Source organism: Quercus robur, chromosome 8 (genome assembly GCF_932294415.1).
Source record: "Quercus robur chromosome 8, dhQueRobu3.1, whole genome shotgun sequence".
NCBI lineage: Eukaryota > Viridiplantae > Streptophyta > Magnoliopsida > Fagales > Fagaceae > Quercus > Quercus robur.
In genome coordinates this window covers 15,150,823-15,222,911 of record NC_065541.1, presented here as the reverse complement: position 1 = coordinate 15,222,911, position 72,089 = coordinate 15,150,823, and the positions used below count along the sequence as shown (strand labels likewise).

Sequence of the window (72,089 nt, the reverse complement as noted above, 5' to 3'; positions counted from 1 at the left end):
TTGTCTCTCTAAAATTTAAAATATATTATTTTCTAGAAAATATAATTGTATGAATAAAATATTTCCTAAAATAGATCATAAGTTTTATTCTAATGTTATAACTCACAACCAAACTAATGAATATGTTTATTTATTCTATTACAACACATTTTATTTCCAATAATAAAAATTATTATTCCTATTATAATCTATATTCAATATACCAAACATGTCCTTGGTTGCATCTTTATTATATAGATTAATTATTACATTGAAATAATTATTTAAAAAATAATAATTATTCCTCTTTAAATTGATGTAATAGTTATTCCTTAGTACATATAATAGGTTTTAAAATTAACATATTTCTAAAAATATAAAATTTTCTTATACATCATCATCTATAAGTTTTTCATATATAACAACCAAATTTATAAATAATTATTATTATTTCATTACAATATTTTATATCCTACATAATAAAAATTACTATTCCTATTACAAGCTACGGCATACCAACGTACCCTTGCTTACTTTAACACGGCCATGAATAGGGAACGGAAGTTTGCACAACTGGCTCGAAAATTATATATGCATAAAGTATTGCTTACGTATTTAGGCACCATCAAAGGATGAGACTTGACATTGATGTTGATACGTTAAAGAGTGAAAGCAATTACTTGACCTTGATGTCATCCCCGTCGTCACAGACTTCCTTTCTTACTATCAAATATCAATCCCTTCCCCTTGAATGCGAATTCGGCTCATACCGCTAAAGACAAATAGACAATCATATGTCTTATGCATCGAGAGGAATCTCAATTGAAAATTACAATTTTTGTTTGGCATAGAAAGTAAAGAACAAAACAAATCATTCACCTTTAACATTTTGCTTTGAAAAAAGAGAGATGAAAAGGAAAGAAAATATAACTCTTTATTATTTTAATAAAAAGAGAGCATTATTTTTATTTATGTAATAAAAAGTTTTTATAACATCCGGCTGATAAGCCTCCAAATGACACATTTTAAACTAGTTCTAAGTTGCTTCATATCCCAAACAAAAGTTATAAACTTCCAAAATGCTTTATTGTTGGCTATCCCTTTTTGCTAACGTGTCCGTATGTCTAGAGCTTTGCGATATACACGGACAGTCTATACTTCTTTCGTAAGGTTCCTGCAATAAAAAATTAAGGAAACAACATCTAGCGGTTTTACACTAATAGTTAGTCAATTGATAATAGTAGTAGAATCAATTTCTAGATTTATAAATATAAACCTCATATCCCATGCTAACATCATAAGTCCCTGCCTCACTACCTATATTTCAGCAATATTATTAGATTGCATTTGAGATTTGAGAAAAGCTTAGCTTATTTTTACTTTTAAAGTAGGTTTCATTGCAGTGTTAAGTGGGTCACATTACTTCAAAAGTCAGTTTTTAGCTTTCTTTTTTTCTTTTTCTTTTTTGTATACTTTCATAAAAAAGTTTTAGTTTCAAAAAATTAAGCAATTTCAAAACGAACCCTCAGTAGCTATTACCAAATTCAAAGAGAAACGATCTACAAACCTGAGCTATTACGCAAAATACCACCAGCTCCGGCCTTTCCTAAAGAACTTCCATCTATATTTAAGTTTATAAAGGGTTCATTTGGAGGAAACCATTTAATTATTTGAGGAACAAAAACTTCTACAGATTTATCAAGGCAAGCAAGAAGGTAAAATTCAAGAGCTATAGATGTATAGTTTTGTAAATTAGGCGAGGTTGATATATAGAAGAATTATTAAAATTTTGAGCATTTCTAGCTAGCCAAAGTTGCCAATAGAGAAAACAAATAACAAATTACAGGGTACCTGATGATCAATACTGGTAACAGTTTCAATCATAGAGTCATGTTTAAGCCAATCCACTTTACTTGTGCTTGTTTTGATCCCAACATTTTCATTTAGCAAGAAAAAGGCAATTGTTTTGTTCAACATGATATACTTTTTTTTTTCCTTTTTGTTTTTTAATAGACTTGAGTTTATGCATAGCTTCACCCCTGTGCAGATGGATAAGGTGAAGCATGTTATTTGATACACACAATCAATTTGAGGAAAGTTCACAATAGACCAAACCAAATATTAATTGGAACAATTCTCTTCTCATATATGTAAATACTAGACAAAATTGAAAGCAAATTTCGTACCAACTGGATGATCTTGATGGGCATATGTTACTCTCTTTAATTATGTGAGCAAAAAAAAAAAAACTATTAAGAGTGATTTGGCATTTCCACGCCATTCTTATCTTAAACGATAATATATATGCAGTGCCTCATGAAAGAAATAATTATAATCCCATGCCACTTTTAGTGCTTTCTTTTGTCTAATCATTAAATAATGACAAGCCATGATTATGAAGTGTTACATATCACAAATTTGCGTTTGTCCTTATCATATAATATCAGAAAGATAAAGAAAGATCAAAAGATTGTGTGGAATTTTGAGCTAAAGAACATGCACCTAGCCAGAAAAGAATGTGGTGGAACTGAGTTCCCTTAGGAATAATATTTCACATCTGCAAAAAGAGAATTTTGAAAAAAGTGTATGTGAATCACTTATCATCTTTTTGTTATTGTGATTGAACGAGTCATCATAAAAAGTATCAAATTTCAAAGAAGTTTCCTAATTCACACTGCCATTTAATTAAATTGATTCCAGCAATACCATTCTGTTTCTTGAAGGTGCCCGCCACCTTAAAAAGTTAGTAGTTCTAATAAAGCTTATTGGACAGTTGGAGATAAGATAATACCTCATATTTGAGATTTGATTTTCTTTTTACTTTTCTATACCAAAATTAAAAAGAAAACCCAACTCCCACTAACACCAATAGTGTTTGAATCCAAAAGCTTCTTGAGAAACCCAACTTGTATTATAAATTAGGCCTTTAGTGATCATTTACAAATTACTATAAGTTTTCAATGTCATTATGTCCTAATTTTTACCTCCTTATGCTTAAGTACCAGAATTATCATTTAAAAAATCAACTTAATTAAGTTCCAGAAGTATCATGATAGTGCTACTTCTTGTGAACATGTATATACATTTACTGTTACGTTACGTAACGCAAGCATGATTTTCCATACAAAAAAGTACGAGTGTATAGCTATGCCTATGAGTGACAAAGAAGAATTTTGTTATGTTACATTTATAAGATTAAAAAATATACCTAATATATATTGGACGATCATTCTAGACAAAAGAAAATTTATATATTGATAGGCGTGTCCACTGTCCAGCCACTAAGGCACTTTTAGGGCTTTAAAATATTTCAAGGTTAAAGTTGCAAATTTGAGCTTTTAAAGCTCAACAATTAAGTATTCATGTTTTATAAATCTAAAATTCTAAAATATTATTATATATTTCGAAACTCTTGCTAAAACTCTTCTCTAGGTTTAAAATTCTATTATATAAATCGAACTCTTCCAACTCTAATATATATTTCTAACCTTGTGAGTTGTGACCTCCGTTTTCATCCCATGGAATGCCTTGTGCTTCCTTTTTGTTGTTTATCACTTAGTACAAGTCAAACAAGATGACTTTTCCTACAAATACCAAACAAACAACAATTACAAGACCTTCTTGAACAATACCAATATTAAATTTTAATTTGTAGTGCATCAATCAACGCCTATTCCAAATTTGGTCAACTTAATCGTTCTTGGATAATTCTTTTTTCTTTGGTCTTTGTATATAGGACTCACCTTCACGTGTTCTCACTAAAACAATTAGCTAAAATGGTGTGTAGATATGGTCAAGAACAAACACGCATAGATATATATATTTTCTCAATTCTCAAACAACAAGTAATCCTTGCTTAGGACTTAAGAGTTTCTTATTAATGCGTATTAATCGTGGAGCAGTGAAATAATTAATTTCTCAAATACCACATGCGTAAAAGCTATAAGTGGCCGGTGAGTTAAGCAAGCAGAGATTGTGTTCTCATTTCTCGCATTTAAGAAGGTACACACGTGATTAAAATGCATAAAAAGATTTGTCTGTATCCCACTTCACAATTCCCAATGTAAGACCCATATCGTCACATTGATATAGATGCGTGACCCAGATTTTATATCAAGCAGCGTTGTATATTTGTAAATTGGAATGGGTCCCCTTCACGAAATATACAACCAAAGCTGACTAAAGATGATATCTATAACACATCAACAATGTCAAACAGAGACCTTTGAATCTGAGAAAATGTCATGCCTTTGACTAGGCCTTACATTGTATTTATATTTAAGTGAGATGTTGATACTTGATATCTTTGAATTGGTCATATACTTGTTTTGTAAGCTGGTTGGATGTTCAAACTTAAACCACATGCATATATGATTTATTAATTGTAACTTAAATTAAAAATAAATACACTCCATTTTTGACAAACTGTTGCAGTTGCCAATTAAAAATAAATACACTCCATTTTTGACAAACTGTTGCAGTTGCCAAGCATGCGAGAGCATCATAAATAAACCAATTATGTTCCCATCAAAAAATAATTAATAAGTTAATAAAACCAATTATGAATTACCCATTAATTAATGCAAAACTCAGAATGCAAATTTCGAAAGTTGAATAGGAAAAAATTGAAATTTAGACGACTGAAATAACAGAATGCAAATTTAGAGAACTGAAGTGAAAAGTGGTAAAATTTGAATGTTTTATACTTTGGCCTTAAAATTAATACTCCATTTTGGACACAGTGTTGCAGTTTCCAAGCATGCAAGAATATCCTAAATAAACCAATTATGTTCCCATCAAATAGTAATAATAATAATAATAAATAAATAAATAAATAAAATCCGATTATGAATTACTCATCAATTAATGGGGTTTTCACTTTTCAAAGACGTGCAGGTAGAGAAGTCAAAAAATTCAAAAAATTAATCTTTGTCATACTTCTTTTGAATTTGATTTTGACATCCATGTTAGTTATATACTTGTATTCAATCATCCTTTTGATCAGTCTTTATAACTATTAGAATCTTAAAACTAAGAGAAATTTCCTTTTCTTTTTCTTTTATTGGGTAAACCAAAAACTAAAAGAATTGATACTAGTTTCAATTGGTCAAGTACTCGACTTATAATTCAATGGTAATGGTCTTTTTTCTTCTGATGGAATTTTGGTACCATATGAACCATTGGATCCAATTGTCAAGAATTATCGTCGGCATGGCCCACTAATATTCTTAGTTAGATAATAGTGATAATGCCACCAGTGCCATAGACTTTGGGTAGAGACTTCTCTACCAAATTTTATTTATTATTGTTTTCGTCACTCTACCTAATTTTCAAATCATAATCAACCAAAAAAAAAAAAGTCAATAAGTTACTAGTATTTTCTTTTCAAAAATCAAGGTGAAGACCTTTTTGGCGCAAGTGAATTTTTTTTTTTTTTTTTTCAACAAAGAGGAATTTTATTTAAAAGAAAACAAATTACAGAATCACATATCTAAGTTACAAAAGCACTTTTCTATGAGTGTCTATTTCAAAATTGTCCATAATGTACGGCTCATAAACAAAAATAGGGCGGGTTTCATAAATAAAAATTGTCTTCTTTATTTTGGCACAAGTGAATTTTCTCATGCTACATGATAATAGCATCTCCATTGAATGCATTTGCGGAGGGGTTTTAATTTTATGCTGTCTATTTTGGGCCAGCTTGAGTTTTGACGCCATAGAAATCCGGACTAGCCCACTCTTGTAAATACAAAAATGAAAGGCCACGGAGGTATTTTAGGCCCCAATAAATTGATTTGGGCCAGTCACAGATCCATGCCACTGCCAGACCTTCAAACAAATCTTTTTTCTTTTTTCTTTTTTTGGAAGGAAGACCCTTATTAATTTCTAGTCTAGGCCCAGATTAATCCATGACACCTGGCTGTATGAAGCGTATTGGGCCACAAGCCAGCCCTGTTAAACTTTTTTTTTTTTTTTTTGGGAACTGATTAGAAATACTACATAAATATACCTTCCGGCCACCCCTCCCCTCGATAATAAAGTTAGTAATAATTTTGACATTTTCCATTATAAATTTCTTAATTTTAGTCAAATATAAGGTATCAAAATGAACTTTCATAGATGACCTTAGTTTTATAAATCTATGATGTTAAAATACTTAGATTAATTGTATAGTGTGATACAAAAGATATAATTTTTGGTAACTTTTATGCTAAATATGTGACAAAAAGTTAAAAACTAGCTTATTTTCAAAAAATTTAATTTTGTTATTAAAAAAAAAAAAAAAAAAAAAAAAAAAAAAAAAAACAAAAACAAAGACAAAAGTCATAAAACTAAAAACTAAAAAGTTTTTTGCCAAATTTTTATGTTTCAAACTAATGAATGGAACAATTCCCTAACATTTGTTTCACTTTTTGAGTTATACTTCTTTCTCTGTTTTTTCACATCTATTTAATTTTTAGTCATTCATTCATTTAAAGTAATTACAAATAAAAATCATTTGTATTACAAAAGTATAACATCATAAGATTAACTTGTGGAGTATCTATTAGATGGGCATATATTTACATCCTTTTGTAGAACGAATCATCCACTTTTCAAATTTTATTTTTTTTGCTTTACAAATTCCTCCTCACAATCTCTACAATTCTTGGAGTACCTTTTTGTCCTTGAAGAGGCTACTAGAATCTCTTCTTGAATTCCATGCACCAAACTCCAGGGTGTCCCTAGAGAGAGATGGCTCAGACATTGTAAGTGAGTTTATATATGTTCACACAATTTCATAAGAATATTTAAATACAAATAGGAATAAACTCACTATCAAGATGAGTGATCCTAAAAACACTTAATCGCTCATCTTAAATCATTCTACCGCTGATCTTGACCACTGATATCAAAATCAATTTACTTTTACAAAATCACTTATTAAAGAATTCATATAGATGATCCACGAGTCATGGTTATGGGTCAGGTCAAATTCGGCCAAATTACTAGCACCTTTTTTTCCTCTAAGCTAAAATCACATGTATGCAAGTGACTTACTCTTCTTTATTTTCCAAGAAATGGGGCCTCGAGCTCACTAGGCTAGGAGTCTAGGACCCATCCAGTCATCCCACAAGATGGAATTGAATGTGGAGAGAACAAATGCACATGCTCCTACATGTGCATACCACATGCCCCATGGTCCCCGGGCAAAGAGGGCAGGCTTGGTTGCTTCAACCTCATGCGACTATTAATTGTATCTTTGCCTCCAAGCTCAACGTGACCACAATCAATTGGGCAAAAATGGAACCTAATGCGTGATCTACTGTTGGGGAGTGGTTTCTTATTGGTGATCCACTCCATGCCTTTTTTGCACTATACAATACTGAGAAAAAAAATGAAATTGGAAGGGTATTAACTATTGTAGTCTATTATTAATATTAATGTCGCATTGAACAGCAAGTTAGCTCTCAACTATGGCATTTGTAAGGTCCACATGCACTTGAACTATTGTCAACCTCATTGAGAACAATCTCCTACCTTTTACAAGTGAATTGCTTGCTGCCATTGTCTTTGATTGATGGAAGCTCCTGTTCATGTTTCATCAAAGCACTGTTGATCACAATTTCAAGAATGGCAATAAGTGTGCAAATACCTTATTGGCTTGGGAAGGATAAACACTGAAGATTTTGTTTATACGGGTCCCGATTGATTTAGGACCCCCCTTAATTTGTTTGTCAGATATGTTTGATGTTCACTTTACTCGCATTGTAACCCTTAATTCCAGTTTATTTCCCCTGATTAACAAAAAAGAACAAGAAGCGGAAATTCTGTTTTTGCTAGTTTGCTGCAGTAAAGCATTCATGAAGAAAAAAAAAATGCTAATGATACATATTCAAGTGGAGCCCTCCTATACTCAAAGTTGAAAAAACCTTTTCACGTGTGGTCATAAAAATTTTCAATTGCCAATGAACTCTAATTCAAATTCAATTCGACTTCTCCCAATTCAAGACCAATTAGATGTATATATACATATTTTCTCAATAAAATCACATCAAATCAAAAATAGAAAATACAAAAAAGTAACATGATTAAAAGGTCTTGTGAAAATAGAAATAAATGGCTCAAATATTTTCCATTGACTCTCTTTGATACTAAACTCATAACTCGCTCATTTAAAAATTGTACATATAAATTGTACTAACATCTAACCACATTGATTTTGTCAATATTACAAAAATTAGCCTAAATTTTTGAGAAGTGCCCTTATTCTTGTTCAGATTCCCACCTAGTTAGTATATCTTAATTCTGATTAAGATTTCACATAATCATCACAGCCAACTTCAGTTATGGATATAGTCCAAGCATGACAAGAAGTGAGATATTCTTATTGAAGAGAGTATTTTTGTTTTCTTGAAATGGTCTATTAATAAATATCATAAAAATACCCATTAACTAGACCCTTTCAATAATACTATTAATACAAATTATGCATGTAGCAGTAGTGGGTTGGAGGCAAACTGAAAATTGGAGAATTGCTATCTTATGGACAAATATAGCTGAGAAGTTTAGAATTTTGAGGTACAGATGCAAAAAGAAAGCTCATCCATGCCTAGAAAATCAACCATATGTATCTGAGTCCAGAAAAATTTTCCTTTGGGAGAAACTTTCCAGTTGTAGGCTGGGGACAAACGTTACCGTTTTCAACGTACCTAAAGCCTCTTTTTAATGCTTTTGTTTCATTGTTTGGGCTCACTCGACCGTTTTAGCAATAATTAATAGTACACTCCCTTACTTTATTGTGCATTGAGTTGGTAAAGTTAAGGGAGATCCCAATATTTTGCTCATTTCAAAGACAATTATCACCAAACATTGAATTACTCCTTTACTTTTATCCAGACTTCTAACTTTGTACCTTATGTCGTTTGGTTTTGTATTTTTAGTAACCAAATTGTTGACTTTAAAGTATTTTATTTTTCTTTTTTATTTGGTAGGATCTTAACTTTGTGCACTTTTTTTTAATCAAAAGCGATAGCATTTCTTAACTTTGTGCATTTTGGTTGTGCTTTTCTTGAGCCATTCTTTGGTATCCCCGTCAAAATATTGTGTCATTTTTCAAGGCAAGATTACAAAATCAACCCCCATATTGGGTTTGGCTTTTTCTTTTTGTCTTTTTTTTAGGATCGTATGATATATATGAATGCTTTAATTAGCCTCTTTTTTTGGCATAAGGATATACTCCATATAGAGAGAGATTCATTTATTATATTGTGTGAATTAGTCAATACGTCGTGACCTCCACCATGTCATGCCACTGTTTAGATTTAGATTAGATGGGTGTTTCATAATCAATCCTTATTCTTTTTGACTCGTAGTTCTGCCTCTCATGCTTAACGTACCACTTGGGCCATTGAATATTGAATTATATCCTTGTATTTCATTTCGATGAAATGGTCAATGACCTCTTAAGTTCAGCAATGTCGCATTCCCTAATGAGCAAAGCTTAGCCAAAGTGCTAAACAATCTTATATATTCATAAATATACTCATGTTTAATTAGAATGCGACACTGTACCTCCCAAAGCCCAGTTGGACTCCAAGAATGACTAATTAATTAAACCAAAAAAATTTGAATACACCAATGGTATACAATCTTACATCTGGCTGAACATGTATTGTGCTAGATTCTCCTAGTTTTTTATACTTCCTATTTTTATTTGACCCAAAAAGATTAAAAATATATAATAGGTGACGTTATTAGGCGAAACAGATTGGAATTTTGATGTATCTTTTGGTATAGATATATACATCGATCAGGTGGGTATTGCAGAGTGATGGGCCATATATAGTTTAAGAAAATAATTTATCATCATTGATTTTTCAAGATGTCAATCTTGATTGTAATGACAGTATTTTAGTCATTTAAATCAATTTCAGATGTGGGGTTCACTTGCCATCACCTAAACTTTGCTGTTATGTTATTGTTTACCACCCTTTTTTCTTTCAATCTATCAGATTAGGTGTGTTTCTTACGAAAAAAATAAGAAGAAAAGGTAGATTAGGTGTGTTTAACATTTTGACAATTGCTCACTACCACTCTCAAATTTTTTCGTACCTATTAACCGCCAACATCAACAACCAAGGCATTTGTCATATGAACAATTTCTTCTGTCGCTATTGTGGTGAGCACAGCACAATATACTATAAGCTTACTCCAATTCCATACATTCATGAGCATGTACAAGATTCATGATTGTCCAAATAATTGCTATTCCTACTAATTAAGCTCTCATATTAAAAGACTTTTATCACCCATCAGAATTTATATATATGAGTGAAACTTACGTTAGGAACTATAGGTCAAAATATTCTATGCAGCTTAAGAAACTACGATCCTAACATCAAAGAATGTTACATCAGTAAGAGTGAGATAACTCTCAAAAAAGGGTGTCAATATTGTTATCCTTGAAGAAGTCATCATCTCAATGACTTATTATTATTCGTAGAATAAGGTTTAGTTTTGGGAATCACCTTTTAATGTTATGACTTATGAGCTAGAATGCGACCTCTTCATGATCATCTCAACTTTTCTTGTATTAGACCTAGTTTTCATGCCTGGGAAAGTTCCTTGCAAATACCTAATGATAATCATTTAGGATTGTACGGCACATGCAGACAATATACCCTTTTTTGTTCTACATAATTGGTTGGCTGTTACCTAATTTATAATAGTTTCATATTACTTTGTGAGATTAAATGTTATTGAAATTCTATTTTTAATTTATTATATATAGAATAAATAAATTTGATAAAGAAATAAAATAATTCAATTTTGTAAAGAGTAATTACAAGAAAGGAAATAAATATAAGAAGAAATAGACATTAATAAACTATAGTCATTTTATTTGCAAACATAGCATGCTGAAAAAGATTCTTCAGTAGTCCTAGGTCCCAAAAGTGTATGAAAAATACTGTCAAAAAACGCAATATTACAGAGGAAATTAAGTAAAACAGAATCCCAATGGGACTTAGGACAAGTTACTTTGTTAGATTAAATATTATTGAAATTAGTTTCTCAAAAAAAAAAAATATTATTGAAATTCTATTTTTAGTTAATTATAAATAGAATAAATAAATTTTATAAAGTGTAATTACAAGAAAGGAAATAATTATAAGAACAAGTAGACATTAATAAACTGCAAGTCATTTTATTTTCCAACATAACATAATGAAAAAGATTCTTCAATAGTCATTTTTTTTTACAAGATAGAAATTCTACTCTGACCTACTCTAAGTGTATATGTATGTAAAACTCTTTCTTAGAGACATGAACCTCAGCTCTTACCCTCTATACCCCACAAGCACTTATACTTGTGGGATGATCATTGCACCAAAGATGTATGCTAGTGATTCTTCAATAGTCCTAATCCCTAAAAGTATATGACAAAAACCATCAAAGCCCAATATAACAAAGGAAATTAAGGGCCTATTTGGATTGAGGGGGAAAGGAGGGTAATTGGGAGGAGTACTGGAGTAGAGTTGGCTGAAACTAGACTAATTTTGGGCTAATTCTACTCTACTTCCCTCTTTCTCCCTCAATCCAATTGGACCATAAGTAAAACATATTTCTAATGGACTTATGACAAGTCATTTTCAAAAAGAAAATTAGAAAGATGTAGTCTATTTTCTCTTTAGTGGTATGTTTCTCATTTTTGTGGTCTCAATTTTGTTTAATCACTTGTTGAGGAATATATAGAGGTCTCAAATTTCAACCTAATTAATTTTAGGAAGGAAAAAAAAAAAATTATTTTTTTATTGGGAGTTTCAACCTATGATGTCCACTTCTGATGATAACTCTTTATCATTAAACCAAGACACCAATCAATTTTTTATGTAGGTAGGGGTTGAACCTCATATCTCTTATATCACCATTAGAGACTTTACCAATTAAACTAACCAGAACCAAAAAAAAAAAAAAAAAAAAAAAAAAAAAAAAAAAAAAAACCCTAAAAGACCTAACATAATGAAAGTACACAAATAATTATTTCCCCTTGTGCTATTGGACTATTTCCGAATACTTAGGAAAAAGTTGGTAAATACTAATAACTTGATGGTACCTCATCCAATCACCATATACTTTTTCGTAGTTTCCGAACCACGTAGTGCGTAGTGTACGGTGCATCAATGAATAACCCAACCACTTGCATAGTTACCCAACTAAAAGTGCACCCTGTCCCAATCCAAAAAGCAAAAATTACACTTGCACTCGTTATTTTAGGACCATAATTAATTCTATACCAATTTTTACAATAATTCTATATGGATATTGTAATGGATTGTTAATAACTTTTACATAAATTATTACTATTTTTTTCTATTCATATTTAAAAATGAGTATGAAATTATTAATGAATCCAGCTAACGAGTGTTATTAGAATATATGTTAATGGACTATTTTTTAAAGAAAAATGCTAAAATGCCTTATGAGCATTTTTTTTTAATTATTTATAGAGTTTCAATCTATTTTAATGATTGCTCTCTTTATCTTCAGGCCAAGACAAAAATCTGTTTTTCGTGTAGGCAAGAATTGAATCCAAATTTCTTATTCAACCATAAGAGATTTTAACAATTAAGCTAACTGGGAAAATGATAAAACAATTAATTTTTCTAACTTTTTTATATTTTTCATGAAAATAGTGTTAAAATTTTTCTAATATGGTTCATTAACGATTGTCTTAAAGAAACCTGTTAACATAACATTAAAAAAAAAATTAATATCACTTTCATGAAAATTATAAAAATGAGTCAAAAAAATCAATTACTTCTTTTTTTCTCAATTTTTTTTTAAAAAAAATAATTACTAAATCTCTCTCTCTCTCTCTCTCTCTCTCTCTCTCTCTCTCTCTCTCTCTCTCTATATATATATATATATATATATATTGTTCTATAATTTATAGTAGGAGTAGACTAATAGACACAAAAGAAATTGAAAAATCCCCAAAATCCCACCATTTCATCGGGGTATTTTGGTCATATTACATAAACCGAGGTCATTTTGGGAACACCAAAAAAATCCACCTCGAGGCGCGTTTTTTTTTTTATTACAGCCAACGGCGACTCACGGAATTTTAAAACGCAGGGAAATAAAAACCCACTTCACACTCTGCTTTTTCATTCATTTCTTGGAAATACTTTTCCTTTATTAAAAATCAATTTCTCACAACAACTTGCTTTTTTGTTTTTGTTTTTCTCGAAGTACTTAGCATTAGCAGTAGTGTTTCCATTTTGTTCTTGTTTCCAAACATACAAAATAAAATAAATAAATAAAGAAGTTCGTATCTGGTTCTCTCTTTTCTTCTCTTCTCTCATCAAACAAACACATATTCCTTTCTTTCTCTTAAAAAAACAAAAGTCTCTGAAAAATCACTTTCAGAAAACATGTAGTAACTGCCTCAACCGATGTCGATTCAACAGGTAACGTGGAAATAATCACTGTCCCTTCTGTCAATGCAGTTACTGTTTTACACTGTCTGTTTTTATTTCCTTTTTGTTTTTTTTTGCAATTTCTCTTTGCTTTTGGTTTTTGGTTTCTGGGGTCGATTCAAAAAACTTTTTTTTTTCTTGATTCATTGATTGTTTGGTTTTTCTTGAGCTGTGTTTGGTTGCTGAGGAAAAAAAAAAAGCTGACTTGAAGAAAAGAAAGTGTTCATGAGCTTGATCAAATGCTTGTCTATTTTTACGAAGTAATTATATATTCAATTGTTTAACCATTTTTCTATGTAGTGATCTTGATTTTCTGCTCTATATTTAAATTTCTACTTAGAAAGATTGAGCATCAGATAGATAGTTTAGTAAAATATCTATTGTTGCCAGATGGGGTTTCTCGTTCTAATCAAATTTAATAAATTCAGAGCAGAAATGAGGTAGTCTATGGCGTACAAGTCTAATATTGCTAATTGATTAATACCCTTTTTTATGTATTTAAAAGTTTATATGGTAACAAAGTCAAATTGAAACTAATTGGAAGGATAGTTGTATTATAATCTAATCTGAAATCTCAATCGGGTCTTCTACGTTGTTGTCATTGTGTGCTTGTATTGAATTGTGCATTAAGACTTTTTCTGGGTTGTTTTAATAGAATGTTCTTCTGGCATATTTCTGTTAGTTTGTTGTTGAAATCTCTATTTGACTTCTTGGGTGGCTATGAATATTGAACAGTTGATCTATAAGTTGACTTCTTAGTTTTTAGCTTCTTGGATTGAGTAGTAGGATAGGATTTCTAGTGGTTCAGTTTTCTTTTTCGACTTAGTTTTGTTGAAACATTGTTGGGCCAATATGCAGGTTTGTCGAAGGATTGGACAATTGAATAGGGAGTATTGAAGAACAGAAGAGGAGATGAAAGGGGAGTCATCGGGGTTGATTATTGGGATTTCCATAGGTGTGGTGATTGGAGTGGTTTTGGCTATTTTTGCACTGTTTTGTTTTAGGTACCATAGGAAGCGCTCGCAGATAGGGAATAGCAGTTCGAGGAGAGCAGCAGCTATCCCTATCCGTACAAATGGTGCTGATTCTTGTACTATATTATCTGACTCAACCATTGGTCCAGAATCTCCTGTGAAGTCTGGACGTAATGGCAGGTCCTTATGGCTTGAGGGATTCAGGAGGAGCAATGTGGTCTCGGCATCTGGAATACTTGAGTATCCTTACAAGTATGCTTTCCTTTGCACTTTCTGCACCTATACACCATGGTTTTGGATGAAATAGTTTCTTATCATTATCATATCTATATATGTCTTAAGATTTTTAACAATGATCAATTGTATATATAGAAGTGGCATTTTGGCCTCTTTTTTTTTTTTTTTTTTTTTTTGTGTGCCCTTGAAAAGGTGCAACTTTATACAATTTGTGAAAATGTTGACTATGCTCAGTCGAGACCTATCATGTCTTTCCAGTCTTAGAATCTTAAAATATTTATAAAAAAAAAAAATGATGATAATCTGTCAACAATCGAGAGAATTGGTTGGAATTTTTCATGAGTATAACCCATGTTACACCATTCCAACGATTATTAGATTTGTCATTTTGAGATGTGCGCTTTTTGTGTTTTGGTGGCTATTAATACAAGTAGTAGCTGTTCTCCACACCTAGGTTTCTTTGAGCTTTCCTTTTACCCCCTTTTTAATTAATTTTGGCTTAATGGTTTTCATGCAGGGATCTGCAGAAAGCAACCCGTAATTTCACAACTTTAATAGGACAAGGTGCATTTGGTCCTGTTTACAGAGCTCAGATGTCAAGTGGTGAGACAGTTGCTGTTAAAGTGCTTGCAACTGATTCTAAACAAGGGGAGAAAGAGTTCCAGACAGAGGTAGTGATGATTAATGGATGATATTTTTTTATATTTCATGTACCCAACAGCATATATTTGTCTACAAAATAAATTTGGTGGGAAAATTTGGTAGAGTATGGGAGCTCGATGATCAGTCAATCAGGAAAGTGAGACAACGTAATAACTATCAGGAAAACTAATAAACAAAATCCTCCCAGAAATTAGCTGCTTATAAACATGTACGAGAGCTTTATTCCATCCTTCAAGAAAAAACTACTCCTTTTGCCTTTGTGTAAACAACCACCAGTTTGAATGTGTCTTAGTTGCCATTCATTGACATGAAACTGATTTCTTTATGTAATATTTTTCTGTTCTTAAAACAGTTTCATCAGTTTTAACCCCCCTTCTAATCATTCTCAGGTTATGTTATTGGGAAGGTTGCATCACCGGAATCTTGTGAATTTGGTTGGATATTGTGCAGAAAAAGGCCAGCATATGCTTTTATACGTCTATATGAATAAAGGCAGCTTGGCTTCTCATTTGTACAGTAAGCAGCCTATCATCTTTATGATATAACTCAACTATATTGAGTTTCTACAAATGCATGATTTGTATGTCTCTGGCATGACTGAATTTTTTGGTCTTCCTTGACCTTTTTTTTTTTTTTTCCTTCTAGCAACTTGAGTCATCCTTTCATAATGCATTGGTGCATTGAACTAACCTTGTGCTAGAATAACTCTGTGCATTTTATTGTTTTATTCATATATTAAGTAATAAACATCATAATTTTCTTCTTAATGCAGGTGAAAAACATGAAGCATTGAACTGGGATTTAAGAGTTCATATATCTTTAGATATTGCAAGAGGTTTGGAGTATCTTCATGATGGGGTAATTAGACATCTTATGTCTACTAAATGATGGATATCTGTCTTTTTGTGTGAACACCTGTACATGCATATGATTTATTTAAGGTGCTTATTTGTTATTACCTATATTATCACTTCAGGCAGTTCCTCCTGTAATACACCGTGATATTAAATCTTCCAATATTCTATTGGATCAGTCCATGAGAGCCAGGGTACGTCTCTTTTCATGATTGTTGATTATCTTTACCTCAAAAGAGTGTAATTATTTTGCTATTTGAAGAGGACCTTTATATTTAAGCCCTTGATAGACGTTCCTGAGTTTTGGATCATTTGAAATAAAACTTTTCCAAAGATACAAGTAATTGGTTTGGCCGCCTCTTATATTGTTGTAGCTTGTTGTGCTGGATCAAGCAGGTTGCTGATTTTGGGCTTTCAAGAGAAGAGATGGTGGACAAACACGCAGTTAATGTACGGGGTACTTTTGGGTATCTTGATCCCGAGTATATATCCACAAAGGCTTTCACTAAGAAAAGTGATGTTTACAGTTTTGGAGTGTTGCTCTTTGAACTTATTGCTGGCAGAAATCCTCAACAGGGTCTCATGGAATATGTTGAGCTCGTAAGCTCTCTCTCTCTCTCTCTCTCTCTCTCTCTCTCTCTACGTGTGTGTGTGTGTATTAATGCAAATAAAGCAATATAGGAATATAGTACTGGAAGTAGATTGTAATTCTTTTTGAGTAGTTTTAATACAATCCGTATTTGAGCTTCTTCCTATGTTTAATATAGTTATTTTACTTAGAAAAAAGTGTGATACTGGAAGTGCAAGGGTCATTACCTTGAAGTTTTGAATAATATTTATGATTCCTCTATTGTTTTTGTCATATAATAAAATTCTAGAATAAGTGAAAATGCACCGAATGTTAAAGAATGGCTGAAGACAAGCTTTGCAGTTAAGGCCAAAGGCCACAATTGTTTTATCCAATCCCAAAGGGAAAATTTATGTTACTCAAAAGAAAAAGGATCATTGTTGACTTGTGTTGCATAAGTGCTGACCTGGTCGCAGTCACGTATGCTTGCTATTTTAATGCATTTTCTTGTTTGATGAATAGGCAGCAATGAATATTGAGGGAAAAGTTGGATGGGAGGAAATTGTGGATTCCCGCCTGGAAGGGAAATTTGATGTGCAAGAACTCAACGAAGTGGCAACTCTTGCATACAAATGCATCAACCGAGCCCCAAGAAAACGACCTTCCATGAGGGATGTTGTGCAAGTGCTGTCGAGGATCATTAAGTTGAGGCACAATAGGAAACATCACAAAAATTCCTTATCTGCCACAGCAGATGAAGTCTCCATTGATGTTGACCAACTAGAAACCAGGTCTCCAATCTCTGAACACCGAAGAGAGGAATCTATGGATAGCACAGTTGACACCTATGAACTATAGATGATGGTTTTTCCATTTGTTAATTTGTTTTGTTCCTTGGTTTCTTGGTTTTGCTTTTTGCTGTATATCCAGTCTAAAAGGAGTTCAAAGGCTAGCAGATCTGTTGTAGTTCTGATTTACTCTCGAGTGACTTAGGATTCAGATCAGCGTCTCATGAATTTTGTGCAACATAGTTGATAGTTGTCTTTTTCTTTAGGAAGCATAGACACTTCATTTGGGGTGCCATACTGGTGTCTTACCAGTGTTGTACCTTGCTGTGTCATTATAATTTTTCAAAAATTGCTTGTGTCGCCATCAGGGACGGATCTACGTTGGGGCAGAGGGGGGCCATTGCCCCCCCCCCCCCATTAAAAAAAAAAAAAAAAAAAAACTAGTATAAAAAAATTAAGATTTGCCCTTATATATATATATATATATATATTTGTCTCTCCTCCTCTAAAATATTTAGATATTAACCTACAAGAAAATAAATAAATAAATAAAATTCATGCCCCTTTAACTACAAAAACAAAATAAAAAAATAAATATGGACTAAACAAAAATCGCGCACAAAATAACAAACACTTATTTTGTATGTTATACTTTGTTGATGTGTTTTATAATATGAAATGTTTAAAAAATACTTATTTTGTATGTAGTATTTTGTTAAATATGAAATAGATGCTAGTTTTTATTTTCATAATTTTTTTTTTTGGTTTTAAGCTTTGCCCCCCTCAGGTATGAATCCTGGTTCCGTCCCTGGTCGCCATGTCTTATAGGTACCCATGTCTGTTTGTGCTTCCTAGCTTTTGCGCCCCCCACCCCCCCACCCCCCCAACCCCTTCTCTCTCTCTCCTCTTTCTCTATGTTCGCTAATATGACACGACGCATCTTTATGTTTGTAAATTCATAGTTAAGAAATGAAAATGAAGGAAAATAGCTCTTTACCTCTATTTTATTTTGGAGTGGTATTGGCTTTCTGTCAACCCAATCATTATCATGCTTGTCTCTAGTATTACACCCTCCTAAGGTTTCACTGTGATAACTGATAACCTCTCTAAATCAACATACCTTTTTAAGATAGGGTGCTCTTTTCTTTAGTTTTCTCTCAAAATAAATGACTTGTGGGCCTGTGGCAGTTGTGGGAGAGATGACTCATTCTCATCATTCACCGGTATCACCACGGGTCCATTCATTATGGAGTAGATTGTTGCTTTTCTCGGTCAAACCTTACGGCATATTTAGTACGAAAGAACATACTTAGAATTGGATGGCTATAAATTTGTAATAAGCTAATACTCATTTGGATGTGTAATGACTTTTTTTTTTTTTTTTGAGAAGCAAAAAAAAGAAGTCATTATAATGAAAACTCATGGTGTAAACATTATAAGGACTTTAAATAAGGATTTTTTTTTTTTTTTTTTAATATTGAAACTCTCTCCCAAAAAAAATAATAATAATTGCTCCTCTATAATATTTTAAGATCATTTTTTGTTAATAAAAAGTAACATTTCTAAATATTAATTGCAATAATTTAATACCATAATCATTTTATATTATAGTGTTAAATTAAATAATTTTTTTTTAAAAAAAAAATTGCAAACTCATTTTCTTTATGTATTAATTTAAATTTAATATATGTACTACCTTTTTTTATTTTTTTATTTTATGAAACATGTATTTTTTTTATAAAATCAAACTTGTTTAATATATAATCATGCTAGTATTTAGGGGAGATATTAAGATAGCATTTTTTTAATTTATAAATAAGATAGTATTTCACGCCTATAGTTTTTGTTCTATGATTGCTTTTATTAATCAGGTTAAGAGACTAATTGTTTTTTGGTGTAAGTAGAGATTAAACTTCAAATCTCTTATTTGTTAACATGAGACTTTACTAGGTGAGTTGATTAGATAGTAATCTACATATATATATATATATATATATATTAAAAGCCAAAGTTTAGGGAAAACTCAATTAAATTTCAATTTGATTCTCAATTTTGCGCCATGTGTTTCATCTAATTTTTAATTTTTATACCAAGTGAACTATTGAGTGTAAAAATCGAAGAGTCCAAATCCAATTAATTGGATTTCAATTGGAGTCCAATTTTGCGTCCATCTAGTTTTTTTTTTTTTAATTTTTGTGGCAAGTGAATTATTGAGTGCAAAAACTGAAGAGTCCAAATTCAATTAAATTCTAAATTATATATATAATATATGAGAAACCATTACATATTTTAGAAATGTATTGTTTAAAAAAATGTGTAAGCTAATACCATATATAATTTGGACATCTTCTCAAGAAAATGTATAATTTGAATTGTGTAATTGTGATTGTTTTTAATTGTACCCGTGCATATATATTGGGTTGTAAACACAAAATTTCTCAATTGCAGAAAATCAAACAAATTGAAAAAGGTGTCACAAATTTATTTTTGTATTAATCAAGTAGTGAGTACAATCTCTGTTTCGATTCTTTCACAAAAGAATACTCTTCTGATTCTATCTTCTTTGTGGTCTTGACTCAAACAGGAAATCCTCTTGGCATTGGTTGGAAGATGGATTGAACAGTCTTCACAACAAATCTCTGGCTTTGAGCTTGTTAGAGATTTGTTGTTCTGCAAGTTCTTCAAGTCCTTCAATTGTTCTTCAAGTTCTTTGAAGATTTTTTGATTTTAGGTTGAAATTCTTCAGTGCTTTAGAGGCAACTTGGTCTTGAAAATGATAGTGATGTCCTCTATTTATAGTGGTTTTAAAGGATAAACTCCACTTTGAATTGATATACTTGAAAAGATGTAGTAGACTCTGATTGGCCCAAATTTTTCTTAGAGATAATTATCTCTATTTATCTATTTTGATAAAGGTCATATTTTTATAAAGATAATAATCAACAAAGATAAATAATTATCTCTGTAGGGTCCTTGGGCCTAGAAGTACATTATTTATTCATATGTTGGGCCTATGGCCCAAGCCGAGGACAAAGATCCGCCCAAGGATGAGATGTCTTCATCAGTGGAATTTACACTGATGAATAAATGGTGGGGTTTAGTCCTAAAGGCTCCGGAAAGTTTGCCGAGGATGAAAACCTCCTCGCCCGTGCTTAGCCGAGGTCCTGGGAAATAGATTGACAGCAAAGATGGCAATCCCTGAAATTCGTTTGGGGTGGACAAGTATAACAGAGATATGAGATAAAGATGAACCCCAAAATATCTGGGGAGAAAGCTGCTGCCTCCGCATTAAATGCACTGCAACTAATCCCCTAGCCGTATTAATGTGGACGCAATGCTTGAACAGTGTATTTCAGCCTTACAGCCACTACTTGAAGACTTATAAGAAGGACTGATGGGACAACTATCAACCCTAACCATCTAGCATATAGGTGGACAGTTGAGGTGAAGAGAGAAGAGAGTATAAAAGGAGAGGAGAAAGAACAATGTAGGGGATCGGAAATGAGAGAGAAAAAACACTGTAGCAATCCACAATCAAACTTGTAACACTTTCTAAGAACATTATATTAGAACTGTTGTCCTCGGATTTCGTCAAGGATGTTCCTTCTTCATTTCTTAATAGTCCACTTTTATCTTTTTGTCATGAAACCTATCCATGTCCTAGTGTTTCAACCCATTCCTCTACAAATTCATTGTTTTGGGCCTCTTGGGCCAAAGTCTGTCCACGTGCTGGGCTAGCTTTTTTCAAGTCGGGTCCCTACAATCTCTATTTAATTTATTTATTTTAATTAAGATAATTATCCATAAATTTTGAATAGGAAATTTATCTTTGTCTTGTGGGCCAAATGACACCTGGCAAATTTTAATATACCAATGTGATGTCAATTTGGATGATACATGTCATCATTTGATTTAATTAATTTAATGACATATTAATTTGGAATTTGTCACTAAACTTTTGACGTGGCATTTTGTAATTGGCTTGACAAATTTTTGCCTCAATTATACAATTATTTAAGTTATACATTATTGAATGTTAAGCGAGACCCACAAAGAATATTAAAATAATTATGTAAGCACTTAAGTAAATTTGATTGAAATATGACTCAATTTTTATCATCAAATCTTGTTATAACATATTGTGAAATACATGATTCTCAAAAAAAAAATATATATATATATATATATATTGTGAAATACATATTTTGGATTTTATTGCTGTGTTATCACCACACCTATGCAGAATATTTATTCCATTACAACTTTTATAACACTTATTCTTATTTCTAACTTATCATCATTATTGTGTACCAAATGTGCCATTAGTTACAATTTTTTAGGCATTGTATCTTAGAATTCAATCTCGTGGTTAAATTGACCAAAAGTGATACAACTGAATTTAATTATGCTAAAAAGAAGATATATTATTTGTGTTATATTGTTTAATACAGCCATGTGATTGATATTATTTAGAGAACCTAAGATTAGAAACTACTCATAATTTTTATCTTTTATATTTTTCTCTAATTTTGGGGCCAAAATACTAGATGACTGAATTTTTCATAATACAAAAGGATTAAAAAAAATCATTAATTAAATTGGTTAATAAAGAAAAATGGAATACTAAAAGTGAGAGGTAAAAATAACCTTTCCTTACTCTTAACGGTTGACGGTTGATGAGAGAAACATGCATTGCTAATCCAAAATGAAAAGGGCTAATTTTTTTCTTCAATTTTATTTTAACACAAGTCATAGAAAATAATAGTATTTATTTTTTCAAAATCTGTGGATTAAATTCAGATCTCTTTGTAAAAAAAAAAAAAAATTAAGGTCATTGCTCTATTTTATTAAGGTGAGTATGTAAATGATAATTAATATTTATTTTTACTCTTGTGAGAAACAAACAGGCACACACATGAAGGGAGAAAGAATGAGGTTTTAATATAAAAAAACACCAAAAACTTTTCTAAAAAACAACAGTAACTTTTTAGGGTAGGTGAGACAAATTATAGTTGTGGGGTCCAATAATTTGTGGCCCTGGCCCATTTTTACATTGGGACCCAAGGCTCGAGTCGAGGAAGGTTATAGCCGAGGATAGGTAATAAAAGTCCAAATAGTTTTGAGACACAACCGAGGATGATTCTGTCATCGGCATATCCGAGGTCTCCCTGGAAGGAAGGGCAAAAATGGTATAGGAACAGTTTGGGAAAAAATCTAAAATATCTAGGTCAATAGAGAAGGGTACGCTGGATAGTATAACGACTAAGGACAAAGGGAAAGCTGCCCTTACTGCCATTCAATACTCTGCACCTGACAGAGCCATACTCTTCAGCTTTTACAACCACCCCCAACTACTCTGGGTATGGGCTGATGGGACAAGTATTAGTCCTGGAAAATCGAACCCACACGTGAACGTTGGATAAGGGATACAGGCTAGTATAAAAGGAAAAGTAAGCAATCCGGGGAAAGGGGTTGGGAAAAGTGGCCAAAAACCAGAGCCTCCCAACCCGCCTCCTGGAAAAAAACTCCTAGAGCGAACATGATTTAATTATGTATAAACACCACGAAAAATCCACTGTCTTGTGACCAAGGCCTAGCCTTTCAAACCCACGCTCTATAAATGATATTGTTTAGGCATTTTTACGTGCGAACTCAATATTATTATGGGTCGTTACAAATTGTGTCCTTACAATAGTATTTATAAATATACTCTCTTGAGGAACAAAAATAAATAAATCATTATATATATCTTAATCAAATTTCAAAATATCAATTCTAATAGATTTTTTTATATTAAAGAAATTCAAAAATACCAAGCCTAAAATTCAAAATTCCATTCATCCATTTATAATTTTTTTTTTTTTTCCAAAATGGTTTTGAAAGATAGCAAGAGTCGGGTTATCTCAGCAGCCCAATTTGGAGACCCACAAAACCCAATCTATATCCAGATTCGTCGTCGTTTTGTATACAATCTTGTTCCGCTTCTTCCAGTTGCAAGGAAAAGCTATCTGTTATTATCCATACATCCTCATCATCAGCGAAAGTCACTGAGAGACAAAGAAGAAGCATCAAAAAATGGCAGCCATGGCTGCACTTCAGAGCTCCATGACCTCTCTTTCCCTCTCCTCCAATTCCTTCTTGGGCCAACGCCTCTCTCCTCCTACTCTCTACCCAGTCACGGTACCTTATCCTACAAATCCTCTAAACCTTTTTTTGTTTTCTCAATTTTATTGTGCTTTGTAGCTTTTAAACTCGTTGTACATTGCTATATGAAGTTCCATCATGATTTTCTTCTCAAATTATAGTTTTTTGTTGGTCTTATTATAATGGGTGTTTCACAACTTGGAGCTTTTTCTCAGTTTTTTTTTGGTACTGTGTTTCTCTTAGCTCATTGTGTGTTGGTAATTGAAGTTGCCATCATGTCTTTTCCGCTCATGTTTTGATTCTTTACTGGTAATAGTTTAATGGGTTTTCCACAAGTTAAAGATTTTTGTACTGCTCAAATTTGTTGCGCTTTGTGGCTTTTAACTAATTATTTCATGGTAGTTGAAGTCACAATTTGGAGATACATGCATTGCTAATCTATTATGTTCTTTGTTGGTTGCATTGAGGTGGGTCTAGCACAAATTGGAGCAACTGTTCATTGTTTGGTGTTTGAGCTAAAAAACCAACATATTGGTCACTTTGTGTGTGTTATACTTGGATTTATAGATATCTATGGGTTTTGCACAAATTAATGTAGTATTCCCTTTATTTTGTAAATGAATTAAAATTTAGATGTTGAATTGATTGCTTTAATTTCTCTCAATTACTGAATCCTAGAAAAAAAAAAAAATTCAAACAGGTTTATCTAGAATGAAAAAGATGATAGTACCCAAAGGTTTCTTCTACAATTGGAAGAAGTTGTTCTTTTGGTTTTCTCTCATTATATTTGGGCTTTTTGTTGATAGTTTACAGGTGGGTTTAGTAACTATATTTCATAGTTCATATCTAATAACAAAAAGATAGGCCTTACATGGAGGAAGAAAACTTGTAGTCTAATCCATAAACCATTTAGGAAATTTCTAAGTAGTTTTAGTCAGTAGGGATTGTGTTTCTTAGTTGGAGCGTTGGTCATTTATCTTTGTGTGCTGTCTTTGCTTCCTAAGAATACCAATGTGCTTGAGCCTTGGTCGTAGGTGGTACATGCATCGAAGGGGTTTGGGGTTTGAATATGCTTTAGCATCAAATATAAAATAAAAAGAAGATGGAATGCAAAGGTGCTAGGTCCTTATAGACAAGGTGCCATTACCAGTAGATGTAGTAGACTCCAAGTCTGCTTTCCCAGGCTTAATAAAGTGGAAGTCATTACCATAGTTTAGTATATAAATATAACTTCGTTGATGTGGCTGCACCATTTTTTAATCTGTTACTGAATAGAAGTTCATGCTAAATTGAATTTGAAAACTTTTAGCCCTTTGCTGTTTTGTTGTGTAGTCACAAATTTGCAGAAACAATTGGCGGGTAAATCATGGTGTCTACATTTTTGTCTGTTCTCAGTAGGGACACTCTAACCCTGCCACAAAAGTTTTCCTTCAATATATAACTGTGGCTTGTCCCCTCTAGGCTTGCAACTTAGCTTACTGGAAGTAAAGGTCATCTATTTATTGCTGAGCGATTTTAATCATTTTTCAGATCTCATCCTTATTTGTGTAAATGTCTCCCGGAAATTAAGAGAGTAATGGTCAGAATTTTGCAAGACTTTGATTCAACCTGACAATTTGATAAGCCAAAATTCCGTAATAATTTCTTATTTGTCATCTTTTTCTTGAATCTTGCCCGTAAGCTAGGGTATAATAATCCTTTAACTAAAATTCATCCATGCTTTAGTTTTCTTCTTTCCCATTCAAGGTCAAACAAACCCCCCCCCCCCCAAAAAAAAAAAAGAAAGAAAAAGAAAAGATGATGCATTCTGGTGATCATAGATCCTATATTCCTTGCTATCATAATTTAGAGAAAATCTTAATTGACCTCCTATTAGCATAGGATTTTTCTTTCTTTTTTGCCATTCATCATAGAGTCAGAATTTGACCGCAGCCACCAAAATTGGGATTACTTGATAACATCTTTTCTGTTGATTTTACATGCAGGCCAAGCCAACAGAGAAGCCATGTCTCATTGTAGCAAGGGTTAGTATTACAGGTCCTATCCTTATATTTTCATGTTGATAAACTGTTTCCTTTGTTTAAACAAAATATGATGTGTGTTCCACCCCCCAAAAAAGCTAAAAGCGAAAAAGAAAAGAAATGAAATTGCTGATCTTCGAAGGGGGTAGAACAAAGAATTGTTTGAAGAACTCTACTATATCCATTATGTGTGACTCAGTCATTTAGGGGAAGTTATTTGATTGCAACCTAAAGGTGAATTGGAAGTCATTTAGGAGATGGATAAATTAAAATTATCATTCTCGTGAAACCAAGATAAAAGTTTGGATTAATTTTACATGGTATGGGCATACCATAAATATTGTGTTTCTAATAAATACTCTCTTTGTCTATGCGTGGTGCCTTATATTTTGATCACTTCATTATTGGTAGCAAAGGGCATGACTTTTGATAGAATAAAATGACAAAAAAGAATACATGTGACTAATCTTGATAAGTCTATTAAGGATTCATAGTCGACTACAAAATTTTGGGATAATGACTTGGTTGTTGTTGTTGTTGCTTATAAATAATTTGTTTTTATTTACAGAATTGAGTTGTCATCTTATGTAATTATGGATCTCTTTTTAATTGTCTGGCAGCTTAAACGATGGGAGCGGAAGGAATGTAAGCCAAACAGCCTTCCAGTCCTACACAAAATGCATGTTAAGGTGGGAGATACAGTGAAAGTAATATCGGGGCGTGATAAGGGTAAAATTGGAGAAATTACCAAGATCTTTAAGCATAACAGCTCCGTGGTAGTGAATGAGATAAACTTAAAGACAAAACATGTGAAGAGCAGAGGAGAGGATGAACCTGGCCAGATTCTTAAGGTTATTTTTATTCCTTTATTGGGAACATGAAATCATCAGTTTAATTTTATTTAGTTATTGTCATACTCTATGACATTCTACCATGTAAATGAAAGAAACAAAGTATTTGAATTTCAAGGGTACTTGATTGCTTTGGTTTTCTCATCATGTTAGGAAATACATTGATAGCACAAATGAATATCTTTTTGAATTTTTATTGAGGTGTACGGTTCTTGTTTGCTAGTTGTCCGTCACAAACAGATGTTTTAAATTTGGTGTTGCAGATTGAAGCCCCTATCCACAGCTCAAATGTGATGCTCTACTCAAAAGAACAGAATGTAGCAAGCCGGGTGGGTCATAAAATCCTTGAAGATGGTACACGAGTCCGTTACCTTATAAAGACTGGGGAAATAATCGATAGTGCTGAGAACTGGAAGAAACTGAAGGAAGAGAAAAAGAAAACTGAAGTAGCTGTTGCTTCGTAGAGATCGAATTCATGACTTCACAATTTAAGTAATTTCTGAATCTCTAGATGTATTTCTGATCTTCTTTTATCTTCACTTGTCTAAATATTTTGTTACTGCTCTTTGCTGATCCCTATACACTAGAGTAACATAGTTTTCTTCATCCTGTATTGGTCCTATCATCCACTGCAATTTGGAATATGGATCTCTAGCCTAAACATTTATTTTGTAATATCTTGGGAGTTCAATGCAATTGATAGATATGCATGTGCATATGCCTTTTTTCCCCCTCTTTTCCATGCATTCAAAGTGAGAATTTTCTTTAAGTCCTCTGCATTTTGAAGTGCATATGGGTCGAGGATTGAGGATTCTCTGTTTGACTAAGGATTTTTTATTCAAATAAATTTCGTTGATTGCATGTTTTATTTTTCCATCTATTAAATTGAGGATTTTATGAAGGTGGTGACCGGTGAGGGTGAGAGTGGAAGTTGGTAAAAAGAAGTATAAAATAATAGAATGAAGAACAACAGTGGCTCCAGCAACTGCGAATAGGGCTGTGTAAACAAGTTTAGTTTTGTGGAGTAATGAAAGTTTGAGCTCATTGTCAAGCTCGGCTCAAACTCAAACCAAGCCTACAAACAATGATCAAGATTGAGCTCATCATAAAGTCTAAAAGGTTGAACTCGGCTTGGGTAAGTTTGATTCATTACTCAAGCCGAGCTCGAGTTTAATATCAAGCCTTTGAACTTGAGATCCAACGTAAGTACATTATCAAGTCATATCAAAGCTTATTTTGTTACTCCTAATTAATTAAAGTCTTAATAAGATATGAGTTTATTTGTCAAGCTTATATCAAGTTATTACCAAACCTATAAGCAAGCCTTGACTCAGCTTGTTTTAGATTGACCCTTAATGTTTACAAGCTAGTTTATAAACTTTTTTTTTTTTGGCTTGGGCTCAACTCATTTATCAAACAAGTCTAAAACTTAAGTTCAAACTTGGCTTGTTTATAAACAGACAAACATAAATAAGCTTTTTATAGAGTCAAGCCCGAGATTTTTATGAACAGCTTGGTTGGTTTGCAACCCTTACTGCAATTATTATTTGCTCACAAGCAAGATTGTTGGAGCTCTAACGTTGGGATTGACTCCCTAAATTTTAGGGTAAAAGAGGGGTTTAGGTCATTGTTCAAAGAGCATTGCTATAGAAAATTTACACTCACTTATGTGGGATGCCATTTACCTCATTTAGGGCCCATCATGACACAAAAGGAAGAGGGAGGGTGAAAATTTTCAATGCCTATATAAATTTATAATTACTTTAAGTTGAAAATGTCTAAAAATTTTAAAAAATTAAAATTAAAATTTTATTTTATCATTTTTTTTGGGGGCACTAATTAAGAGATGTATAGTTTCTTAAATTTCTTGTCCATATGTGTGTGACAGGAGATGGGGAATCTTCAACCTCTTCATTTCAAGTCTTTTTCATTTTATCTAGGCTAAAATGCAAACTCTGCCCTATATGTTTCGCCAAAATTCATTTTAATCTTCTAACTTTGCTATTATTTATTTCATTATTTTAGTCATCTAACTTTCAAATTTATTTAATTAAGGTTTTTTTGTTAATCAATTTTTGTTATATGTTGTGATTAATTTTTCAATTTTTTAAATTAAAAAAATTCAATTAATTATTAAAAAATATTTTCCATATTTTTTAAAAAAAATATTTTAACAAAAGTTGATGGATATACCTTAATTGAATAAATTTAAAACTTAGAGGATTGAAATAAACGAAAGCAAAATTAGAGGATTAAAATGAATTATGAAAAAACTTAGAAAATAAATATTACATTTTAACTTTTTATCTACTTTATACCGTTAATATTTTATTTTATAGCTCTAAAACAGTACAAATTGTCATATTATTTAAAATTTTAAATAATTTGGTGACCTAAACACTTTTAGATTTGTAAAATACTAAAATGTAATTTGAATTAGGAAATTGATGAATTTCAAATAAAAACAATCATTTCTCCACCCGAACACGGTCCACATCCCATGGAAAAAAAGATTTACCTCCTAGCATGTCAAGCTTGTACTATTGATGATCAAGAATAGTGAAGAGGATGAGAAGAGTGAAGCTGAAGAGAGGAGTGATGTGGCTGAGACTCCTGTGGTGCCAAGCACCCAGAGAAAAGCTCCAGCCACTTCGGCTCTCTCAGGCAGTTGCAGACAGAGAATTCAGGGCAGCAAGTGTATAGTACAAGGCATTTGGTGAGGTTGTTGGAGAAATATCAAGGCTTTCTGTTCAATTTGAAAAGGATATGACTGGTAATTTAAACTGTTTACACATATTTGAAGTTTTTTTTTTTTTTTAATAAGGAATTATCTTTGATTATTTTGTGTGTGCGCTTGGAAGTCTCCTATTTGTTTTGATGAAAAGGAGATTGAAAGAGGCTCGTGTGGGTTGTGGGTTTGAGCTGAAGCAGGTTTGGGTATAAGTGATTTGGAGAATGGGTTTTGAGTTTTTGGTGTTGGGCGTGGGTTTTTAATTTTTAAAATTTTTTTTTTTCTTCAGCTAAGGACGTCGTTCTTGAGCCAGCAATGGATTTCAGTTTGATGCGAAACGGTGCTGTTTGGGATGGCTGACATGACAAAAAATTACACTTGGAGTGTGACTTGGGTGCAAGCGTGTCACTTTATGGCCACTTAGGCGAGTCCACTAATAGAGGGGCTGCTTTTTGCTAATGGATGGAAATTTGAAGATGTAAAATTTAATTTTCAAATTTCAAAGTATAAAATTCAAACGATCTTAAATTTAAGGGATATATTTTGAAATTTACCCATACAACTATTCAATGATTAATGGGGTCTCTTAATATAGTTATCGTAAATTGAAATTTTGTCCAAAGGAGTGAAGGACCCAAATATTAAAAATGCCACTATATGGGGTAAAATCTGAAAAACCCAAGGATTAAGGCCTAAAGCAAAACAACTAATTTGTAGAGATGGGTAAAAAGCTAACTCACATATGTTTAAGAAAAAATCAAATGAATTAATAACAAAGATAGATAAAATAGGGTAGAAAAGAAGATATTTTGCTCTTATAGAACTTTCTCGATCAATCTAAGGAGAAATACAATTCTTTGATATCATAACTTACAATGAAACTTATACTATACTTTTACAATCATTTTCCTTAGATTCAATTTTTTCTAGATGCCTTGTGCACGGGGGGATCAACTTCTATTTATATTGAGGTTGGATTCATCTCTACCATCCACCTTTAGGGTGGATATGTGTGGTAGGGAGGATACTTGTCCCGCCCCCTACTTCCCTTTCTTTTGAGGTTGAGAATATGAGATTAGTAGGTGACAAGCTACTAGAGCACTATTTGGGGGTGTCATTTAGTTATAAATGCGGCACAATTGTTTGGTGAAGTGCATTTAATGCGGATAAGATGACTGCTTCTTCCTGAAATTTCTTCACCCTTTTCGAGGTCTGTCCGCTCTGGCTTATCTGGGTTGGATCTTTGGACGTGATCAGTTTGAGCTTTGCCTGGGCCGACTCCCTTTTATTTGGGCTCGTTACGCTTGGTCTTGGCTTTTTCTTCTATTATTAAATGATTGAAATATTTTGGGCCTTTAGGCCCACTCTTTTGGATTTTCCCCGCACAGTCACCAAACATATATCTGTGTTTGTATGTTTGGTATGACACTTTATTGTCGTATGAGACCAAACATTAAAAGTTTGTGACTTCGTATTTTGGTGCTGTCATGATGTTTGGCTTGACCTAAAGAGTTGTTATATTATATTATATTATTTATTTATTTTATGATTGGGTGTTTTATTTTGTTTTATTTGTTCAAAACTGGTCGATTTTTTAGTTTTCCTTCAAAAAAAATTGATTTTATTGTTAGAAGAATATTGCATATATAATGACATTTCTGAATTTTAATTCTCCACCTCTTCCCTCTACTAATTCTTTTTCAAATAGTATCTGTTTGGTAACAGTGTTTAAGTATTATTGTTTGATTTTCAGTATTATGAAAATACGTATTTAAGTAATATAAAAATACGTATAAAAAATGTTATTATTGTTTAAATATTAAAAATGGTGGTTCAAAAATGGGTACCAAATAGCCCCCAAATAATAAAAAAAAAAAGAAATAAATGAGGGAAAAAAATCATTAAGGCCTTTTAAAGATGAAAGGTACATGCGTCACAACAGCGGTCGTGATTTAAGTGTTAAATCAATACACATGTTCTCCTAGGAATTGGGGGCACCGTTCATGATCAAATCATGGGCCATATGTTTGTAGTCCAATCTGTCCTCCACTAAATAGTAAATTATTGGCGAAACTACACAATTGGTCCCTGAAGTTTACCCTATGTGCGCAATTAGTCCCTCAAGTTTAAAGCAAGCACAATTAGTCCCTTAAGTTTTAAATCTGAGTTGTATTAGTATTTTCACTAACTTCTGTTAACGGTGTTACTTACGTGACTAACTTCACAATGACTTGACATTTTCTTTAATAATGTGGCATATTTTTAATTAAAAAATTACAAACTAATTGAGAAAAAATATTAACCGGTGTTTCCCAAAAAAGAATTCTATATTTTCTACCTACTGTAAAAACCCACAACGAAAACCCACAACGAGAGAGAAAGGGAGAGAGGAAAGAAATCAAACCCCAGTAAAAGAAAAGGAATAAACCTGTATAGGGAGACATGGATGAATACTTCAACCAGTATCCCTCACAATTGAACATATGGTGGCTTGCCGATCGTGGCCGAGCTTGACCGCCGGTGAAGTTTGGGTGGAACCCAGGTTTTCTTTCTCGATGAGGTTGAAGTTGATGGGGGTGGCGGCGGAGGAGGAGGTGGTGGCGCAGAGACTGAGACTGAGTGAACTTTCTTGCTTTTGATTAACCCTTTCTTAAAAAAACTGTGAAAAACAGAGGGTGGTGGAGGAGGTGGTGGCGGCGGCGACGATGGTAGTGGCCTTGTAGAATAAGCTCGGTCAGCTTCAGACGGAAGCGACTCGTCGTAGGGATCCTTTCTTTTCTTCTTATTCCTCTTCCGCTGCTTGTATATTGAAGCCAAAACCATTTTTATTTCCTTCTTCACATTGCTCTTTTTACGCCCACTCTTCACGTACCTCTGCTCCTCCGAACGAACTCCCGCCGGAGATGGCGGCGGTGGAGGCGCTGGTGGTGGAGTCCGACGTATGTTTTTCTCTTCCTCTTTCACTTCTTTGAACTGGGTGTCATTTTGTTTGGCTTCTTTCTCTTTACGACCCACTGTTTCGTAAGTACGTTTTGGTTGAGGAGGAGGAGGTGGTGGAGGTGGCGGTGGCGCCGGTGACTTTGGTGGTGCCGGAGAAGAACGAATTTCAAAGGTATCAACTGGGATTTCCTTAACTTCAACGTCCTCTTCTTCTTGTTCTTGTCCAAAGCTTCTGGGTCCAACTGGGTTATGGTTATAGTTATAGTGAAACTTGTTGATTTCAAAGTCATCAAAGAACCGAAACGGGTGATCATCGGCGTCCCTTTCCCATGTTGAGTCTTGCTGCCTCAGATCTGGGTACGAGCTACTGCTTCTCTTCAAACGTGTCACAGGTTTATTCCTTTTCTTTTACTGGGTTTGATTTCTTTCCTCTCTCTCTTTCTCTCTCGTTGTGGGTTTTTACAGTAGGTAGAAAATATAGAATTCTTTTTTGGTAAACACCGGTTAATATTTTTTCTCAATTAGTTTGTAATTTTTTAATTAAAAATATGCCACATCATTAAAGAAAATGCCAAGTCATTGTGAAGTTAGCTACGTAAGTAACACCGTTAACAGAAGTTAGTGAAAGGACCAATACAACTCAGATTTAAAACTTAAGGGACCAATTGTGCTCGCTTTAAACTTGAGGGACTAATTGCGCACATAGGGTAAACTTCAGGGACCAATTGTGTAGTTTCGCCTAAATTATTCGAATTTCGCCATAGAATATTCACAAATCACAATCCCCAATTGTTTATCTAATAATTTACTATTACAACTTATATATATATATATATATATATATAAATATATGTATATATTTATATCTTTAACATCCTTTTTCCCCATCTAATGAATTTGACTTAGAAAGGAATTCTAGGTTTTGGATTAAAAACATTTTAAATAAAACATTGTAATATAATATAAATTTATTAATTTACATAAATATTCCTTAAAAATAACTTCTATTTATAGTAGAAAACTCAAATACTCTTAAAACTACTTCTCAAAAAAAAAAAAAAAAAAAAAAAAAAAAAAAACTCTTGAAACTATACATGGTTTTATATTTAAAAATACAACATGCCAAGAGTACTAGTCTTGTAACTCAAAACCAGCACCTCCTAATATTTCTAATAAAGACATATATGGTTCAAATCTCCTCATTCTCAGTAATTGATGTATCAAAACAAAAAGTCTTATACAAAAGTACCCAAATATTACATTTTAATACTTTATCAGCACTAAATTTAAATGTTAATCTCTTATCAACACTAAATTATTATGCCAAGTTGTATATTATAATTTCTAAAAGAATTATTAAAATCAATATTTTTTAATTATATGTTTTCTATTTATATTAACCACCCATCTTTTCTATATATTCATTTTATCTTATTTTATTAATTTTTTAAATAATTTGGATGATTAGATTTTAATGTTATACATACATTCATACATATATATATATATATGTGTGTGTGTGCGCGCGCGCACGCAATATATTAAATTACTTAATTAACTAATATCATGAATTATTTAGTTTCTGAAAGTATCTTACAAAATTATATAAGATGACATATGTATGCTACTAAATTGAAAAGTGACAAAATTTAGTTACAAACTTAGTTATAGTCTAAGGCTAAAAATTCCTTTAAAAAAGTTAACATTGCGACATATTTTGAAAATTTAATTGTTGGATTGCATATTTTTTACACTCTTAACACACGTATCAAATTCAGTGTCAATCAAATGTTATTTACTATATGATCCATAAACTTATTTTTTAAGCATAATTTTAGATTTCAAAAACTTGTAATTTTAATAATTAATTTATGACATAATTATTGATTTTCGATCTTCTAGAAATTTTGCAAGTATAAAGGATATGTAATCCAAAGGTAGATTTATCAAAATTTATATCCGATAAAAAGATATTAAATAAAGCTATAACCCTAGGTTAATTGAAAAATAGTAAAGGAATATTTAATCTAACAAAATAGTAATTTTTAAATAAAATATGTAATATACATATAGATATTTCTATTTTTTTTATTCCTATTTTTTTAGGCTAATTTTTTTTTTTCCAAAATTTAAAGTAAATAAAATATGTATATGTTACAGAAAGTATAACTAGCTCAATTGGCATTTTTCTTCTCAAAAAAAAGAAAAAAGAAAAAGCTCAATTGTCATTTTTGACGATGAGATTTCAAAAAAATTGAAAAAGGACGAAAAAGAGAAAGAAAAATAAAAATCTAAACGCTTGATAGAGTGGCAGCCCATGTTGCGTCACGGACTCACATACATGCATTTGACATGGTCTGATAGTCATTAGTCACACAACAAAACTTGTTTTAGTTTTACACGGTTAAGAAATCAAAGATCAAATCAAATCAAATCATATGCTAATCTCTAGCTAAAATGTCAATTTATTAGTTTTTTTTTTTAAGAAACCAATATATATATTAATAGGCAAAGTTTAGAAAAAAAAACCCAATTAAATTTTAATTAGATTTTTAATTTTGTTCTAAGTGAATTATTGAGTGTAAAAATGGAAGAGTCCACTCTAATTAGATTCTAAATTAAATTTTAATTGATCCAAATTTTCCACCATGTGTTTTTTTTAAGTTTTTAATTTTTGTGGTAAGTAAATTATTGTGTGCAGAAACCAAATAGTTTAAAATCAATTAAATTCTAAATCATATATATATATATATATATATATAATGGAAACTGTGGGGCCCAACAATTTATGGGCCAGGCCCACTTATTCATGGGGAGCCCTAAGGCCCAAGCCGAAGAAGGTTATAGTCCAAACTCAATAACGTAAAGCACAAATTGGCCCGGAGAAGCAGCCGAGGACAGTGCAGTCCTCGGCTGACCCAAAGCTCCACCAAGAAGAGGGGCAAAAACGGTATAGGGACAAACTTGAAAGAAAATCTAAAATATCTAGGAAAGGCTGCCCTTACTACCTTCCCCATACATAGCTCTGCACCTAACAGAGCCGTATTCTTTAGCTTTATCAACCACTCCCAACAACTTTGGTCTGGGACTGACGGGACAAGTATCAGTCTTGGAAAGGTCGACCCTACACGTGGACGAAGGAAAGTGAACGCAGGCTAGTATAAAAGAAAAAATAAGTAATCTGGAGCAGGGGCTGGGAAGACTGGCCAAAAAGGAAGGGCCTCCCAGTCCACCTCCAGGAGAAAGACCCCAAGGGTGAAGACACCTCAATCCCATATGAGCACCACAAAAACCCACCGCTGGGTAACCGAGGCCTACCCTTTCGAACCCACTCTCTACAAATGATATTGTCTGGGCCTATTCATGCGCGAACCCAGCACTACTGCGGTTCGTTGCGGAACGTGTCCCCACAGAAACCATTTCATATTTTAAAAATATATGATTTTAAAAAAATGTAAACTTATTTGAATTGTATATTTATGATTATTTTTAATTGTACTTGTGTAAGGGTTACATGCTACTTTATTGATAATAGTAGATAATTGATGTATTTAAATGTTAATCTAATAATAATAATAATAAAATAGCAAACCCGAGGCATATCACCTGTATTATTTAAATAATAATTTTTAATATTTAAAAAGTATTACCTGTATTTTATATATGTATTTTTAAAAATTAAAAACAACATTATTAGAATAACATTACTAAATGAGTCCAGGGTGGCCAGTGGTGTACTTGTACCCGCTGATTTTATTTTTTATTTTCCAGGCAAAATCTGACTTTTATCTTGAATCCTTGATACACCTAAAACAACTTTGGTGAGGTCGGTAGTTAAACCAGATGAAATAGTTACATTTTAGTGTTATACATACATATATGCATACATACATATATTGTGGGGCCCAATAATTTATGGGCCTGGCCCGTTTGCTTATGGGGAGTCCACAGGCCTAAGCCGAAGAAGGCTATGGCCCAAGCTCAAAGATAAGAAGCTCAAAATGGCCCAGGGATACAGCCGAGGACAGCCTGGTCCTCGGCAGACCCAAAGTCTCATGGATGAAAGAGGTATATGGGCAAACTTTAAAGATCAGAAAATATCTCAGGGAAGTTGTCCTTAATACCCCTCACTGATAAGACTCTGCACCTAACAGAACCGGATTTTTAGGCTTTATTAACCATTCCCAACAATTCCAGGATTAGACTGACGGGACAAATATCAGTCCAGGAAAAGTTGACCCTACACGTGGACGAGGGACAACGAACGTAGGCAAGTATAAAAGAGAAGATAAACTAATCAAAAGAGGGGGCCCCCATCTCACTTCCTGGAAAAAACTCCAGGGATGAGAATGCCCGGACAATATATGTACACCACCACGGAAAACCCACCGCCGGGTAACCGGAGAAAGACATTAGTGCTCCTCAGACATGATCCGAGGAGTCCAATCCCTCAAGTGATAAAGCTTTGGGGCCTGGATATCCAGGCTGAAGCCTTTTCTTATCTGAGTTTCCCTAAAGTCCGGTTTGGACTAACGCCCTGTGACCAAACGCTAGCCTTTCAAGCCCACTCTCTACAAATCGTATTGTGGGGGATTTTCTACGTGCGAGCCCAACATCATTGTTGGGCCGCTAAAGAATCGTGTCCCTACATATATATATATATATATTATATTATATTGTGTGTATATTTATACATGCAATATAATAAATTACTTAATTTACTGATATCATCATGAATTATTTCGTTTCTGAAAGTATCAAACACAATTATATAAGATGACATATATATGTTACTTAATTGAAAAATATTTAAGGGATATTTAATCTAACAAATATAGTATTCTTTAAATAAATCTGTAATATATATATATTTCTATTTCTATTTTTCCCTATATTTTATGCTAAAATTTTTATATATTTTTCAAATTTTGGAGTAAATAAAATATGTATATGTTACAGAGAAAGTATAAATTCCATGTTCTATATTACTAATTAGCTCAATTGGATCTTTTGACGGTGAGATTTCCGAAAAAAAAAATTGAAAAAGGAAAAAAGAAATCTCAACGCTTGACAGGGTGGCATACCGTGTTGATGTCACGGACTCACATGCATGGATGTGACAGTCACACAACAAAACTTGTTTTAGCTTTCTACGGTTAAGAAATTAAGAGTTTGTGTTTAAAAATTAGAAATTGTTATTTAAAAATATGTGTAGAAATATTTGTGGAGGAAAAATATATGAAATTACGTATAATATTATATAAAAACTAAAAATTCTGAAAATTGTTGTTTGAAAACGAAAACCAAACATCTCGTAAAGATCAAACCCATTAAAATGCAGATACATATCTAACACTAAACACATTTCTGTGTCCCTCTTCTTTTACAGCCACCAAAAAATCTTCTGTCCCTATTGTAAAATCTTTGCCGTCACAGATGAATCTGTACAAATGGCAAAGATAATTTAACACGTGAAAGGCATGCGTTGATGATATAGACCATCATAATCTCCAAATTTGTTAATGTTTATCCTATGATGTAATTGCATTACCATCTTAATAGTCAGCCATATCACATTTAATATAAAATGTACCATTATGACCCGCAAATATGCTTAATTTTTTTTTTTTTTTAATGTGACCCGGATATATGCTACACCTGTCTAGTTGTTCTTAATTTAATACAGTAATTTATAAATATAAAATATAAACAATCTTATGCAGTTATGACTAATGGGAACTTTCACCATCATTAATGTTATATAATCCCCTCATCATAGACAGTTGACCAGAATGAAAGATTTATAAGAGTGGTTTCTATTGGAGTGAGACAGTTTAAACTTTAAAGGAAATGGAGAGCCAAGAAGAAATTTTGGAGGGCAATAGAGAGAGGGAGAGAGTTCCAACATACTGTGTTACTGGTGCAACAGGCTATATTGGGTCTTGGTTGGTTAAGACTCTCCTTGACAGAGGCTACAAAGTTCATGCCACTATCAGAGATCCTGGTCAGCAACTCTTACTCAAAACTCAAAACTCCTCCTTTTGCTCTTTTTCTTCATTTTTTTTTTTTTTTTGATGTTTTTGGCTTGCTTATAGATTTGCTAATAAGAAAGAGAGAGAGAGAGAGTGTGTGTGTGAGCTTCTGGTTTGATTACTGCTACTATTAAGGAGAGAGATTTGAGCTTTGAATCCAGCTTAGTTGAAATGGAAATATTAATGGTTGAAAACATGAGAGAAGAAAAGGCTTAATTGCTAGGGGCGGCGCCGCCTTAAGGCTAAGGTGGTCCTGACCTGATTTTTTTTTTAAATATAATAATTTAAATTTTTTTATTTGTCTAACCTTTCAAAAAAAAAAAAAAATTGGCAACACCCTCTATTTTTTTATGCCAATAAAATTAAATTTTGTTGGATGAATGATTGTTTGGTTATGTACGTTGAAAGAGAAGTAATTTGTAGCATTGATAATGAGACTATTATGCAACAATTTCAAAGTATGAAAACTCATAAAAGATAATTATAAATTTTATGTATTTGCGTGTTTTTTTTATTGTTGTTGTTGTTGTCAATATATGAATTTTTCTTTTTATTAGATTGTATAATTTATGCTTCTTAAAAAACTCTCTAAAAAAAATTCCTAAAGCCGCGACGGTTAATTGCTGATTTTTTTTATAGATGAAATTGCTGACTATTAGTTGTGTATCAAACTATATATAGAGCATATAGTTGCAAGAATATTTTTTTTGTCCATATTAGAAATTTCGGTGTAGCTTTATAGGAATTTGTTTTGGCATGGCATGGAGGTCACGCTTTGACTTTGCACTATCCACTGATTAACCATTTTCTTGCAAATTATATGACATAAATTCTCAATTAGCATGACAAAATTTCTTGCCAAAGTAGAACAATCTTATAGATTAGACTAAGAAATTAAGAACATTATGGTTGGTGATTAACAAACTGTTCTCAGAAAACAAGATAACAAAGCAGATTTTCCTTTTTCTTTTTTTAGGTGGTTGAAACTGGAAACAGAAAGCCTCAAAACACGATATTGGATATTGGCTGCGTTTCTAAACTATGAATAGAATCATTCTTGAACTTGAATCATTCAATTCCTCACCGAACGTGAAAGCCTATCTTACAATTATATGTTGGGGGTCCACTCTATCATTCTAATCTATGGTATGTTTCTAGGAGACAAAACTTGATCCCTCCAATTCCCCAACTAGGACTTAGCTTAATCATGTTGCTGTTGAACCACATGATTTTTTTTTTATTTGATTTGGGATGAAATTTTTTTAGTTCTTGAAAAAGACATTTCGTTAGTAAAATACATGCTCGAGGTTGTAGGTGGCCTATATTTATTGCATTCATACCTATGCATTTGACTTAAGGGAGAATTTAAAACATTTAAGCCCCCATAAATTATTTTTTGGTAACTTACATTATGGGCCAACATAAAAGAAAAATTTTAAGCATTTCATATAACTCCTATATACCAGTAGGTTTGTCCTATTTTAATATGGATTTGAAGAAGCAAAGATCCTTGCAAGTTGCAGCATGCCAACCATGTCTTGGTTCAAGTGGTAAAGGACCAGGGTCATTTTGTATAAAATTTAATAGACAAAAAAAAAAAAAAACAACAACAACAACAAAAAAACAAAAACAAAAACGGAAAACGATATTTCCAAACCATGTACCATGGTAACGTTTTATTTAGGCTTTTCTTAGTTAAAATCCATTTAAACCTGATTTTAACCCTTCATTACTTTGCAGGCACATAATGTTGTTGCTCAATTCTAAGGAGGCAGTCATGTTTTTGTGATCGATGGCCCATGGGATGGTCAATGGTGTATCTAGGGAGTCAATTAACTCAATATATGTTTGAAGTAGACCACACATGAGGAAAAATTATTTTATAAGACAGTTTTATAAAATATATTTTTCACAACATGTGTGAGTTCCTCACATATTTGTCTCATATGCTGTGAGAAAGAAGTCTTATGAAACTGTCTCATTAGATACCTTCTCATGGATGAGAGGTGTGAGAGTAGGAGAATACGTTATGTGTGCACCAAATTCCCATGTATGGCTCATTTCCAATTGGACCTACAACGATTATCATTTGTGTCCGTTTCATAGAACAAGCCTCTCACAAGCTAGATCCTAGGGAAAGAGATACCTCCTCTTGGACTTGGGATTAATATATATAATAAGATTACAGAATCAATAATTTTTGTAACATTTTTTACAATAATTTAGTTGACATTTTTATGAGTTCTTATTTGGGCCATTCACTTATCTTTCTTTCTTTCTTTTTTTTTTCTTTTTTTTTTAAGATAAAAACTTTATCATCTACGAAGGCTCTAGAATTATTGTAACATATATTTATAACTGGGGGTAACATATGTCTAGTAGCTTCAAGAATTGCTGATTAGTAAAGGTCTGGCTTGCTGAAAATTCATTCCCCTGGTAGAACTCGTAAAGCCAGAGGCTTTCTGCTCCATAAAGAAACTAATTCACTCCTAGATGTGTAGGGAAAGTTCCACTAACAAAAGGTTTAAGCGATTATAGAACCTCCAGACCAAGATTTATTTATATATCATGCACATCTCATTACTGTATACAAGAAATTGTACTCCTTGTCACAAAGTATTTGGTGTAGTGGTCAATCTATTGAGTTGATCATGTAGCCGCAATAACAAGTACTATCCATTTCGTTACCAATTCAAATTGCCTTTTCCACCTTTGTTTGAAATCAGATATCTGTACATCTATTTCATCTTCTTGTAATTAGAGGTAGTATAAGTAGACTAAATGGTTTCCTAATTTATCTCAGCAAAGTCATTATACCTATTATCCTTGTGGCCGAGCTGTAACCGGTTGAGATTGTTCCGAGCTGATTTGCAAGAAGAAGGGAGCTTCGATGAGGCTGTAAAAGGCTGTGATGGTGTGTTTCACGTGGCAGCTTCCATGAAATTTAGTGTTCTTGCAAATGAAGACATAGGTAGTTCCATGAGAACAAATTCCCAAGCTATCTAAAACTTTTCAGTTAACAATTTAACACTTTGGTTCTTTTCTGAATTTGAAGAGACTTATGTTCAAACAAATATCATAGACGTTACAATCAAAGGAACCTTAAACCTTCTTAAAGCCTGCTTGAAATCGAAATCTGTGAAAAGGGTTGTCTTCACATCTTCCATTAGTACTATCACTGCCAAAGACAGCAGTGGCAATTGGAGACCTGTTGTTGATGAATCTTGCCAAACTCATGTTGATCATGTGTGGAAGACAAAAGCAATCGGATGGGTAATGTTCCCCCTCCCTCTTTTATTGTTGACATTGTTGTGCATGTAGTAGTTGTATAATCATCTACTGTGGGGGATTTTGGTTTCATAGGTTTATGTCCTTTCGAAGCTTCTATCGGAGGAAGCAGCATTTAAATTTGCAAATGAGAATGGTATTGATCTTGTATCAGTGATAACAACTACCGTTGGTGGCCCATTCCTCACTTTTGATGTCCCATTGAGCATTCGAGTTCTCTTATCACCAATAACAGGTGATTTTGCAATTATCTTTTGAGCTCTAATTTACACATGCTACAATTTCTTTAGGTTCTGATTTCTTTCAGTTTTACTCTTGTACGCCTTTACTGTGTTTTGTGTTTTTCTGCAAATAAATTTATCATTTATAGAAAAGAAAATATAATCTCATTACATATTACTCAATGGCTTACTGCTCTCTACAAGTCCAGAACAAAAGAAATAACTTGCTTACCAGAGGCAGAGGCAATGTCAATCTGAGGACATTCAATACCTTATCTACAATGACTAAAAACATCAGTACTTCCAAAACACTTTAGTAACCTACTTCTCCAACTAATTTCTGAGATATCCTAATGTACAGTTGTACACACAAGTCCAAAATATCTCAGTTCAAATAAATCTGAGTTTAAAACTTGTTTGCTTTACATCAAATGCATACCTAAAACTCTTCAAGGGAAAAAACCGCATGTACAAAGAAAGTAAAGATGTTTAAGCATGTGGAATTGATGATCTATATAGGTGACCCTGAGTTGTTTGGGATATTGTCTGCCGTGAACACAAGGATGGGGTCGATTTCTTTAGTTCACATCAAAGATATATGCAGTGCCCATATGTTCCTCATGGAGCATGTTAAAGCAGAAGGTCGATACATATGCTGTGCCCAAAATTGTAAAATGTCCAAGTTGGTTGAGCTTCTAGCTGAGGAGTACTCCAGCTCACATATTAGGTAGCTCCTTTTATTTTTCTATTTTAATTTTGAAGTAAAATGATATATCAATGGGGACTTTAAAATTTCCTATAATACCCTAACATATGCAGGTCGGTGGAGATTGAAAACGATTTAGTACCTCCTGAAATTTCTTCGAAGAAGCTAAGAAATTTGGGTTTCAATTACAAGTATGGAGTAGAAGACATAATACATCAGACAATCACTTCCTGCCTAGATTATGGCTTTCTATCTCAAAATGTTGAGTAATGTTTTTTGCTATAGTTAAAAAAACTGAACTTTTGAAATAAAAAGATGTAACTTTATTGTTGGTAGAAATAAATCAAAGAGAAAAATCAAACGATCAAATTCAAGCTTGATATTGGTATGTGTAGTTTTCTGATATCCCAGTTTAAAAAAATTCAAAGCTATTATTAATGATCGGAATATGTGGGCCTGGATTCAAATTGATTGTAAACATGATTTGCGGTTATGAGCTGACTTTGTAGGTGTTGATTCTAGATCCGAATTAACCTATACCTTCATGTTGATTTGAACTTTCAACTAACAAATGTAGGGTTAGTAGGTCATTATCAAAACACATTAACTAATAGTCTTAAAATTTGTTTGAGTTTAGGCTTCAAGAATTGAATGGCCATAAGATGCTCTTTAAGTGCCAAAGGTAGCCATATATAGGGTCTGTTTGGATAGAACTTATTTTGCTGAAACTGAAAACTCAAAACACTGTAGTAAAATAATTTTTAAATGTGTAAATAGTACCGTAGGACTCATTTTTAATGAAAAAGTTGATGAAAAATGAAGTTTGTGGGTCCATAAACAGTACACCTGTGTACTGTTCATGAAAGAAAAGTCAACATAAGCTGCTAAAAAAAAAAAAAAAAAAAAGAGGAGAAAACGCAGTAGAAGAAAACGCAGCCGTGAATTAAGTTGGATCCAAACATCACCATAGTATATGCTGCCTAAAAGTAGCTAACACATTAAATTGAAATGATGATGTGTTGCAGCATAGCAATAACAAGATCTAACAAGGATATCAGAATAATACGAGGAAGTCATTTTAGAAGTCAATAGTTGTGGAAATCATTGCGGAACAATAACAAGAAGATCTAGCAAGAATATAAGAATAATACAAAGAAATTGCTCTACATGCCAATAGGTTGGAAATTAATGCAGAACAATTATATTCAGGCTTCGCAGCTTTAGTCAAAAGACTAGCTCTACTTAATTAACAAAGTTCTACATTTGTTCCCTGAGTTGATTTTGGATTTTTATTGTCTCTCATTAGGACCATATTTCAGTTATAGCCTAGGACACTTTGAGCTATCTACTTGCCCCACCATTTTTAGTTTCAGGGGTTATTGCCATTTGCAAGTACCATTCTAATCATCTAGAAATGTGAAACACAATGTGCAAAGGGTTAGTTTGTTTATTCCAGTAAGTTTAAGTTCAGAGAGAAAATAAATAAAACAGGCTGTTATTAGTTGACTCAGGAAGAAGCAAGACCAAACTATAGAAAATCATTAGGTGGTACTTCTTTATATCTTTGTGCTCCTATTCTATTTGAGTCCTGGTTTGAAGGCTTCCTATTGTGTTTTTATACACTAGGGTCTGTTTGGTATATGTGTTTAAAAACTGAAAATTGTTGTTTGAAAATATTTATTAAAATACGTGTGGGTGAAAAAGTGTATAGAATTACGTGAAATGTTGTTTAAAAACTAAAAATTATTGTTTGAAAACACAAACTAAACACTTTTAGCTAGTGCAGAAGATTAAAAAAATCTTGACGTAAATGCACTTTTAGTCCCTATATTTTGCATCTTTTTTCATTTTGGTCCCTCCATTTTCATTTCACCACTTTTAGTCCCTAAATCAATTAACGCGTTCCATTTTGATCTTACCGTTACTTAACAGAAATGACTGATGTGGCAAACGAAGTGCATTATTGGTCTATTAAATGTTAATGTGGCCAATAAAATAATGTTAAAAAATACCACGTCAACATAAAATAATGATTAAAAAAAAGACACATAAGCATCACATAAACTTTTGATTTTGAAAATTAATTTATCTATTTTAACAAAATAAATAATGAAAAAAAAAACAAAATTAGAACCTAAAATACATTAATTTAGATCTGCCATCCTCTTCATCAAAAAGACAGAAGAGCACAAACCCAAAAAATATATATATACAAACCCAAAAAATCAAACATAAGAACACAAAAAAAATCAAACCCAAAAAAATCATAAATGAATATTGTACAAACAAAATGAATCCATTTATGTATATATACATAAACCAAATTATCCAAAACAAAATCAATCCACATATACCAACACAAACCCAGCTCAACCATATCAACACAAAGCAAAATTAAAATTAAAATAAGAACACAAACCTAGATTAAACATAAGAACACAAACTCAGATTTTCTAGGATTTTCTTACCCTTTATTGTCAACCAAACACAAACACAAAATGATCTCCAAGAAGAACACCAAAACATCTCAAACCTAAAAATCAACGATCAACAAACCCACCCTTCGACCCACCATAGGACCCAACCGACCACTGCTTCACAACCATCAACCACCACCATTGATTTTTGTTTCACAACTACCACCATACTGATCTCAGCCTCTCTCTAAACCCAAATCAAAACTATGGAAGGTTGTGGAGAGGGGAGGAAACAAGGAGGGATGAGCAGAAAGGGGAATCAGGGAGGGAGAGACACCGGTCTGAGACAAAGAGACCCACCGAGTGAGAAAGACATCAATTTGAGCCACACAGAGAGAGAACAAAGCACCGATCTTAGCGAGGAGCTTGAGGCATTTGGATTTGGGTTTGAGCAAAATCAAGAGATAAAGAGAATGGGTCAGTCAGAGAAAGAAAAAAAAAAAAAAAAAAAAAGCACCACAAATAGTTGTGGTGGTGGTAGTGGTGATGAGCAAGGAGGTAGAGCTCGAAACTTTTGGCCATAAACGTGTTTTGGAAGAGAGAGATCTCCGTTTTTTAGAAGAGAGAGAGGAAGCTTTGAGTTTTGGAAGAGAGAGGAAGCTTGGAGAATGTTTTAGAAGGGTTGGGGGAACCGGTTTTTGATAAGGAAGTTTTGGGTTGAAGTTTTTTTTGGGTTTGTTCATGTGATTGAATATTTTGGTTTTGTGTTCTTTCTTGTTCATGTTTAAGATGAGACCAGATCTGAATTCATGTGTATTTTAGGTTCTAATTTTGTTTTTTTTTTTTTTTTCATTTTTTTTGGGTTAAAATAGATAAATTAATTTTTAAAATTAAAAGTTGATGTGGATGCTTATGTGTTATGTGTTTTTTTTTATCATTATTTTATGTTGATGTGGCATTTTTTAATATTATTTTATTGGTCACGTCAGCATTTAATGTGCCAATAGTATATTCCACTTGCTACATCAATAATTTCTATTGAGTGATTAACGATAAAGACCAAAATGGAACGCGTTAATTGATTTAAGAATTAAAAATGATAAAATAAAAATATAAAAACCAAAATGAAAAATATGTAAAATGCAAAAACTAAAACTGCATTTACACCAAAAATCTTTGTATGACACAGCAAGTGCCAGCCCAACAGATGGAGTGTCTAAATCAAGGAGTCATAGAAACTGCACTAAATATCTTTCATTTGTGCTCATCTGCTACCAAACTACCCCATCTAAACATTCAAGAAAATGAATACCAATTCAATTTGCTCAGTACAAAAATTCAGACAAGAGTTGCTAGGTTAGGTTAGCATACATTAATGAGATGCATGTGCCAGAGAGCTTTAAATGCCCTGTACAGATGTTGAAGCAAGGAAATGAAATCAGCAATACATATCCAGTTGGAGGTCATTGAAGGCCTTTCAAAAGTGAACAATAAAACTTACCACTATAAAACTGTAAGATAGAGACTGAGAGAGAGATGGGTCCCTGACCTTATCTTAAATTTTAGATGCTCCTGAGCCAACAGAATCCTTAAGCTCCAGAGGAAAGAAAACCTGATAATTAAAGAGTAACACACAGCATTTACAGCACAAAATTAAAAGTGACAATTTTTGAAGTGACACAAGATATGCCCGGAATGTTAGCAATATAACTTTTGATCCTTGGTTTTTGTCTTCTGGTTAACCTTTGAAGCATAACCCTCCAACAAGGACCACATACACATGCCCCTTTTCACAAAGAATAATGCTTGTGGCTATTATTTACTTCTAAATTTGGAAGTATGCATACTGAAATACAAAAAATGCCAATAAGAGTCTTTATCTTCTTAAGCCACTAAGCCTCCCTTATATCACGATGGTTCCATGATCCTTCTATCTATAACTGAGATGCTGTCATTATAAATTTCTTTAAGAATAAAAATGGAGTCTAAGTTTGAGTTCATTAATTTAGCGGTTTTTTTGGTACCCTGTCTCCAATTGTTGTATGGCTAGTTAATATATAGGGTAAACAATTGATTTTGTTTAGTTTTGCATTTTGATGCACAAAATTCAAGCTGGCATCTTTTTTCAAAACTCATTACGTCTTTGCCTTTTATTACTTTTATATTATTCCAACATTATAGATTTAATCACCATTAGCACTGATTTTCAAGCTTACACCTGAGATTTGGATGCTTATTCATTATGACATGAATATAAAAATTTTAAAAACTATGTTAGTTTGAGCAACTTGATACTGCCATGTGCATCTGAATAATTCAATAAATATCATAATCAAAAGACTCAAATTGTTTCATGAAATTAATAAATGATTTTCAAAGAAGGCATCTTTCATTATATTATGCCATGATTTAACCAATACTAAAATATAAAATCTTTCATTCTTGAATGTTTCAGTACATACTCAAATAATTGGTGATAGACCTTTTCACTTAAACTTCCTTTCTCAACAACCCAATGCTAACTACCCCTAGGCATATCTAGAAGTCGCTACAAAATGTTTTGTTTGTGCAGTATTTGACTTCAAACATGATCAAGAATATGTACAGTTTGGTATTGATTTCTGCATTAACAACAACATGCATTGAATAAAGAGGAAGAATGGTAGTGTACAATAGCATGATAACTGCAAACTTAGGAAGAGCCTGATATAATTAACGCAGAAAAGTACAAACCTTTAATATATTTGAAATTGAATAGAGGATAGAAAAAAAATCAAATTCCTTCCACAACAAAGAAGGGGGAAAACCTCTAGACAAAATTTCTAGAATAACCAAAACAGATTCACATAACTTCAATGTGATAATGTAAAGCATCTTTTATCTTTCTTCAAGGTTTGCATATTACCACAAAGCAAGGAAGGAGAGCTCTAGAATTGAGCAAATAAAGCTCCTCAATATTTGAATAAAGACCCACTTTACCAGCCAAAGAATCAAATCCTGTTTGTCCAGCCATTTCTTGTATATTTTCCAAAGGCCTATGGACCCTCCCAGCAATTACTCTGCAGACTATTAAAGCTTTCCTTGCAGCAGGTTCTTCCTCAAGAATTTCAATAGATTCAAAAGCTCTTCCACTTGTAGAAGTTGTGAAAACTCCTATTCCACCCTTGAGCTCCTTCTTGGCAGAGAATCCATTTCTAATAATTCGACAAACACAGCATCTTTCTGATATACATAGACTTGAGGAACCATTTAGACCAAGAGAGCACGCCACAGTTGTGCCATAGAACCTCAAAAGTTCATTACCATCAGCGAGGCACCGGGGATGTTTCTTGGGGAGTTTGCTGGCTTTGATTTTCACCATCTCCCTATATTCTTCGAATCGAGCAAGAGTTTTTTGCATATTATGAACTTTCAAAACTCTCTCAATCCGACCACAATGGTTTTCTGACTTTAACCAGCTTGTCCGGCATATAATTTCAACAATTTTCCTAGATGAGTCACCTTCCACAAGTTCAGTAACTGTCAAAAAGAATAAATAGTGAGCTGCTGTCACCCTTTAAACCTTAGCAATTTCAAAATATCAAAAAAGTACTTCAGGAAACAGATATGGAACTGAAGAATGTAAGATCATTAGAACAAACCCTCAACATGCAAGCAATTTTTGGAAGAATAATGAAAAAGACAAACTACTCATGATACAGTACTGAGATATTGATAGCTTTCAACTGAAACAAATAGAAAATTTAGACGTTACAGCTACAAAATTGCAAAAAGAAAGACATGGTTCTAATTAGAAAGGCTTATCTCAGTCCATAAAAAATGAAGGAGTTTTTTTTTTTTTTTTTTTTTTTTTTTTTTTTTTTTTTTTAATTCTGGAAGGTAAAAATTGCAGGTGAATCCAGAATCTAGTTCCAAATCAAAAAGGAGATAAACCAGGCAAACACTCACTGGACATAAAGCTGAAAAGAAAGCTTACATTTGTAAAAGATTCCTTTGTATCTCAAAGTACTGATTTTGTGGTCAGGAGGCAAAGCAAAAAAGAGGAAAATACCTCACCAAAATTTAGAAAGTACCAGTTCATCAAATAAAATAAAATAAAATAAAAAGTACCAATGAAAAAGTTGGGAGAACCAGAATGAAGACAGCAACCAGGAATAAAATGGAAATCTAAATTAGGGTTTGGGTTTCTTTACCAGCATGCTTGGAGAGATGATGAGCTTCAGCAGCTTCCCATTTGCTGAACTGCTCACCACACTTATGGCAAGTCACTGTAGAAGACCCATTAGAATCTGTCTCAAGGGAGACCCTATTGCTTGAACGGATGCCACCACCACCAAAAATGCCAGACCCGTCTCTATCTGATACAAGAAAAGGAGATTTCCTTGGAGGAGTTGATGAGGTCCTAACAGAAGGATTAAAGTAGTGCATTGTTGGGTGTCCACCAGGCCCAGGTGTACCAGGCCTTAAAGTACCCACAAAAGTTGAACCACTACCACCATTGCTACCATTAGCACCAAGAACACCACCACCACCACTAACACCACCACCACCACCACCACCACCAAACCCTTCTTGGAAACCACCAAAACCACTGATTTTGAGCTCACACCTTGAGTTACTCAAAATTACTTCATGGGCTATTGGGTTTAGGAACTCACTACTCCCAATAGATCTTGGACTACAACTTGGTGGCTTCTCTAAGTGTCTCTTACTTCCATGGATGACATCTTTGAGATTTGCTATAGACCTTGAACACCCTGACCTTCCTGCTTTTCTAGTCAAGATTGTGCTCAACTGCTTCCTTGATTTTGGGTCATGAACATCTGACGGTTCTGATTTGCAGTGTAAAGACTTCTTTAGAGAGAACCACACCGTTGGCATATTATCCCCTTATTTTCTTTTCCTTTTTCTAGTTAATTAGGCTCCAAAAGCTTCAAACACCTTTCACTTCAACTTTATTCCCACATTCTTCAATCTCAAAAGCACATCACTTTCCATTGCCATTATCCATCCTTTTCCCACCATTGAAAGTGGAAAAGGGTATCTTGATACCAACATTATCTCTACACTTTCTTGCTTATAGAAATCAACCGCTTATCCAACAACTCAAAAACTAAAGAACCATTGAGGAAAAACCAAATCAAAATTTTTCATGAAACACCAAGAAAAAAATAAGATAACAAGAATTCAAAATTCTCAAAGTATGCTGTTTTTAGAGCCTACTACTAAAGCCACCACACCATCATCACATGGAGCATTTTTAAAACTTTCTCTGGAATGGCTGTCTACGAGGCCATAAGAAAGGAACCAAGTGAGACAAATGAACTTGAAAGTTAAAACTAGAAACCAAGGGTACCTATTTGATTTGATTAAGATTTAAGATAAAGAAATAAATTCAAGAAATGGAGAATCTTTGGCTCTTGGGGAACATGACAACCAACAAAGAAAAACCTTGTTCTATGACACACCAATAAATGCGAGTTACTGTGAGGTAGGAAACAGTAAAAAAGACTCAGAAAGAGACAGTCCAAAAAAATTGATGCCCAGTTAGGTACTCATTAGTCAAATTCAATTGAATTGAGGTACTCAAAACTTCAAACTTCAAAGAACATGCAGTCAGGGTTGCTTTGGATGTGTCTGAAAGATATTGAATGGTAACTCACAAGTAAAGCCAAAGATGTTATTATTATCATTAGCTGAAATGGTTATTATCCAAGCAGAATTCTCCTTATATCGTCCAATCTAAAAGCACAGTAGTCTTTGCTTATGCTCTTGGTGGACTTTTAGGTGCATATTATTTTCATTCTTGCTATTATTAAAAAAACTACATGATGCGTAAGCAGTAGCTTTTGATTTTCATTTTGGGGTCACTTGGAATATTCTACCATCGTGTGACATTCCATAATAATAAAGTGTTCAGATTTTGATCCTTTAGAAGTTTCAAAAGGTGGCACGTAATTTGTTAGATTTTATTATTATTATTTCCTATAAACACATAATTTGTTAAATTATACTTCTAAGTTTCTAACCTCTTTAATATTACCAAAGAGGCAAAGAGGAACAATATATTTTAGAGATTAAGGGTCCGTTTGGATTGAGTTTATTGTTACTGAAACTGAAAACTGAAAATTGAAAACTGAAAACACCGTAGCAAAATAATTTTTAAATGTGTGAAAAGTACCGTGGGACCAATTTTTAATATTTTTTTAGTACGTGAACAGTAACAAACAGTGTTACTACAGTACTGCTACAGTGCGCTACAGTGTTTATTGTCCCTGGAACACGTGAAGTGAGGAAAAAAGAAAAAAAAAAAAAAAAAAGGAAAAACGCAGCTTGGATTCAGCGGAAAACGCTGAATCCAAACCGCCTCTAAGTATTCGAAGAGTTCTATATATATATATATATATATATATATAATTAAATTAAAAGATATTACTTATATTTTGACCCAAAAAAAAAAAAAAAACACCATCATTACCTTTTCTACGCAAGAAAGAAGTTGGGACGTTTCGGAAGATTGAAAAAATGGTGAACTTTAAAAGGGAAATAGTAAAATGTTCAGAGAGGAAAAAATTAGCAAAAAGGATTTTGGCCAATAGGAAAATGAGAATAAAAAGGTGAGAGAAAGTATTTGAGATTTTTGGCGCCACCCAATTGACTCGGTGAATGCATTTAAATCATTGTAATACTTCTTCTCCCAAAAAAAAAAATCACAGTAATATTTGATTTTATTGTTTATCCCGTGACCGTTAATCACTCAGGCTCGGGTCATGTCTTTACCTTATTTTTGGTTAGAAAGCCTATTTTTTTTAAATAAAAAAAATTAGGTACTTATTATTATTATTTTTTTAGAAAGGTACTTATTATCAAATGCACACCAAGCACTCTCTAATTTTATTTTTATTATATTTAAATATGCTTTTCATATTCTTTATGATACTGTGGAAATAGAGAGAAAGAGGCAGGTGAGGGTGGAGGATTTTTTTTTTTTTTTGGTTTAAAAGAGTAAAAATACTATTTTAGTCATACATCTTGGTAATGGTTAATTTATTTATTATTTTTTAACTTATAGTCAATTTCTATTAATGAGTTGACTATAAGAGCTAAATTGATTACGATTGAAAACAAAATTGACCAAATTGACTATTACTAAAATGTAAGGACAAAATTAATAGTAACTCTAAAATAGTATTTTCGATATAATAGAAAATTTTGAAAAAAAATTATTTAGCAAAAATAGAGTATATTGTAGCTATGCTTCACACCAATTTGTTAAGGGGTGGTGAGCTTATTAGAGGCAAATTAAAAATAAAAAATAAAAAATCTGTTGATTTCATTGGAAATAATCTTAGTGCTCGTTTAGTTGGGGTGATTATTGTGGATAGTAAATGGGCGAGAGAAGAGTGAAGCAAAAGTAATATGATAGGGGTATTTGGTTGAGGGGGAAAATGGGAGAGAAAATAGCAGGGCCGATGAGTTTTCTCACCCGTCCAACATTTGGGGTGATTTTGGAATCTCCTTAATTTGAGGATAAAATGTGGAGGAAAGAGGAGGTTTGATGGAAAATTACCCATCTCCTCCCACTTGTGTTTAACATTGGTTTCTCTTCTTCTTCTTCTTCTTCTTCTTCTTCTTCTTCTTTTTTATTTTTTTTATTTTTTTTTTAATTCTTTTCAACTTTAATGTTTAGGGTTTTTTTTCTTCCATTTTTTTTATGTTAACATCAATTTTAAAAAAATATATAATTTGTTTAATGTAAATGGACACAATAATAAATTTATACAAACTACATTTTATATCATCTCATTTTCCTTCTCAACCAAAAAAAAAAAAAAATATATATATATATATATATATATATATTATCTCTCTACTTTTCCATCCACTACATTTTGTTGGGTGAAAGGAGAGGAACGAGAAAAGAAAAGACTTATAATCCTTTGTTACATTGAAACGAAAAAGAGGAGAATGGAGAGAAATTGTTTCCATGGGTCCACCAATATTTTTTTTTTTACTTTCCCTCCAAATCCATAAAATTACTTGTATACCCTTTGAGAGTTTTAATTTTTTGTGAGATTACATTTTTTTTTTGGGTGAAAGTGAGATTACATTTATATCCTTATAATAAATTATTAGTTAATAATTTATAAGAATAGAATTGTAAAATAAACTCTTATTATTATTTTTCTTATTCTTTCCCTCTTCTTTCTCTCCCCTTTTTCATCCAAATACACAAAGGAAATATTTCCCTTTCCTTTTTTACTTTCCCTCCCTTATAAGGATAGAATCGTAAAATAAACTCTTATTGTTATTTTTCTTATCCTTTCTCTCTTCTTTCTCTTCCCTTATTCATTCAAATACACATAAAAGAAATAAATTTTTTTCCCTTTCCCTCACTTATTCTTTTCTCTTCTCTTCCCTACCCTTCCACCCAACCAAACATAGCCTTAATACTTTTTTTTCCCTTTTTTTTTCTAAACAACAAAGAAATTTATGCGAAAATACAATTTCGGTCCTTATGTTTTGGGATTATTATCAATTTGATCCTTACATTTTAATAGCAGTCAATTTGATCCTTATTATTTTTAATTTGTAGTCAATTTTCATTTGTGAGTTAAAAGTTGGGGCCAAATTGACAATAATCTCAAAATGTAAAGACCAAAATGGTATTTTTGCCAAAATTTTATTGATTTTGGACCAATAAATATAAGGTGTGGGCCTAGCTTCAAAATGCTCTTGTATTAGTGATGCTATTGCTATCTCATATTTGTCTCATATATAGTATCTCTCTCTAGAGTAGGAATAGCAAAACTCCTTTGCCCTGTCCCTACTCTATCATCCTTTCCTTTTCTCTCGCACGGGCCTTCTTTAGAGAATGGATATGTCTTCCTTACATGGCCCATCCTGTTCCAATTTGTCCCAAAATTGTGTGCGTATATATATATATATATATATATATATATATATATATATCAATATATATATATATATATATAGATATATATATTACATTTCTACTACTTATCTCCAAAACTATCTCTCTCTTTCTCTCATATTGGGATCATTTCATTAATGATGGCATAATTCCATCACTCCACCTCTACCTTTCCTGCTCATGTCTCAACGCAATGCGAGGATGGGGCACCCATGATTTAATCATGTCTTATCATGTACTTATTTAATATACACACCAATAAATAAAAAGATTATTAACTAAACATAAATTTGGTAAAAATAAAAATAAAAACTAAACATAAAGCTATATATTCCTTTCATAATTTACAACATTTTTGGGATGGGACTCTAATTTTTTTTTTTTTCAAATTTTCAAAATAATCCTTTGTTTAATCTTATATTTTCAAATTATTGACCATCTACTTAATATGACTTATTCAAAATCAAAAGTTTTTTAAGATAGACTTAAATAGATGAATGAAATTTAAAAAACAAATACATATCATTGGGAATATGACCTCAATTAAGAACAGGAGAGCTCATGTTTTCATTGTATAAAACAAATAATCATTTCTGCATCATAGAAGATAGAAATATTAACTAAGCTTTAACTAATTAACTATTTTCAATTGACTAGCATCTCTTGGTATTTTCAAGACATTCAAGATTGAAATTCCTTCTTTCCATTCTAACTATCAAATTATTAAAAAAATTATATAACCATTTTCAAACAAAGTTGATAATTTTGTATACAATATATTTATAAACTATAACTTACTCTAGTATTAAAATATTAAGGTTTATTTATGCATGTGTGTGCTGTGTGTGTGGGTTTGTTTTGGTCGAATACTACTCTTGGCTAATATATTAGTATTCACAATTTGGCCCCCAGCCTGCATTGTTTGTCCCTTTTCATTCAATCAATTTTCTTTTTCTCACTTTTTACCACTAGAACTTATTTATCATAGAATTTAATCCCTTGCAAAGCATAATAGGGAATTCAATTAGCCTCGCCTCTTGGAACTTTTAATCCCCACAAGAACTTTTATAGCCTCCAGGAACACAACGAAGTTTTTATTGAAAGAGCATGGGCTATATATTATGTAGCATCCAAGCCTTGTCCGTAGGATCACCGAACTCGAACAGTAAAAAGTTGTCTACTATGTGAGCGTTTGGATTCAACTTAATTCAGCGTTTTCAATCTGCATTTGCGTTTTGCTGAAGCTGGGACCCACACGCACTGGAGGAAATGCAAGGTTGCTGAGAAACGCAAGTTTTCAGCCGCACTATTTGACCAAGTCAATCGTGAACAGTGCACCCGTATACTGTTCACGGACCCACAAATTCCACTTTTCAGCAACTTTTTTATAAAAAATGGGTTCCACGACACTATTCATACATTTAAAAATTATTTTACTACAGTGTTTTCAATTTCAATTTTCAATTTCAGCAAAAATAAGCTCAATCCAAATGGATCCATATGTCTTTAGCGGTCACTCCATTTTGAGTTCCCCAGATTTTCACTAGAGTCATTTCCATAGTTAGCTTCAGGTGTTGAATGCTGCTGTTGTTAACAATTTTGCGAAGGTCTTCCACCTCTACTTTTCATGCTTGGATGCTCCCAAGTCCCAACCAATACTTGTGCTTCTGGCTCTTTGCATTTATCAAGGAAAGTCTTAAGAGGGGAGAAAGACTTACTATGAACAAGACATGATATTTCTATAAACCTCTAGCGGCAAGAAGCGGTTAGGGTTAAGAGTGTTGGTGTAAGTGTGTGTTTCAAACACTTTTATTATTATTTATTTTTTAGCTGTTGTTAATTTATGAGTAAAATAAACGTTGACAATTATGAGAAAAATAGTTGTTGGGCAATAATTGATAATATAGCCGTTAGGCTTTTATGAGTTATTAGTTATCAATAACTATATATAAGTTATTATTGTCATGAGTAGCCTATCTAATACCCATCACTACACCCTTTTCTATAAGTCTTTTGACTACTCTATTTTTATAAATATATAATTTCTATTCTTTTTCTCTCCCACATATTTTTCTACAATTTATATTTGTTCTAAAGAAAGGCTATAGAAGGTTGTTCTTTAACCTTCGTGAATGGAAGTGCGTCCATTATGAAGGTTGACTCTATAGTCTAATCTTGGGGGTTGTTTGGTCAAGAAAACCAATCGCACCGAGTTTTATTCTGGATGGCATGAATAAACCTTTAAGAACAACACTTTCGCATCTTGATTCTATAGCATTGTGAGATTATTCTAAACTTCTTTTTATTTTATATCCTTGCTAATTATTAGGGATATTATTTACTATATCAAAACTTATTTATTCACTAAAATATTTCCAATAGAGAGTAGACAATATGAATAATTTAAATCCTAAACGTCTTGGTTTGGACAAAATTTAAGTATTGGTTTTTACTTTTTAGAAGTCATATCTTAGTGTTCTTAATTAAATTCAACCTTATGGTTGTATTGACTAATAAATTAAATAATTAAAAAAAAAAATTTCTAAGAGAAGATAAAATACTATTTGTGTTGCATTAATCAATACAATCATGTAGTCGATTTTAATTAAAGAATCTAACTTACAACATTAAAGAAACTATATATGTATGTGTGTTTTTTAATGCTTTTGTAATATAAAATGAGAGATGCTACGTCTACAACATTTTTACAACAAATCATGGGTGGTTAGTTGTTATTGGTTCAAATTTAAAACTAACACTAAGATTACTTTTTTGCCCCAACAAAAACAACCAGTAACAACTTGCCACTTAGGATTTGTTGTAAAAATGTTGTAGAAATGTTGTAGACATAGCATTTCTCATATAAAATTGTGAGCACTCTATGAAACCATTGGGCTTTGGGCACACGGATTAAAGCCAAAGACAAAATAACCTTACTAAAATCAGTAATTTTTTTTTCTCCTTTCTTGTTACTTTTTTAATAAAACAAATAAAAAAGAACGCAAGAAAATTAGTCCTTACATCAGTTACATGTGCACATGTAATTTAACACCCATTCAAAGTTCAAAAAGTACGGACCCAAAGTCCCAAACCATTGCATTAAACACCACTAGTCCAAAGTTCTTGCGCCGAAATTATCAGCGTATGGCATTTATAATTGTATTTAGCTCCTTAAATTGTGGATTAGAGGGGAACAACCATAATGAAAACCCATACTCCAAAAATATGTAGTGATGTTCGCATAAATAACTCATTATTATTAGATTTGACTCCTAATCCCCACATGCATTACTTTTTTTAATTCAATTTTGAATACCAAAAAAGTTTATGAAACTGAGAGTCTGAGACATATATAATAAAGTTTACTATTTTTTTCTAATCATAGTCTACCGCATAGTATGTTGTGAAGTTTACTATGTTTCTAGCATTGTTTGGGATATTTTATTAAGGGCAAAACTTAGATATGGTATTTAGGTGTTGTTTCCTAGATTCATTTCTTAAAATTCAACCATGTGGTTACTTAATTAAAAATATACTTCTATTCCATGAGAAAAAAGTCATATAACTGAGTTTTAATAGGGGAACATTTGTGTGCATTTGTGTTAAAATTCATTTTTTCTCTTCCTTTTGTGTGGGTGTTTGTTTCTCAAAAAATTAATAAAGGAACCTAAGATACTATACTTAAATTTTGTCATTTTATTAATAAACCATTTTAGGAAAGTTTTAATTATTACTTTAATAAGAAATAGAAAAAAGTTAAGAGATGTCTTAAGGACATTGGTTTAGAAAATATTTTTAAATATTTTCATGAGAAAATTAAAAAAAATTAATTTTTTGACATTTTTTCTATTTACCATAAAAGTGGTGTCAAAATTTTCCTAAAATGATTTATTAACAATTGCCCTGAAAGCACTCATTAACATGAACATAAGAAATATAAAAAACCATTAGAAAATTCAGTTACTTTTTTTTTTCTTTTCTCATAAAAAATTTTAAAAAATATTTCCTAAATAAATACTCTTTATGGCATCAGTTAATTTTTTTTACATTAATGTTTCATCACTGAATTCTCCTAAATAGGTGAGACTTTATTTATATTCTAGTAATTTTCTACAATGATGAATCATATGCTTTTGGCTTGAACTTTTTTTTTAATTTATTTTTCTTATTTATTTATGTATAGTTTTTAAAATCTCACTAAAAAAAAAAAAAAAACTATATTTAGCCCAATTTATTTTTATTCAAAATTAAGTAATAAAAATAGTTATATCAAACCAACACTTAACTGATTTATAATAAGGAACCTTCAAACTCTTCATATATTTTTTTTTATTATATGTGTATTTTGAAAATTTAATCGTTGAATTGCATATTCTTATTATATGCTCCATGCTTGCAAAACTGAGAATGCTCCAATTGGTAGTAATTAGTTATGAAATTGAGATTACAATTTTGAGATTTTCTTGCACATTATTTTTCTTCCTCTTTTTTTGTTTTGTTTTTTTTTTTTTTTTTTTTGTTTTTTTGTTTTTTTGTTTTGTTTTTTTGTTTTTTTTTTTTTTTTTTTTTTTTTTTTTTTTTTTTTTTTTTTTCTGTTTATGGTTATACATAATAGATGCAATATCATGTCTCATTAGGGCTGTCCAGCGGGTAAAGGACCTAACCAAACTAACTGAAACCAACCGACCTGAAGCTTAGTGGGTGGACCCGAAGCCCATGGTCGGTCGGATTTGGGTCCTTCTCTCACAAAAACTAAATATTCAGTTTGGGTAGTGGGTTAAGGGATTAAAAACCAGTATAACCCGACCTGACCGAAAGTTTCAGATTTAAAATATATATATATATATATATATATTTATATATCTTTTCGGTTCTTTCTAGGTGAACACGTGAAGACTGAAAATGATATGACTAAGCACTAACTTATTAAGCCTTACATGCTATCTAAAACTTACATGCAAAGACAAACTCAAATCAGAATGGCTAAATTTCAAATCAAAAACAGAGTTCCAGAGGATTCAAATATCTTCCACAGTTCCATTTTCACATGACCTCATATTTTTAAACTTAATCCTCTCAATTCGCGTCTCACTCTCTCATAATCTAATATCCTTTCTCTTTCTATAGTCTCCATTCTCTCTGGTCTCCGCTCTTCACTCCACACTCTCCACGCTCCTCTCCAAACCCTAGTTGCTGCTACCACCTCTACCTCATCACCAAACCTGACACCGCAGCTTCCTTGCCTCACTCTCTCCACCGTGGGTCAAGTCTTCTCAGCCTCTAGGTCTCAGCCTCTCGGTCTCAGGTATATTTTCTTCCTTTTACATCTCCCTTTTTCTCTATTTAGAGATATGGGTTTATCATCTTGTTCAAATTATTTTAAACTTAAAGATCATAGTTGTGAGAAATTGCTTAGCCGTAGAGTTGCATGTAGTCACTCTCTCTATGCTTTTCTATTTGATTCAAAGATTAAGGGAACAAAACTAAGCAAGAGATTGGATTCAAACATGAAACCCTAATTGTTTTGATTTGATTTGTTGGGTCAAAGACTTGAGTTATCACTTTTCAAGGATGAACCCCTAATTTAAAAAATTAAATCCTAACAAAATTTTATTTTGTTTATTTGATTGTATTTTATTGCTCATTTGTTTGATTCATTTATTTATTTATTTTTATCTTAATTCCACTACAAAACATAGTATCCAGTGTAGTCAATCTCTCTATACTTTTCTATTTGATTCAAAGATTAAGGGACCAAAATTGACCAAGAGATTGGATTCAAAGATGAAACCCTAATTGTTTTTATTTGATTTGATTTGATGACTAATCACTAACCGAGCAAGTTTCTACCCTTACTATTATTTCTATTGAGTTTCGTTACTGCCCTTTCTATTAATTTTGCTTACTACTATTATTAATAAATATCTCTTTGCCCTTTTTATTGAAGGAGGAAGGACATATTTTGTATAGGAGGTAGATTTTTGGATGCATTTTGGGAAGCTAATATATTGCTTTTCTAACTTAGAAATCAACTCTTGCTTATAGAAAGGAAAACTTATAGTTTATAGGTTTTCTTTTCTATAAGTCATGGAATTAATTATAAAGAATAAAGTAGTTGTTCATTAATGCTTTAGAAAAGCTATTTTTTGGAAATACTTAGGTATTTCATAATTGTAACTAATTATATATACTGTTGGAAATATTGTAACTAGCTTACTGCCTTGGTAGGTTATTGCCTTGGTAGTTTACTGCCTTGGTAGTTTACTACCTTACATACTTGTAGGATGCTCTCCTTATCAGTTGTTGCCATACTTGCTGTGTGTTTGTGATTGATTTATTTGTTGGAATTTGTTACATGTGTGGAATGGTGGGTAGATTTAATAGGTTGAGATTGAGATGGGTTTTTATGCCTATGAAACTAGTATTTTCTTGATTTGTTTCTAGTTTTTTAAGGTACTGCCCAGGTCTTAGGCTAAGGCATTTTGAAAATGTGCTATTATTTGCTTGTTTGCTACTTTGCCTAGGTTTTTATGTGCCATTTTATGTATTTGTTGTCATCATTTGTTTATATGTGGGAACTAGGAGCATTAAATTTGGACTGATATGGTTTGGAGGCCCAAAAGATTCAAAGTTGTGTAGTAGCATACAAGTTGAGCTTGAAGGCTCAATTTGAAATAAATGATGTAAAAGGCATACATACAAGCTAAGCTTGAAGGCCAAAATTGAAATAAATGATGTAAAAAGAGGCCCATTTGATAAGGTTAAAAAAATATAAATCTTTGTGAAAAGTAAGTCCATTAATTTGGGCCAAAAAGGCCTATAAAAATAGAATTAATAAAAAATTCAAGCAAATCCACAAAATTAGCCCAATTTAAAGCCCAAACTTACCTAACCAACAAATTCAACCTGCTCAACTTGCGGCCCAAACCGCCGGGCCCAACCTGCACGTTTGGTTGAGTTTGGGTCAAATTTTAAGCTACCCAACCTGGACGGGTCGAGTATTGGTCAAGCTCAAATCCGAGCCGACCCGATCTATGGACAGCCCTATGTCTCATGGTTCCTGAGCGTGGAAACAATGCGCAAAGACAATGCTAACATTAATTCCTTAAAAAAAAAAAAAAAGATAATGAATTAATGATAACATTTTAAAATTTCGTAACCATTGTTATCATTACAATTCTTGAGTTTCTAAAAATTTCCAGATTGTGGATGTGGGGGCCTCATGCAGGAGGACAACAAGTCATATTTAAGGGCCCGGTATTAAAGTATTCTTTCATCCATTAATGCAATCACATGAGCATTCTATGTTACACTTTTGACCTTTTATCTTCTATAAAAAAAAAAAAAAAAATTTATTATTTATTTATTTATTAGAATCTATCAGGGATTCTGGAATTAAAAAAACTTTTTTTCTTCTTCTTATTTCTGTTTGGTGGTTAAAATTTGTATAATTTGTTCAATATAAAAATCATTGACTACGATATATATATATATTTTAAAGACTGCATCAATATCAGGGGAATGCCAACTTGAAGAGGAAGGTCACTATTTGTTCACCAAATAAAAAAGAAGAGGAATATTATTCTTCTATCTAGCAGGATTTTATAAAGAAAAGAAGACCTTAAAATAAGAAAAGAAAAAAGAGGGAAAGATTGGTGTGATTGAAATTTGAAACATAAAAACACAACCCTAAATAAATAAATGAAGTTCAGTGGAATTGGGAAGAAAAGAAAACAAGAAAGTTTATGTAAACGCCTTTTTCTGGTTTCTCAACTTTTATAACAAGTATGTGAAAAATTGTATCAATCATAAACCTTATTAAGGTAATGTTAAATTACTCACAACTTATCACTTCGATAAATTTTTTTTTTTTTTTTTTTGGTGTTTACTGTTTAGTATATATATATATATATATATATATATATATATTTTTTAAAGAATTGTTAATTCGTTTGATTCATTACTGGGACTTGGGCCTTGGATTTTTCTCCCTCGCTACTCTTGGGCCTTGGATTCACTAGTAGGACTTCAAGTACAGGGTTGTACCTTTGATTTCAGCCCATATAAACTCAAAAGAGATCCACTAAAACATCAAGATTCTCAAAGTCAGAAACAAATTCGATTTCACACTCTAACACTCACATGGAAACAAAATGAACCGGCTTGGGTTGAGTATACAAGAACACTTAACCCATGGCAGATCTCAACGGGCAACCATCGATGTGCAGCCCCCATGAGGGTATTTTGAAATATTTGGACTATAAATTCCTCAGTAGCTCCCACTGGTTTTTCAACTAAGCGCAATAAGCTGATGACCAATTATGCGAATCAATAGTTCCTGTCATTGTGTGCCCACATGGGGTTGTCATGGGTACTAGACCCCAGGGTAGTCCTAGGCCCACGCCACTTAGGCCATTTCCTAAGGTCCTCTACTAGAGAAAGACACCCAAATTTGGGTGCAAAAATTAAGTTTATATATGGAGATTTGGAGATATTTAAAAAAGCCAAAAAATTTAAAAATTAAGTTTATATATGGAGATTTGGAGATATTTAAAAAAGCCCATAAATTTGAATAATGGTATAGATAAGACAAATTTAAATACATAGGTTTTACAAATAGATGTGTCACTAATTACAAAGTAATTTGAATAAGAATATGCTATAAATACTATAAATTTTATAGTATAACTTTTACAAATTGATGTGATAATGAATATGATTGGTGGATTTCAACAACTTATTAAATGCATTTTTGAATTACTTTTGTAAGCTCTATATTGTAAAATTTATAATCTCCCTAGTATCATTCATTCAAATACTTGTTTATTACTAGTATTTTTTTGAAGTATCACTAATCAAATTAGTTACTACATCACTTTTTAAGTTTTTTATAGTAAAATTTGTTATAGTTTTAGCATTTTTCAAAAAACAAAAATCCATATTAGAAAGTAAAAAGATTGATTTTTTTTATATATAAAAAAAATTATGATATAAAAATATAAAACACTAACAAAAATGCTGCATTTGAAAATATTGTGTTAGGTCTCCAAATCTTTTTTTTTTTTTGTTATTGGTGGTAGGCTTTGGTCTCCAAATCTATTGGCCGGCATTGCTGGATCCAATTCTTACCAAAAACAAAATGATTTCATAATCAGTTTTATTGTTACGGCTGTATGACTATGACATATGATATGACTACTTAAGCATGCCAGGGAATTCATGCAAGATTCTATTCTACTTCTACAAACAAATTAAAATTAGAAAAACAAAAAACTATACGATCCTCTCCTGTTCACTGCGGATGGAGGCTTCGAATTCGAATATTGCATAATGATCATGGTGTCGCTGGATAAGTTGCTTTGATCCTCAGTACGGACACACCAAATGGACAAATATAAAGTTCACCCTTCTTGCCTTTTTCCTTCTCCTCTGTCATTCTTTGATGTATAATATGGTTTTTAATCTTGAACCATTCAAAAAACTATAAAAAAAAAATTCAAAGTTTTTAAAGCTGAATTGAGGTTAAACCAAGATAGAATCATGAAGATATCATAATTAATTTAATAATTATTTAAAATATAAATATATAAATTAAATTAGTAAAAATTGAAAAAATGCATAAAAAATCCAAATAAATATGAGATTTAATAGAAATTTTACATTAAATTAATTTATGAAACCCAATAAAAGATTTAACAGACATTTTCTCAAGAAATTAATTTTTTTAAAAAAGAGCAGCAACTTGAATAGTGGGGACATTAGCATCTATAATGTTATACATTTTTTTTTTGTTGTCGTTGTAAATGAATATAATATTGTGTATATTTGTTTAACCTATAGTTTAAATCTTACATAAGACAATGTAAAGCAATAAATAAATTTAATAAATTAATGCACGAATTGGCAGGTTTGTACTTTTTAGAATTAAGAATTAGACTAATCGCGTAGGAGGTCCAAAACTTCTTTTCCAATCTCGTGTGGCGTGCAAGCTTTAAGTTTTAAAAAAAAAAAAAAAAAATCCCAAAAATTCACAACCGTAAGTCCACTGTTTGTGAGGTACCCACATGAATAGCTTTCAAATCTCACTTTTATTTATCTCCTCTCATCATACATCCTCTTCTCAATTTTCAAATCCTACTTTTCTCTTAGGGTCCGTTTGGTTGGAGGAGTGGAAAAGTGGAAGGATGAAAAATTGTGGGAGGATGGAAAATATTTAGTTTTCCCTCATGTGTGTTTGGTTGGAAGGATGGAAAAGTGGGAGGATGAAAAACTTTTTTGTTTGGTTGAAAAGAAAAGTGAGAGGATAGAAAAAGTAGTTTATATAAATTGACTATTATACCCTTGTTACATAATTGGTAAAAAATAGATTTATTTATACTCATTAAATAATATAAAATTTACTAACTATTATATTTTTCAATAAGAAGTGTTACATCCACAACATTTTTTGCAATATTTTCACAATAAAATTTATGTGAAAAGTTGTTACTAGTTCTAATTTGAACCCACCACAGAAATTATTTTTTTGCTCACCAATATTAACTAATAACAATCTGTTACTTAAAATTTATTGTGAAAATATTGTAGTAACATTTCTCAATTAAGATTTTTTATTTTTTATATTATTTATCTTTTCAATCTTTTCATTACAGCCATAAGTTTTTCTTTTTATTTTTATTTTTATTTTTTTTTATGCTATTTCCTCCACCACACACGTTATCTCTATCCCCACCCCTTCTTTTTCTTTTTCTCCACACACGTTCCAGCACTCTCATTCTTCCTTCATCTTCTCCAGCTCGCTCTCTCTGGGTTTTTTTTTTTTTTTTTTTTTCTTCTTCTTCTTCCTCCATACACGATTTTCCTTATCTCTTTATCTCCCCCTTCTTTTCTTTCTTTTTCTCCCTCATTCAAGAAGTGCTTTCTCTTCTTCTTTTTTTCTCCAGCTCTCGGTCTCTGGTTTTTTTTTTTTTTTTAAACTTGATTCCAGGACAGCCGTTGTGTTTGTGAGGAGGGTAGGTGGGAGAGGGCATTTGTGTAATTTCACGGTAAGAGCAGCTTTCTCTCCACAGTTTTCCTCCCGATTTGGGAGGAAAAAAATTGGTGGGTCCGGGAGGAAAATTTTCTCCCGGATTTTCCATCCTCTCTGTTTTCCTTCGCTTCCCAAACAGTGGAAAACACTGTTTTCCACACCATTTTCCACCCATTATTTTCCATCCACCCTATAATCCCTCCAACCAAACACAGCCTTACTCTTGAAACACCCAAAGTTGGGCTTTTTCAAATCTCACATCTTTCATGGGACTTGAAATCGTGTAGTCAAGGTTAGAGCATTAGAGCATCAGTATCAGAGAATTCTATTCTATTATATTTTATCATTTCAAAAAGTTACTTTATTACTTATACCATACCATTTTACAATACCTTCAGCATCCTAAAACTCTATTTTTATTAAAATATTATTTTTTAATATTTTTTTATTATTTCTTTCCAACCGTCACTTTTTTTCAAACTTTGGCATGAATCAATTTTCTTGGGCTTTCCAACAATATTTTTTTTCCTCAGTCTCCCTCAACCTCTAACACTAGTTCAACGCACAGAGCCACACACACAGACCCATGATACACCGATCAACCTATCCATACCCATCACCACACACACAAAGCCACACACACACAAACACAAACCATCAACAAAGCCACATACACACAAACCATCAGACCAGTTGGAGCCAACAACGGCTACCACACCCACCACTCAAGCCACCGGTCAGCAAACCTAAGCCACTGATTAGAAACCCACGCTGCCGATTTGAAACCCAGCCGATTTGAAACCCACTGGAGCAAACCCATTAAAAAAAATCATCATCGGAGCCACCATCGGAGCTACCGATGATCAACCTAACCAATCCACCCACCGATCAACAGATCCATCGTTTTAAACCCACTATCAAAAACCCACTATCAACCGATCCCAGCCCATCGATCCAAACCCAGCTCGCTGATTCACGATGAGAGATGAGAGAGAGGCCGTGTGAAACACCGAACCCAACCTCGCTGGACCCAAACACTAGCGATCTCCGATGACCAACAACCCACTTCAGCCACAACCCACTTCAGCCGCAACCCAACCACGACCCAAACACCAGACCCAAACATGACCCAAACACCTAACCACGACCCAAACACTGGACCCAACCACGACCCACAACCCCTTTAAGCACCGGTCACAGCCAAAAAAAAAAAAAAAAAAGGTGAAAAACACATTTTGGTCCCTACATTTTCAGCCGATTTCCGTTTTAGTCCCTAAGTTTTTTTTTTTACCGCTTTTAGTCCCTCTCCTGAAAAACGCTTCCATTTTAGTCCCTACCGTTACATCAGAAACGGATATTGCAGACGTGACAAACGGCAAAATTAAATAATAATAAACTAATGTCCACGTGGCCTAAAATAATAATAAAAAATATTTTTTAATGCCACATCAGCATCTAAATTAAAAAAATTAATTTATTAATTTTAACTAAAAAAAAAAAAAAAAACAGAATTAAAAACTAAAAATCTTATGAATTGAGATCTAAGTGTGCCTTGAACAAGAACACAAACCCAGATCCAAGAACACAAACCCAGAAATTATTTAAAAAAAAAAAAAACTAATCAAAGCGAGAAATTCCAATCTCAAAGCCAACCCACAATCACCAAAATAAAACCCACAACAACCCAGGCCAAGAAAATCAACTCACAGCCACAAACCCACTAATCACTATTTGGCTCAACTTTCTCTTCGAGAACCCTTGGTCGTGCGGCTGTGGCAATGGCGATGCAGAAGAAGTGGTTTCGGGGAAGGGGAAATATGAAAGAGACGTAAAGTTTGGAAATTTAGAAAGAGAAAGAGAACGGAAAAGACCTTCAGAGATAGCGGTTTGGATTTCGGCGCACTTGAGAACGACGGTGTGGTCGTTGAGTCCTTCCTCTTCTTCGATGAGGTGGTCGGCGAAGCCATTCTTTCCGGCGCCGTTGTTGGCAGAAGCATGCTCCGACGAGGGAGTGACCTTGACTTTCGAGACGATCAGCCACTGGATGAGCGAGAAAGCGATTCCGACGATCGCGCAAGCTGGAATCAGAATCTCGGTGTCAAGATCTGGTAGGAGCGTCACACCCATATCCGAAACTCAAAACAACCAAACAAAAGAGAGAGAGAGAGAGAGAGAGAGAGAGAGAGAGAGAGAGAGAGAGAGAGAGAGAGAGAGAGAGAGAGAACTTACACAGTGGTTTTGTGTGTATTTGGTGATGAATGAGAATGTAGAGAGTGGGGAAATAGTGATTAGTGGGTTTGTGGCTGTGGGTTGATTTTCTTGGCCTGGGTTGTTGTGGGTTTTATTTTGGTGGTTGTGGGTTGGCTTTGAGATTGGAATTTCTGGCTTTGATTAGTTTTTTTTTTTTTTTTTTTTTTTTAAATAATTTCTGGGTTTGTGTTCTTGGATCTGGGTTTGTGTTCTTGTTCAAGGCACACTTAGATCTCAATTCATAAGATTTTAAGTTTTTAATTCTGTTTTTAATTTTTTTTATTTAGTTAAAATTAATAAATTAATTTTTTTAATTTAGATGCTGATATGGCATTAATTTTTTTTTATTATTATTAATTTAGGCCACGTGGACATTAGTTTATTATTATTTAACTTTGTCATTTGCCACGTCTGCCATATCTGTTTCTGATGTAACGACAGGGACTAAAATGGAAGCGTTTTTCAGGAGAGGGACTAAAAGCGGTAAAAAAAAAAAACTTAGGGACTAAAACGAAAATCGGCTGAAAATGTAGGGACCAAAATGTGTTTTTCGCCAAAAAAAAAAAAGAACCACAACCACCACAGTGACCCACGCCAAAAACCACAACTACCACAGTGACCCACGTCGTCACCCACGCCAAAAAAAAAAAAAAAAAAAAAGAACCGTCGGATTGTAACTCACCAGAAAAAATGAGCCACTGTGATGAGAGCAGATGGAGAATGGTGTTTGGGTCTAAAGAGAGGAGAAAGCAGATGGAGAAACAGAGAAGGAAGAGAGAGAAGAGAACTGAAATAATGAGATGAGAGAGAAATTTTGGAAGTGAATAAAATATATATATGTTTTTTAGAATACTGCTACAGTACAATTCTAAAGTTAGAATTGTACTGTAGCACTATTGCAAAAAAATTTGCAATAGTTGGTTTTCCATTCTCTGATGCAAAGCATTTTAAGACTTAAAATGCCAAATTGTCCTTAGATATGGCATTAGCATTCTCCAATGCTAATGCTCTTAGTAATAGTGGTGCTAAATAGCTATATTTAGCACCACTAAATATCAAAATGTACCTTATAATAATGAAGTCAAATCTATATTTTTTGGCTTCACAGCTACAATGCATAGCTACTTTTGGTTGTACACTATAGCTGAAAGGTTAAAAAGAAAAAATTTATTTTGCGTTCACACTGCTTTTGTCTCTCTCCTCACTACCTCTCCGTGTCTCTCCTAATGTCCACCATGCATTCACACTACTTTTGGTTGTGGTTGTGTTTTAGTGGTTGAATGAAATATTATTTTATTGTAGTATTTATATTATTTTATTGTGTTAAAAGCTAAAATAAAACCACTGTTGTTGGATGTGAGAAGGTAAAATAGATAAAGTGACTTTTTGTGGTGCTAAAAAGCTAAAATTTTGGCTTTACTGTTGTGGATGCTCTTATGAGTTGATTTTGCCGGCCGCATGGTAGCCATCAACATTTTCAATTTTTGCCAGTCACATGGTAGCCATCAACAACTAGCAAGGGGTCTACTCCGCAGCAAAACGACAGTGCCCTTTCTTTTAATCTTTGTTCTCGTCGTCATCTTTCATCTTTTTATAATTATTATTTTTTAATTTTTTAAGAGATTAGGCTTGAACGGGTTCGACCGAGGTTCGCACGGTCCATTGGGTTTTTTGTTTAGAACGGGTTTTGTTGTTTAAAGAATTGTTTTAAGAAGCGATTTCCGATTAACCCGGTCAGACCGTACGGTCCAATATGAGTTTCAAAACCATATTAGTATTATTCTTATTAGGTATACTATACCATGGGCACGTTGACTTTTAAGTTTCTTTCTTTCTTTCTTTATTTTTTGTTTCTTCTTCTTCCTTTTAATTGTTTTTTTCAATGGAAAAAAAAAACTTGAAAAATAACACTTTCTCACTTTGTATCCAATTCACATATATTTTTTATTATAAAAAATATTGTAAGACAACGTATAACATCCTCATTTCTTTGGGAGTACTATTTATTTGTGGTGTATTTTTTGACAAATCCATTGGATTAAATTTTCTTCTAATATCTTTTATATTAGTAAAATTTGAAAATAATTAAAGATCAATAGCTATATAATCAATCAAATATTTTATTTTAAAATTTTTGTAATATAAAATTATACATAAAAAATAAATTAAGCTTTCAGTAGTACACCCAAAGGCAAAAAAAGATAAAATCTCACAGTAAAACTATGGAAGGGAATGCTCAAACCATGGTTTCCCAAAAATTATTGTTTTTAATGTTCAATAAGTTGTACGACTTTTTACATCATTGATCCAAATTAAAAGAGTACTTTCATGTATGGGTTTGGCTTACCTCCACTACTTTTTTAATTGAAATCTCATTTTTTTTTAATGAGGAACTACCACATTACTCATTAATTAAATAAAATGTAGAGATTAAAATCCACTACTACTTGCCATTGTATATTTAAAATAATAGGAGATGTCCAATTAAAAAAGTACGGGAGGTAAGCCAAACATTTCATGTTAGGGTTGTTTATAGGTTAGGTCGAGTTGAGTTTGTGCCCAACCTGGAGTCGACCTGATATTTTCGGGTGGATAAAATCAAAACCTGAAATTGACTTAGAATTCTTGTCGGATCGGTTGGTTTGAGTCGTTTTGGGTTTTAGGTTGTACCAGTCGGTTTCGGGTTTCGTCACTGGGGTTGAGATTTGGTTGGATCCGTTGAGATTTGGTTGATATCTAGCCTGATCAATCAAGATCTCACCGGATCTGGACTAGATCTCGATGGATCTCAACGAGATCTGGCTGGATATGGTTTGGATCTCGACGGACCGAGATGTGATCGTAATACTGTCGGGTTGGTTTGATTTTCGTTGGGTTTTGGAACCCAAAACCGCTACTCGACCTGCACCTTTCGGGTTCTGATGTCGAAGACTCGCTACCGTCCATAGGTTGCTTTGAATGGTTCTTCCTCGGTTCGGGCTGCGTCGGGTCGGTCAGTTCTAGTAGGTCACCAATTCACCTAGATAGCCCTACTTCATGTATATTCCATCAAATGAATTACAAAATTATTTGGGTGTAATTTAGTAACACGTCTATAATACGCGTATCCATTCACGTGGGGTTTACACTTTACGAAAATACAAATAATGTACCCTAACCATGAACAGAATCCAAACTTGCAATGAGTGATAATAAAAGTGGTGGGTTGACTAAGAAGTGGTTGAAATTTCTTTGTCACATTAATCGCTCTGTTCCCTCAAAAAAAAAAAAAAATTGCTCTAACAAAAATGAAAACGGGTACCCCCATACAAAAGAAATACTAGTATCATACAAAAACCTACAATTTGTCCACATGGCAAGTTGTGAGTGGTAGAGTTATGGACCTATTAATATAATTTACTCTATCACTCACAACTTGTCATATAGGTAATTTGTGGCATGGTTGTGGGTTCTATTAGGGGAGCCAAGTTATAGTATTCATACAATAATTATAATTCATAAATATATTGAATACAAAGTTATAACTCTAATATATATGTCCATAAATTTTCTAGTTCACTATAGACATACCTAATATCTAAAAAAGAATATTTTGCATGAAATTTATGTATGACGATAATCTTTCATAGAATAAAATTATTCTATTATCATCAAATTATGAATTCTAAATGTTGCTAAAGGCATCTTAAATTCATCCACAGTCATCAAATCATTAAAGAAGAACATTTTGCATTTAAAAAAAAAAAAAAACATTTGTTGCAACAGGTGTCCGAAATTTTAAATTACTAATATCTTTTTTTTTTCTTAAGGAATGCATCAATTTTGTTTTGGCTTTAATATGAGTCAAGAATTAACCTAAAAAGAGCCTTAATTTTTTTCTTAATTATATAGATGTTACAACAAATTCCACTATTATTTTAAGCAACATCCACTTCATCATTCATATTATTTATTTTTAAAATATTTTAATGAATTATCCCCCAACAAAAACCAACATCCTCACACAATTCCAAGTTCACTCTACACTAGCAGCAATGAGATGGAAAAAAAAAAGTGGTAGATTTGTTTTTACTAGTTGTGAAGACATTAAGGGTCCGTTTGGATATAGCAGAAAACTGAAACTGAAAAACACTGTAGCAAAATAATTTTTAAATGTGTGAATAGTAACATGGGACCCATTTTTAATAAAAAAGTTGCTGAAAAGTGAAATTTGTGGGTCCATGAACAGTACATGATGTGCATTGATTGGCTGAAAAAGTGAGAAAAGTCAAACTTTGCGGCTACTGTTCATTGAACAGTGCATGAACAGTAGCCGCAAGTCTCACAAATGCGTGAGAAAAAAAAAAAAAAAAAACGCAAATATAGACGTGGATTTTCAGCCCAATTCAAACATAACCTTAGTGTGGCTGTGTTGAGATGACTTTTGTTTTGTTAATTTTAACTAGGGTCCGGTTAATGTGTGCCCTTAGAGTACACATTAGTACACATTAAGTTTTCTATTTTTGGAAATATTTTCTTGAAAATTGAAAAAACTGTCGTTACTTTTTCAATTCTCAAGAAAATTTTTTCTAAAAATGGAAATTAATGTATGCCCTAGGGGCACACATTAGTAAAATCCTTATAACTAAACAATGAGGCTGGCAGCAACATTGAGGAGAAAAAAGCATAAGGCACATAGCTTGAGAGTAGGTCATTTGGCTAACATCTATTCTATTTGTAGAGAATAGGTCATTGTCTACTAGATTAATTATAAGTCTTTGGATAATTGGAGAGCTCAACTATTCTTTTATTTGAGGAAAAGTTTCATCTGTTGGACAAAATTTAAGTCTTTTGGACAATCGGAGGGCTGGTTATCGTTTTTTGAGGGGCCTATATCTTTTTGTTATAAATGCTGTGGAGAAAATTTAAAATTTTGGAGGGGCCATGCCCCCAAGGAGCAACATGGCTTCGCCCTTGGCCACTGAAGCCCATCCATAATCAATTAGTATGTTTGTCTTC

General features: G+C 32.6%; 5 protein-coding genes across 6 annotated transcripts; 3 read left to right on the top strand and 2 right to left on the bottom strand.

Moving 5' to 3' along the window:
* The first annotated feature begins 13,163 nt into the window (after window positions 1-13,163).
* LOC126694762 (calcium/calmodulin-regulated receptor-like kinase 1) lies at window positions 13,164-17,890 on the top strand. Its single transcript, XM_050391258.1, has 8 exons — window positions 13,164-13,433; window positions 14,301-14,668; window positions 15,171-15,324; window positions 15,706-15,832; window positions 16,089-16,174; window positions 16,293-16,364; window positions 16,567-16,770; window positions 17,261-17,890. Exons 2-8 carry the CDS (start codon window positions 14,355-14,357, stop codon window positions 17,594-17,596), a joined length of 1,293 nt encoding a protein of 430 aa, XP_050247215.1. The 5' UTR covers window positions 13,164-13,433; window positions 14,301-14,354; the 3' UTR covers window positions 17,597-17,890.
* Window positions 17,891-23,488: 5,598 nt separating this feature from the next.
* LOC126694761 (50S ribosomal protein L24, chloroplastic) lies at window positions 23,489-27,272 on the top strand. The gene is made up of 4 exons (XM_050391257.1): window positions 23,489-23,706; window positions 25,656-25,694; window positions 26,312-26,542; window positions 26,806-27,272. Exons 1-4 carry the CDS (start codon window positions 23,602-23,604, stop codon window positions 27,004-27,006), a joined length of 576 nt encoding a protein of 191 aa, XP_050247214.1. The 5' UTR covers window positions 23,489-23,601; the 3' UTR covers window positions 27,007-27,272.
* A 4,470-nt stretch (window positions 27,273-31,742) lies between these two features.
* LOC126695930 (formin-like protein 14) lies at window positions 31,743-34,581 on the bottom strand. The gene is made up of 2 exons (XM_050392724.1): window positions 34,555-34,581; window positions 31,743-32,588 (listed from the first exon to the last, which is right to left on the bottom strand). The coding sequence occupies exons 1-2, from the start codon at window positions 34,579-34,581 to the stop codon at window positions 31,743-31,745; spliced, it is 873 nt and encodes a 290-aa protein (XP_050248681.1).
* A 3,392-nt stretch (window positions 34,582-37,973) lies between these two features.
* LOC126694760 (putative anthocyanidin reductase) lies at window positions 37,974-42,840 on the top strand. 2 transcript variants are annotated; one of them, XM_050391256.1, is made up of 7 exons: window positions 38,070-38,217; window positions 39,222-39,391; window positions 41,049-41,216; window positions 41,301-41,518; window positions 41,609-41,768; window positions 42,274-42,481; window positions 42,574-42,840. In XM_050391256.1, the coding sequence occupies exons 2-7, from the start codon at window positions 39,358-39,360 to the stop codon at window positions 42,728-42,730; spliced, it is 945 nt and encodes a 314-aa protein (XP_050247213.1). In that variant the 5' UTR covers window positions 38,070-38,217; window positions 39,222-39,357; the 3' UTR covers window positions 42,731-42,840. The 2 variants fall into 2 exon arrangements, with proteins under 2 accessions (XP_050247212.1, XP_050247213.1); XM_050391255.1 differs by lacking the exon at window positions 39,222-39,391 and having other exon boundaries at window positions 37,974-38,217.
* Window positions 42,841-47,558: 4,718 nt separating this feature from the next.
* LOC126694759 (uncharacterized) lies at window positions 47,559-50,422 on the bottom strand. The gene is made up of 2 exons (XM_050391254.1): window positions 49,071-50,422; window positions 47,559-48,396 (listed from the first exon to the last, which is right to left on the bottom strand). The coding sequence occupies exons 1-2, from the start codon at window positions 49,756-49,758 to the stop codon at window positions 47,765-47,767; spliced, it is 1,320 nt and encodes a 439-aa protein (XP_050247211.1). The 5' UTR covers window positions 49,759-50,422; the 3' UTR covers window positions 47,559-47,764.
* Between the last annotated feature and the right edge of the window lie 21,667 nt (window positions 50,423-72,089).

Bases quoted from the DNA above. Each gene is read 5' to 3' on its own strand.
- LOC126694761 (XM_050391257.1), top strand. From the start codon at position 23,602: ATGGCAGCCATGGCTGCACTTCAGAGCTCCATGACCTCTCTTTCCCTC. The intron at 23,707-25,655 runs GTACCTTATCCT...TTTTACATGCAG, and splicing joins CTACTCTCTACCCAGTCACG to GCCAAGCCAACAGAGAAGCC. The intron at 25,695-26,311 runs GTTAGTATTACA...ATTGTCTGGCAG, and splicing joins CATGTCTCATTGTAGCAAGG to CTTAAACGATGGGAGCGGAA.
- LOC126694760 (XM_050391255.1), top strand. From the start codon at position 38,064: ATGGAGAGCCAAGAAGAAATTTTGGAGGGCAATAGAGAGAGGGAGAGA. The intron at 41,217-41,300 runs GTAGTTCCATGA...CTGAATTTGAAG, and splicing joins TCTTGCAAATGAAGACATAG to AGACTTATGTTCAAACAAAT. The intron at 41,519-41,608 runs GTAATGTTCCCC...TTGGTTTCATAG, and splicing joins AGACAAAAGCAATCGGATGG to GTTTATGTCCTTTCGAAGCT.
- LOC126694762 (XM_050391258.1), top strand. From the start codon at position 14,355: ATGAAAGGGGAGTCATCGGGGTTGATTATTGGGATTTCCATAGGTGTG. The intron at 15,833-16,088 runs GTAAGCAGCCTA...TTCTTAATGCAG, and splicing joins CTTGGCTTCTCATTTGTACA to GTGAAAAACATGAAGCATTG. The intron at 16,365-16,566 runs GTACGTCTCTTT...TGGATCAAGCAG, and splicing joins ATCAGTCCATGAGAGCCAGG to GTTGCTGATTTTGGGCTTTC.
- LOC126695930 (XM_050392724.1), bottom strand. From the start codon at position 34,581: ATGACTATCAGACCATGTCAAATGCAT. The intron at 32,589-34,554 runs GTATGTGAGTCC...ACACGTTTGAAG, and splicing joins TCAGACCATGTCAAATGCAT to AGAAGCAGTAGCTCGTACCC.
- LOC126694759 (XM_050391254.1), bottom strand. From the start codon at position 49,758: ATGCCAACGGTGTGGTTCTCTCTAAAGAAGTCTTTACACTGCAAATCA. The intron at 48,397-49,070 runs GTAAAGAAACCC...TCTTTTTGACAG, and splicing joins TCATCTCTCCAAGCATGCTG to TTACTGAACTTGTGGAAGGT.